Below are 71,595 nucleotides of genomic sequence, written 5' to 3'. Positions count from 1 at the left end.
GACATGGAGCCCCCACTACCACTGCAAGCACTCTCTTGAGGTGGTACTGGCACAGAAACCACACCATCTTGAAGGGCAGAGCTGCTGTGACTAGGAACCCAGACTGCCATCAGATGAAAACCAAGACTCTATAGCCACTCTGGACAAAGACCTGCTACCACAGCTGCAGACTCATGGACACCGAGACTCAAGCCACCCTGGTCTCAGGCTCCTGTGAGTCCCAGAGGGCATTCCCCTCCTGCCTACCCACCACCAGGGTATAGGTCCCACACATCCCAAGCCACCCCTGACTGTTGGCATGTGTGGCTCCTGCCAGCCCCTAACTGTCAGTGTGCGACTCCCACAGCACTGTGGCAGCTGCAGTCTCCCGAGCACCAAAGCCAGTCCCGACTGTCTGCCCACGGGGCACTGCCAGCCGTGCTTCCTGGGCACTGGAGCCAGAACTGACTGTCTATGAATGCACCCGAGCACAGCTCTTGCCAGCTGTAACTCCCAGGCACCTGAGCTGGCCCTGATGGTTGGCATCCACTGCTCCCACCAGCCACGTCTCACAGACACCCCAGCTGGTCCCTGACTATCAGTGGCTGTGTCTCCTGAGCACCCCAGTCAGCCCCTGACTTGCAGCGTATGGTTCCTGCTGACCTGTGAGGCCAGGCCGCCCAATACCCTGAGCCCACCCTTGACTGTCAGGGTGTACTACCCTTCCACCCAGCCCTCCCCACAGCTCAGGCCCTTACACAACTCATTGACTGGACCCTTCAGTGACAGCAAAAATGGGGAGACAAAAAGCAATCCCCAAAGGAAAGAAAAGGAGGAATCACTCCCCCCTAAAAAAGGAAATAAATGAAACAGAGGCAGGCAATATGTCAGAAAAAGAATTCAGAATAATGGTCACACAGTTCATATACCAGATGGACAAGAAAATCAAGAACCTATGTAAAAATCAAGAAGAAATAAAAAATGATATAGCTACAATAAAACACATGATGGAAGGTTTCAACAGTAGACTAAGAGAAGAAGAGGACCAAATTAGTGGTCTAGAAGATAAGGTAGAGAAACAAGCCCAATCTGAACAGCAACTAGAGAAAAAAATTAGAAAGCAGGAGAGCCTAAGGGAGTTTTGGGACAACATAAAACAAAGTAACATACATAAAAATATAATGGGGTGCCAGAAGGACAAGAAGGGCAGCAAGGATTAGAGAACCTATTTGAAGAAATAATGGCAGAAAACGTCCCTGATACGGGGAAAGAAAAAAGTGACACAAGCACAGAGAGTCCCAAATAAGTGAACCCCAAAAGACACACCCCAATACACATTGTAATTACAATGGCAAACACTGAGGAAAAAGAGAGAATTTAAGGGCTGCAAGAAAGACACCGAGAGTTGCCTACAAAGGATCTCCCATTAGATTATCAAATGATTTCTCAACAGAAACACTTCAGGCCAGAAGAGAATGGAATGAAGTATACAAAGTAATGCAAAGCAAGGGACTGAATCCAAGAATACTCTATCCAGCAAGGCTATCATTCAAAATTGAAGGGGAAATCAGGAACTTCAAAGACAAAAAAAAAAAAAAAGTGCCCTTCCACCAATATTTACAGGGTAAAACAAGATTATTGTTAGAGTAATAAATTTGACAGTAAAATAGTAGTCAAGTTTTCAGGCAAATTTAAATTGGCTAGTTGAAACAAGTGAATATTCTAGAAAAATTAATTGTACCAGACAAAAAGGTGTTCCTAAAGAGTCAACTAAAATTTTTATTGGTACTTCATCTCATGATAAAAGTGTGCACCATATAATGAACCTAAAACAGTAATATTATAGTGCAAAAAATTAAAATTTAAAAGCCATCAAGAATACATTATAAAATTTTCAAAAGCCTCCAAACATTTAAATAAAAAAGGAGGGGATAGTAGAGGAATATCATGTAAGGAAAAATATCCTCTAAGTAAATTACATCTAGAAAATTAATACTTTAGAAAATTAATTGTAAGGCTAAAAGCAAGACACCCATGAAAAACACACAAGGTGACAAAACAAGCCAGAGGAAAATCATTTGGGCAAAAATTGAAAAAGGATCCCCAGTCAAATTTATAGAAAATATTCCTTTATTAACCTTTGGTCGAGAATATGTTTGTATATTTTCAGAAAACAACTCCGAGACCATGTGGATTCCAGCAAGAGAGGAATCGACAGGACTACTCCAGCCATGAAGACAGAAGAGAAGCAGTCCAGAGACGGAAGACGCTGATGTGGCCTTCCCATACTAGCAGTTAGCAGCTGTGCATCACTGCAGATTGCCCAGGACCAAACCGGACAGAGTTGGACCTGCATTACCACCATTTGTCCACCATCCAGAACTGAAATGTCAGTGCTGACATGTACATATAAGGAACTGTTGGACATTGAAATTGGGTCTCAAAAGAACTGTTGGCCCAGAAAGAAACTCACTACACAACCATAACCATTATTGCTTGTCTCATTTTCGGTTCTTATAAGTGTATTTCTAATAGCACATGATCTCACCCATCTAGGGGAAATAATGAACAACATAGACTGATGAACAAGAACAGACCCAGAAACAAGGAGGCATGGATCAGACTGTCGGGCCTCAGGGGGAGGGTAGGGAAGGGTGGGGGTAAAGGGAGAGATCAACCAAAGGACTTGCGTGCAGGCATATGAGCCTAACCAGCGGTTAAGGACAACGGGGGGGTGGGGGCATGTGTGGGGAGGGGTGTGGGATGGGAATGGGGGGACGAGGACAAATATGTGATACCTTAATCAATAAAGAAATTAAAAAAAAAAGGTGAAGGGAATTTATCAATACCAAGCCAGCAATGCAAGAAATGCTAAAGGGACTGTTGTAAAAAGAAGAAAAACAAAAGTGGGAAGAAAGAACACAGGCACAAAAAATAAAAATGGCTACAAAAAAAATACCTATCAATAATAACTTTAAATGTAAATGGACTAAATGCTCCAATCAAAAGACATTGAGTGGCTGAATGGATAAGAAAACATGACCCATATAAATGCTGTCTACAATAAACCTACCTCAGAACAAGGGACTCACACAGATTGAAAATGAAGGGATGGAAAAATATCTTTCAGGTAAATAGAAATGAAAAAAAAGCTGGGGTACAAACACTTATATCTGACAAAATAGACCTCAAAGTGAAGGTCATAACAAGAGATAAGGAAGAACACTTCATAATACTAAAGGGATTGATACAACCAGAGGATATAACTCTGGTAAACATTTATGCACCCAATGCAGGAGCACCAAAATGCATTAAAAAATCTTTTGGAAGAAATCAAGGGAGAGATTGACAACAATACAATCATAGTAGAGGACTTTAATACCCCACTGACATCACTGGATAAATCTTCTAGACAAAAAAATCAGCAAAAGAACAGCAATCTAAATGATTCACTAGATCAGATGGACTTAATTGACATCTTCAGAACATTTCACCACAAAACTACAGAATATATGTTCTTCTCAAGTGCACCTGGGACATTTTCAAAGATAGACCACATATTGGGGCACAGGCAGTCTCTCCAAATTAAAAAAGATTGAAATCGCATCAAGCATCTTCTCAGACCACAATGGCATAATATTAGAAATCAACTACAATAAAAAAAATTCAAACACTTGGAGGCTCAATAGCATGCTATTAAACAATGATTGGGTTACCAAAGAGATCAAAGAAGAAATTTAAAACATCCTGGAAATGAATGACAATGAAAACACAACAATCCAAAACCTATGAGACACAGTGAAAGCAGTCCTGAGAGAGAAGTTCATAGCTCTACAGGCCTACCTAATAAAAAAAAGTAATAAATTATCTAACTCTAGAAATTAAAGAATTAAAAAAGCGAGCAACAGGAAATGCCCAGAGGGAGCAGAAGGAAGGAGATAATAAAGATCAGAGCAGAAATAAATGACACAGAGACCAAAAAAGCAATACAAAATATCAATGAAACCAAGAGATGGTTCTTTGAAAGGATAAACAAGATTGATGAACCTCTAGCCAGGCTCACCAAGAAACAGAGAGGATTCAAATAAATAAAATCAGAAATGAAGAGATGAAATAACAACATATCCCACAGAAATACAAAGGATTGTAAAAAATAATACTATGAACAACTCTATTCCAACTAACTAAACAACCTAGAGGAAATGGACATATTCCTAGAAAAATACGACCTTCTAAAACTCAGCCAAGAAGAATCAAAAAATCTTAACACGTTGATAATTAAGGAGGAAATTGAAGAAGTCATCAATAAACTTCCAGCAAACAAAAACCTGGGGCCAGACAGCTTCACATGGGAGTTTTACCAAACATTCAAAAAAGAAATAAAACATATTCTTCTCAGACTATTCCAAAAAATTCAAGAAGAAGGAACACTTCCAATCTCTTTCTTTGAAGCCAGCATTACCCTAATTCGAAAACCAGACAAAGACACCACAATGAAAGAGAACTACAGGCCAATATCCCTGATGAACATAAATGCTAAAATCATCAACAAAATTCTAGCAAATTGGATCCAGCATTACATTAGAAAGATCATACACCATGACCAAGTGGGATTTATTCTAGGGATGCAAGGAAGGTACAATATCCACAAATCAATAAATGTGATATACCACATAAACAAATTGAGAGACAAAATCCCATAATCATATTAATTGATGCAGAAAAGTCATTTGACAAAATCCAACACCCTTTCCTTATAAAAACTCTCAGCAAAGTGGGAATAAAAGGATTATACCTCAACATAATAAAAGCCTGATATGACAAACCTATAGCCAACATCATACTCAATGGGCAAAACTAAAATCATTTCTTTTAAGAACAGGAACAAGACAGGGATGCCCACTTTCACCACTTCTATTAGACATAGTACTGTAAGTGCTAGCCATAGTGATCAGACAAGAGGAAGAAATAAAAGGCATCCAAATTGGAAAAGGAGAAGTAAAATTTTCATTATTTGCAGATGGCATGATAGTGTACATAGAAAACCCTAAAAACTCCATAAAAAACACTATAATTAATAAATGAATTTGGCAATGTAGCAGGATACAAAATTAACACCCAGAAAACTATGGCTTTTTTATACACCAACTAGAAGCCCGATGCACGAAATTCGTGCACGGTGGGGGGTTGTCCCTCAGCCTAGCCTGTACCCTCTCCAATCTGGGACTCCTGGAGGGATGTCCGACTGCCCGTTTAGGCCCGATCGGGCCTAAACGGGCAGTCGGACATACCTCTCACAATCCAGGACTACTGGCTCCCAACTGCTTGCCTGTCTGCCTTCCTGATTGCCCCTAACCGCTTCTGCCTGCCAGCCTGATCACCCCCTAACTACTCCGCTGCCAGCCTGGTTGATGCTTAACTTCTCCCCTGCCAGCCTGTTTGCCCCCAACTTCCCTCCTCTGTCAGCCTGGTCACCTCTAACTGCCCTCTCCTGCAGGGTTGATCACCTCCAACTGCCCTCCCTTGCAAGCCTGGTCCCTCTCAACTGCCCTCCCTTGCAGGCTTGGTCCCTCTCAACTGCCCTCCCTTGCAGGCCTGGTCCCTCACAACTGCCCTCCCTTGCAGGCCGGGTGCCTCCCAACTGCCGTCTCCTGCTGGCCATCTTGTAGTGGCCATCTTGTGTCCACATGGGGGCAGGATCTTTGACCACATGGGGGCAGACATATTGTGTGTTGGAGTGATGGTCAATCTGCATATTACTCTTTTATTAGATAGGATAATGAACAAACAGAAAGAGAAAGTAAAAAACAACAACAAACAAACAAAAAACACAATTCCATTTACCATTGCAACAAAAAATTAAGATACCTAGGAATAAATTTAACCAAGGAGGTAAAGGACCTTTACTCAGAAAATTACAGGATGCTGAAAAAAGAGATAGAAGAAGACATAAACAAATGGAAGAATATACCGTGTTCATGGATCAGTAGAATCGACATCATTAAAATGTTCATACTACCCAAGGCAATCTATAGATTCAATGCAATCCCCATTAAAATACCAACGGCATACTTCAAAGACCTAGAACAAACTCTCCAAAAATTCATCTGGAACAAAAAAAGACCCCAAATAGCTGCAGCAATCTTGAGAAAGAATAATAAAGTTGGAGGGATCACAATCCCAGATATCAAGCTATACTACAAAGCCACTGTCCTCAAAACTGCCTAGTACTGGCACAAGAACAAACATACAGACCAATGGAACAGAACAGAGAACCCAGAAATCAACCCAAGCCATTATGCCCAGTTAATATTTGACAAAGGAGGCAAGTTCATACAATGGAGTCAAGACATTCTCTTCAAAAAATGCTGTTGGGGAGTGAGAGACAAAAATGGCAGCGGAACAGACAGATGTGTCCTGAGCCTTGTCCCGGAGCAGATAGAAAGAACAGCTGAAACGAATAGAATCCAACCCGATTTGGCGAAGGAGACTCAGCGGCCTGGGGCACTGCAACCACATGAGCAGCAGACACGTGAGCAGCCCACTCCTGTCCAAAGAGCAGCAACCCTGCAAGCAGCCCACCCAAGGCCTAAGAGCAGCAGCCTCATGTGGCCTGCCCCTGTCCAAGGAGCAGCAGCTGTATAAGTGGCCAACTCCCCCATCCGAGGAGCAGCAACGCCACGAGCAGCCCACTCCATCTGAGGAGCAGCAGCCACAAGAGCAGCCCGCCCATATTTGAGGAGCATCAGCCCCGCGCAGCCCGCCCCCATCCGAGGAGCAGCAGCTGCACGCAGCCCGCACCCTGCACCTCTCCGAGGAGCAGCAGCTATGCGAGCAACCTGCCCCTGTCGAGGAACAGCATCCACACAAGCAGTCTGCCCCCATCCGAGGAGCAGCAGCGGTGTGAGCAGCCCGCACCCATTCGAGGAGCAGCAGCCACCTGAGCTGCCCGCCCACATCCAAGGAGCAGCAGCCCTGCGCAGCCCATACTGGTCTGAGGAGCAGCAGCCACATGTAACCTGCACCGTTCCGACGAGCAGCAGCTGGCTGAGTGGCCCACCCCCAGCCGAGAAGCAGCAGCCGCATGTACAGCTCACTCCCACCCAAGGAGCAGCAGCCACACAAGCAGCCCATCCCCTGTCCAAGGAGCAGCAGCTGTGTGAGCAGCCCAGCCCTGTACGAGGAACAGCAGTGCCGTGAGCAACCCAGCCCCATTCAAGGAGCAGAAGCCGCCTGAGCAGCCTGCCCTAGACCAAGGAGCAGCAGCCAGACAAGCAGACCACCTACGTCCAAGGAGCGGCAGTCCTGCGCAGCCTGCACTGGTCCGAGGAGCAGCAGCCACACGCAAACTGCACCTGTCTGACAAGCAGCAGCTGGGTGAGTGGCCCACCCCCGTCCAAGGAGCAGCAGCTGCACATGCAGCTCACTCCCACCTGAGGAGCAACAGCCAAGAAAGCAGCCCATGCCCTGTCCAAGGAGCAGCACCTGCACAAGAAGCTTGCACACATACGAGGAGCACCAGCCTGGCAAGCAACCTGCCCCTGTCGAAGAAGCGGCAGCCTCACAAGCAGCCCGCCCCATCTGAGGAACAGCATTAGCATGCAGCCAGCCCTAATTCATGGAGCAGCAGCCACATGAGCAGTCCACCCCTGTCCGAGAAGCAGCAGCCACGCAAGCAGCCCACTCCCCATCCAAGGAACAGCAGCTGTGTGAGCAGCCTTTCCCACCAGCCAGAGGAGATACCACTGCTGCAAACAGCACCCACCAGAGGAGCCGCTGCCAACTGAGAAGCAGCCACTTCAGTGACCACCTGAGGAGCAACCGCAGCCCAAGGAGCCACTGCCACCCAAGGAGCAGCCCCTGCACGACTCTACATCTATATCAATTGGTGACACCAAAAAAGGGTAGACAAAGAAACCCACAAAGAAAAGTAAAGGAGGAATCGCCAGAAAAGCAGCTAAGTGAAACAGAGGCAAGCAATATGTCAGAAAAAGAATTCAGAATAAGGGTCATACAGTTCATAAACCGGATGGAGGAAAAAAAAAATCAACAACTTATGTAAGAATCAAGAAGAAATGGATGAAAAAATCAATAACTTATGTAAGAATCTAGAAGAACTGAAGAGTGATATAGCTGCAATAAAAACCATCATGGAACGTTTCAACAGTAGACTAGGAGAAGTAGAGGACCGAATTAGCGAATTAGAAGACAGGGAAGGAAAACATACACAAAATGAACTGCAATTGGAGAAAAAAATTAAAAGACAGGAGGAGAGCCTAAGGGAGCTATGGGACAACATGAAACGAAGCAACATACGAATAATAGGGGTGCCAGAACAACAGGAAGAGGAACAAGGGTTAGAAAACCTATTTGAAGAAATAATGTCAGAAAACTTCCCTGATGTGGGGAAGAAAAAAGTAACAAAAGCTCAGAGATTCCCAAACAAGATGTACCCGAAAGACCCACACCAAGACACATCATAATTACGATGGCAAATGTTCAGGACAAAGAGAATCCTAAGGGCTGCAAGAGAGAGATAGAAAGTTACATACAAGGGAGCTCCCATTAGATTATCAAATGATTTCTCAACAGAAACACATCAGGCCAGAAAAGAATGGAAGGAAGTTTACAAAGTGATGCAAAGCAAGGGACTGAATCCAAGAATACTCTATCCAGCAAGGCTATCATTCAAAATTGAAGGGGAAGTAAGGAGCTTCACTGACAAAAAAAGGCTAAGGGAATTTATCACTACAAAGCCAGCAATGCAAGAAATGCTAAAGGGACTTGTGTAAAAAGAAGAAATAAAAAGTAAGAAAGTACACAGGCACAAAAAATAAAAATGGCTACAAACAATTACCTTTCAATAATAACTTTAAACGGAAACGGACTAAATGCTCCAATCAAAAGACAACAAGTGAGCGAATGGATAAAAAAAAAAAAAAACATGACCCATACATATGCTGTCTATAAGAGAACCACCTTAGAACAAGAGATTCACACAGACTGAAAGTGAAGGGATGGAAAAATATTTTTCAGGCAAATGAAAATGAAAAAAAAAAGCTTTGGTAGCAATACTTATATCTGACAAAGTAGACCTCAAAGTGAAGGCCATAACAAGCAATATGGAAGGCCATTTCATAATACTAAAGGGATTGATACAACAAAAGGATATAATCCTGATAAACATATATGCACCCAATGCAAGAGCACACAAATACATAAAAAAAAACTCCTAGAAGATATTAAGGGAGAGATGGACAACAATACAATCATAGTAGAGGATGTTAATACACCACTGACATCACTGCATAAATCCTCTAGACAAAAAAATCAGCAAAGAAACAGCAATCCTAAATGACTCACTAGTTCAGATGGACTTAATTGACATCTTCAGAAGATTTCACCCCAAAGCCACGGAATATACGTTCTTCTCAAGTGCACATGGGACATTTTCAAAAATAGACCACATATTGAGTCACAAGCAAAGTTTCCCCAAATTCAGGAAGATTGAAATCATATCAAGAATTTTCTCAGACCACAAGGGCATAATAATAGAAATAAACTACAATAAAAACAGCCCAAATAATTCAAACACTTGGAAGCTGAATAGCATGCTATTAAACAGTGATTGGGTTACCAAAGAGATCAAAGAAAAAATTAAAAACATCCTGGAAACTAATGACAATAAAAACACAACAATCCAAAATCTATGGGACACAATGAAAGCAGTCCTGAGAGGGAAGTTTATAGCGCTACAAGCCTACCTCAAAAATCAAGAAAAAATGATAATAAATCATCTAACCTTACAACTCAAATAATTAGAAAGAGAGCAACAAGAAAAGCCCAGAGTGAGGAGAAGGAAGGAGATAATAAAAATCAGAGCAGAAATAAATCACATAGAGACCAAACTCCGCCCCCCCCCCAAAAAAAAACAATACAAAAGATCAATGAAACCAAGAGATGGTTCTTTGAAAGGATAAACAAGATTGATGAACCTCTAGCCAGGCGCACCAAGAAGCAAAGACAGAGGACCCAAATAAACAAAGTAAGAAATAAAAGAGGCAAAATAACAACAGATCCCACAGAAATACAAAGGGTTGTTAAAAAAATACTGTGAAAAACTCTATTCCAAAAAACTAGAAAACCTGGAGGAAATGGACATATTCCTAGAAAAATACAACCTTCCAAAACTCAATCAGGAAGATTCTAAAAATCTTAATAGGTCAATAACTATGTAAGATATTGAAGCAGTCATCAAAAAGCTTCCAGAAAACAAAAGCCCAGGGCCAGATGGATTCACAGGGGATTTTTACCAAACATTCAAGGAAGAATTAAAACCAATCCTCCTAAGACTATTCCAAAAAATTCAAGAGGAAAGAACACTTCCAAGCCCTTTCTATAAAGCTAGCATCACCCTAATACCAAAACCAGATAAGGACAACAAAATGAAAGAATTACAGGCCAATATCCCTCATGAACATAGATGCCAAAATCCTCAACAATATTCTAGCAAATCGGATCCAGCAGTACATCAGAAAGATCATACACCATGACCAAGTAGGATTTATCCCAGGGATGCAAGGATGGTACAATATCCGCAAATCAATAGACATGATACATCACATAAACAAATTGAAAAATAAAAACCACTTAGTCATATCAATTGATGCAGAAAAAGCATTTGACAAAATCCAACACCCTTTCTTGATAAAAACTCTCAACAAGGTGGAAATAGAAGGATCATACCTCAACATAATAAAAGCCATATATGACAAACCTACAGCCAAGATAATACTCAATGGGCAAAAACTAAAACCATTTCCCCTAAGAACAGGAACAAGACAGGGATGCCCACTCTCACCACTCCTGTTCAACATATTACTGGAAATATTAGCCATTGCAATTAGACAAGAAGAAGAATAAAAGGCATCCAAATTGGAAAAGAAGAAGTAAAACTGTCCTTATTTGCAGATGACATGATACTGTACATAGAAAACCCAAAAGACTCCATCAAAAAATTATTAGACTTAATAAATGAATATGGCAATGTAGCAGGATACAAAATTAATGCCAAGAAATCTATGGCATTTATATACACCAATAATGAACTTACAGAAAGAGAGACTAAAAAAGCAATCCCATTTACCATCACACCAAAAAAATTAAGATACCTTTGAATAAACTTAACTAAGGAGATAAAAGACCTATACGCAGAAAACAATAGGACACTGAAAAAAAAAAGATAGAGGAAGACATAAACAGATAGAAGAACATACCGTGTTCATGGATTGGTAGAATCAACATCGTTAAAATGTCCATATTACCTAAAGCAATCTATAGATTCAATGCACGCCCCATTAAAACACCAAAGGCAGATTTTGCCGACCTAGAACGAGCTTTCCAAAAATTCATCTGCAATAAAAAAAAGACCCCGAATAGCCACAGCAATCCTGAGAAAGAAGAACCAAGTAGGTGGGATCTTAATACCAGATATCAAGCTGTATTACAAAGTCACTCTTCCCAAAACAGCCTGGTACTGGCACAAGAACAGACATGTAGATCAATGGAATAGAATAGAGAACCCAGAAATCGACCCAACCCCCTATGCTCAATTAATATTTGACAAAGGAGGCATGAACATACAATGGAGTCAAGACAGTCTCTTCAATAAATGGTGTTGGGAAAATTGGACAGATACATACAAAAAAATGAAACTAGACCACCAACTTACACCATACACAAAAATAAACTCAAAATGGATAAAGGACTTAAACATAAGACGGGAAACCATAAAAATACTAGAGGAATCCATAGGCAGCAAAATCTCAGACATATGCCGAAGCAATTTCTTCACTGATAGTTCTCCTAGGGCAATGGAAACTAAAGAGAAAATAAACAAATGGGACTACATCAAAATAAAAAGCTTTTCCACAGCAAAAGAAACCATCAACAAAACAACAAGAAAGCCCAATGCATGGGAGAACATATTTGCCAATGTTATCACCGATAAGTGCTTAATCTCCAACATCTACAGGGAACTCATACAACTCAACAAAAGGAAGATAAACAACCCAATCAAAATTGGGCAACGGACCTAAATAGATACTTTTTGAAAGAAGACAGAAGGAAGGCCAAGAGGCATATGAAAACATGCTCAAAGTCACTAATTATCCGAGAGATGCAAATCAAAACAAGAATGAGGTACCATCTCACACCTGTCAGAATGGCTATCATCAACAAATTATTGCAACAAATCATGGCTATCATCAAACGACAAGTGCTGGCGAGGATGTGGAGAAAAAGGAACCCTTGTGCACTGCTGGTGGGAATGCAGACTGGTGCAGCCACTGTGGAGAACAGTATGGAGTTTCCTCACAAAACTAAAAATGGAACTCCCATTTGACCCAGTGATCCCACTTCTAGGAATATATCCCATGAAACTAGAAACACCAATCCGAAAGGACATATGCACCTCTATGTTCATAGCAGCACAATTTACAATAGCTAAGATTTGGAAACAGCCTAGGTGCCCATCAGCAGATGAGTGGATTAAAAAACTGTGGTACATCTACACAATGGAATACTAAGCTGCGGTAAAAAAGAAGGAGTTCTTACCATTTGCAACAGCATGGATGGAACTGGAGAGCATTATGCTAAGTGAATTAAGCCAGGCAGAGAAAGATAAATATCACATGATCTCACTCATTTATGGAATATAATGAACAACATAAACTATTAACAAAAATAGATCCAGAGAAAGAGAAACATCGATCAGATCATTAAACCTCAGAGGGAAGGTAGGGGAGGGTGGGGGTAAGGGGGAGAGATCAACCAAAGGACTTGTATGCATGCATATAAGCCTAACCAATGGACACAGACATCAGGGGGTTGAGGGCATGAGGGGGAGATAAGGGGGTAATGGGGGAATAAGGACACATATGTAACACCGTAATCAATAAAGAAATTAAAAAAAAGGAAGGAATCAATAAAATATATTTTTTAAATGGTGTTGGGAAAATTGGACAAATACATGCAAAAAATGAAACTATACCACCAACTTACACCATACACAAAAATAATCTCAAAATGGATAAAGGACTTAAACATAAAATGGGAAACTATACCATAAAAATCTTAGAAGAAGCCATAGGCAGCAAAATAGCAGGCGTTTGTTGTAGCAATATCTTTACTGACACAACCCCTTGAGCAATAGAAACTAAAGAGAAAATAAACAAATGGAACTACATCAAAATAAGCAGCTTCTGCACAGCAAAAGAAACCATCAATAAAACAACAAGAAAGCCGACTGCATGGGAGAACATATTTGCCAATGTTATCTCTGATAAGGATTTAATCTCCAACATTTATAGGAAACTCATACAACTTAACAAAAGGAAGATAAACAATCCAATCAAAAAATGGGCAAAGACCTAAATAGACACTTTTCTTAAGAGGATATACAGAAGGCCGAGAGACATATGAAAACATGCTCAAAGTCACTAATCATCCGAGGAATGCAAATCAAAACAATAATGAGGTACCATCTCACACCTGTCAGAATGGCTATCATCAACAAATCAACAAATGATAAGTGCTGGTGAGGATGCAGAGAAAAGGGAACCCTTGTGCTTTGCTGGCCGGAATGCAGACTGGTGCAGCCACTGTGGAGAACAGTATGGCGTTTCCTCAATAAGTTAAAAATGGAACTCCCATTTGACCCAGTAATTCTACTTCTAGGAATATATCCCAAGAAAACAGAAACATCAACTAGAAAGTATATATGCACCCCTATGCTCATAGCAGCACAACTCACCATAACTAAGATTTGGAAACAGCCTAAGTACCCATCAGCCTATGAGTGGATTAAAATCCTGTGTTATACCTACACAATGGAATACCACACTGTTGTGTAAAAGAAGGAATTCCTACCATTTGCAGCAGCATGGATGGAACTGGAGAGCATTATGGTAAATGAAATAAGCCAGTCAGAGAAAGATAAATATCACATGATCTCACTCATTTGTGGAATGTAATGAATAACATAAACTGATGAACAAAGATAGAACCAGAGTCATAGAAGCATCAAACAGACTGTCCAACCTATGAGGAAAAGCAGGGGATGAAGGGATAAGAGATCAACCAAAGAACTTGTATGCATGCATATGAGCATAACCAATGGACACAGGCGGGGGGTAGGAGGGAGGTGAGGGCATGTGCTGGTGGGTGGGGGCGGGTGGGGAGAGGTCAAGGGGGGAAAAAGAAGTCATATATAATACTTTAAACAATAAAGAATTTAAATTTAAAAAAAAAGAAAAAGAAAAGGCATATTCATTATTTAGTTCTGTACTTGAATGGTAGTAATCATCATCATCATCATCATCATCATCATCATCATCATAGCCCTGGCTGGGTAGCTCAGTTGGTTAGAGCATCGTCTCAATACACCAAGGTTACAGATTCCAATCCCGATCAGGGCACATACAAGAAATAGCCAATGAATGCATAAATAAGTAGAACAACAAATCTCTCCTTTCTCTCTCTCTCTCTCTCTCTCTCTCTCTCTCTCTCTCTCTCTCTCTCTCTCTCTCTCTCTCTCTCTTTCTCTCCCAAATAAATAAAAAAAGAAGAGGATAAATTAGAGACAGATTAAAGAAGTAGAATTGCTAGGACTTAGTGATTACAAGCCCTAGAAGAAGACCAGTTTGCAGGGCAAGAAGAATATAATGGCGTTTTTAGACATGGTGAGTCTGAGGTACCCATGAACCATCCAAGTTGAAAGGCCCAAGAGGCAGTTGAGCAGTCTCATCTCAATACCCCAGCTCACATTCCCTGACCTCCGTCATCCCACCCTGTGTTTCCTCTATGTTGGAACTACACCTAATGATCCCCAGGTAACTCCAAAGTTCTGTTCCTTCAAACCTATTATTTCATCAGTTTTGTAATCCTTCTCTACCTGACCAACTCCTATTTATTTCTCACAACCCAAGTCAAATGTCATTTCCTATGGGAATCTTCCTCACCCCCACAGACAGTCCCTGCTTTCTCTGTCCTCCCACTATGCTTTTGACACTCAATTCTCCCACTGTCCTATAATTACTTTTGTCTGCCTTCTCTATTAGACTGTCAGCTAATGAACATGCAACAGGAAATCTTCATGGAGGATAAAGCGAACCCTGTATTATGGAGACCTGAGTGTAGGAAGGGTAATTACACGAAACCCAGAAGACATATGGGGAAACTTCCCCTATACATATGGGAACAAGAGCCAAAAATGAGAGGTTGGGGGATGCAATGCCAGGGCACAGTACCTTCTAGGGTTAGAGGAGCTGCCTGGGCCCCTGGTCCCAGAGAAACCTGGGAGGCACATTCTGGGAGGAATAGCCTGAAGGCCTGCCAGCCAGGGCCCAAAGTCAACCTGTCTTAGCCTATATACTTAGATCAGACAGGGGAGGGTGGGGCTAAACCTCCACACAGGAGCTGGGCTTTCCAGTGATGAGTCAGGGCTAGGCGTCAGCTCTATTACTCAGCAGCTTGGGCCAGAAGAATTAGTGTTAGTTTTGTTCTGAGATTGAGGATAACTCTAACTTTCGCATTTGTTGTTGTTGTTGTTGTTAATCCCTCTCTATTTGCTCTGCAGTTATAACTGGTTAAAGAAGTTAACTATCGGATTCAAGCTTAAAACCTTTCCATTGTATTCTGACACCTACAGGCTAAAGTCCAAGCTCTTTAGCAGAACATATATGACCACCCTCATCTGTTCAGCTATTCATCACCCTGCTCTCCAGTCATACCAAACACTAGATTGAACTGTACAGCCATGTTTTCTGACTCCTCTGGGCCATTGGACATGCTGTGTTCACTGCCTAAAATGTCCTTCCCCTGCTGGTTTCCTCCTCTGTTTACCTGAAAAACTACTACTTTCCTTCTAATATCAGCTTACCACACCTGAGAGGTCCTCCCTGACCATTGCCACTTTCCCAGCTGAATTTGGTTCCTCTACCCTGAGCTCCCACAGACCCTTGAGCTTCCTTTTTCCTTTGTACTTGGTGTTTGTTAGAGAAATTAAATACAATGCCCCCCATTGGGTAAAAAAGGGGAAGGGATTAAGATGTACAAATTGCCAGGTATACTAGTAAAAACAATCATGGGGATGTGAAGAACAGCATAGGGAATATAATCAATAGTATTATAATAACTAGACTTATTGGGGTGATAACTTCATAAGTTATATAAATGTCTAGTGACTATGTTGTATACATGAAACTAAGATAATATTGAATGTCAACTGTAATTGAAAATAATTTATTTAAAAAAATACAATGCCTCCCAAAAGGACATTTGGGCTTATGGGAGTCAGGGAGGTAGTTGGACAATGTTATGCAACTCTGGAATGAAGGGACTGACCACCAAGGTGTGCTGAGTTTTAGTCACATCTCTGCTTCTAATGACCCCTATAATCTAAGGTTGGTTATTTTACCTTTCTAGGCTTCCATCTCTATATCTGTTTGAGCATTTAAAGGCTATCCTTGTTTTACAGAAGACAAAACTGAGAGAGAAAAATGTGGATGTCTCAATCAGTGCTCAAATGACTTAAGGTTTGCCCTAGCTAGTTTGGCTCAGTGGATAGAACATCGGCCTGCAGACTGAAGGGTCCCAGGTTCAATTCCAGTCAAGGGCATATGCCCGGGTTTGCGGGCTCGATCCCCAGCACTGGGCATGCAGGAGGTGGCCAATCAATGATTGTATCTCATCATTGATGTTTCTGTCTCTCTCTCCCTCTCCCTTCCTCTCTGAAATAAATAAAAATATATTTTTAAAAAATGACTTAAGATTTAAGTACTTGCAATAATCCTGTGTAGAGGGACCAATCTTTCCAGTTTGCACGGGATGTGGGACTTTCAGTTTTAAAACCAGAAAAGTTCCAGGCACACCAGAAAGTTTGACTATCTACACAAAAAAACTATCTCTCCTTCCCCTAAATACCCTTGAGGCAAGGGGCTATAACTGGGGAGCAGTGGGGTAGCACCGTCCTTTCCCCATGGTCCTGACCTACTGGGGACCAGGAGGCTAATCTAATTTTCCCCCAAGCAGTATTACATCTGACTGGGTCTCTCTTGGCTTAGCTGCACATTAGAATCATTTGGGAAGATTTTCAAAAATAACTATGTCTGGACCCCACCCTAGACTAATTAAATTAGAATCTTTGGGCTTGAGTGAAGTCTGGGCACCAGTATTTTTAAAAGCTTTTTGGGTGATTCTAATGTGCAGCCAGGCCTAGGAACTACTGAGTCTAGCTGTTCTAAACTTTAACCACAGAGTAAGTTGGGCCCCTGGATAGAAAAATTCCTCCCCCATAGTCTCCTCCCTTCTTCTGCCTTGCTCCCAGCTTATAAAACTTCCTCTAGAGTCTAGACACTAAGAGGCCCTCTGCAGAATGCAGAAGCCTTTCCACACCCCTCCCCTTTTCCTGGCAGTTTAAGGTGATCCCTTCCTGGAATTATTGGAATTTTTGCAAAGGAATGTTGGAAATCATTCAAGATTCAAAGGACAAAGCACTGATGGTGAACAATCAGACATTAGGGAGGTCTCTTAAAACAGGGAGATGGGTTGGTCTAGTGCCCTGTAATAACACCACCTAGGTAACAGCCTACCTATTCAGCCTAATAGTAGAGCCAATTTAAACTCTGTGGCCCAAAAGGAGGGAAGAGTTATGGGAGTTTCAATCTCCTTGCTGGAAGTCCTACAGTTTCCACAGGTAAGATGCTCTGGGAGAACGGAGAGGCCAGGCAAGGGAAGGGGAAATCTCTCTGAGGGGATGGGGTTGGGACATCAGGCTGATTGCGGTCTTTTTTTTTTTCATTGTCTTTACTTGAACTCACTGTACGTCTCACTGGGTTTTATTCCCATAGGACGCTGTTCTTGCCTTTCCCATTGGCCCAAGGCGGGCAGTGCAGATCCATAACTTTTGTCAAGTCTGAGGCTCTTAAAAACTAGAAGGGAACTGATTTGGAGGCAATCTGACTCCCTGACCCTTGCCTTACACACCTCTAGTAGTGAGAAGCTCACTCTCCATACCTAGCTAGACAGCCTACTCACTCACAAGAGAGCTAGAGCATTTGAAGAGCTTTTTTTATTTAATCCCAAATCTGTTTCCCTGTAATTTTTAGTATTTCCAGCTTCAGCTCTTTCAACTGTTTCCCTGAGTTGGGCCAACTCCCTCCTAGCCTACTTACTTCCCTCTGGAGAGATTCCAATTTGTCATTTGTCTGTGTGCCTGTTAACATGACATGCTGAAGCTTGATCCTGGAGAATTCTGCCGAATATAGAGATGAACTTCTTCTAGAAATTATATTTATATTAATACTAGAGGCCCAGTGCAAGAAATTCATGCATGGAGGGGAGGGGTCCCTCAGCCCAGCCTGCACCCTCTCGCAATCCGGGACCACTGGCTCCTAACCGCTCACCTGCCTGCCTTCCTGATTGCCCCTAACCACTCTGCTTGCCTGTCTGATGCTCCTAACTGCTCCCCTGCCGGCCTGATCACCCTAACTGCTCTCCCCTGCTGGCCTGATCACCCCTAACTGCCTCTGCCTTGGCCCCACCACCGTGGCTTTGTCTGGAAGGACATCCAGAAGACGTCTGGTCTAATTAGCATATTACTCTTTTATTAGTATAGATAGTCCAGAATATCACACACCCCATAATTTACACTCTCTACTGATTTATAATCTGCTTTTTTTCACTCAACAATATTTCTCATAGGCATCCTTTTTTTTAGTTTTTTGTTTGTTTGTTTTTCTTTCTTATGGGCATCTTTGTATGTCAGCTAATATAAGACTATTTCACCACTTTAAGTGGCTACATAGTGTTTCATTGCATGGAGGTACCTTAGTTTAATTAACAATTTTGCTAATGAAGGATACTGGGGTTGCTTTCAATTTTGTACTAACAAACAGTAATGAATAACCTTATGCATATATCTCTACACACTGGTCCATAATTATTCCTCAGTAGATCAAAGGGTAAGCAAATTTTAAATTTTGATACATATTGCCAAATAATCTTCAGAGATATTATTCTAACTTCTATTTCCATGAGCAGTGCATGCAAGTATTTTTATCCCACTAATACTAAGTATCAGTCATTTAAATCTTTACCAATGTGCTAGAGCACACAAAAATCCCCTTTGTGTTTATTTTTAATTATTTAGTTAGTAGTGAGATTAATTCATGTACTTTGTTCAAGTTTTCTTTTTATTATAGACATATAAAACTTATTTATATTTTAAGTATATCAGTCTCTCATATGTCAAATAACTTGCAAATATGTCTCCAGTTTGTCCTTTGTTGTCATTTAATTTTTACAAAAAATTATTTTAATTTTATTGTCAATTTTACCAATATTCACTTGTTATTTATCTTGTCCTGCCAAGGTTATAAAAATATTACTCCATATTTACTTCTATACATTTAGGCCCTCATTCCAGCTCCTATACCTTTCCTTCTCCATCCTCTGCCCTTCATCAGAACCACAATCTGGTACCATGTTCCTCTTCTTCCTTCTAGGTGACTGTTGGATTAATAGCTGCTTATATGTTCTCAGGCTCACAGGAATGCTGTTATGACATGTTGCTATGGAATTCTTGCAAGTAAGTATTACCTTACAGGAGTACTTCTTTAAGAGTGTCATTTTGAATACTAAGATAGGTAGGTGAAGGAAATTTTGTGGAGGCAGCAGGATCAGGGAGGTAGATGGTATAGTGAAAAGAGTAACAAGTTTAAAGTTAGAAAAACCTGCATTTTGGATCCCAGAATTAGCTGTGTTGTGATCAGTTTTTATTTCTGAGACCCAATTTTCTCATCCATAATATGAGGAAATCGTCATGTGTTCTTTATAGTTATCACCTGTTTTGCCATCTGTGTCCTGCTCCTTTAGTTTCATTCACCACTGCACTGCCAATATCTAGTACAATACCTAACAAACAGTAGGTGCTCAGTAAATGTTCATTACCTGAATGAATGTGCACATAATAAAGAGGCTGGCAAACAGTAGGCAGTATGTACAGTGGTTCCTGAGCTCTTCTTTCTTCTCAGAATCCCCTCAGAGTATGCCCAGCCTTCAGCTGCCCTTATGGAAGAAAGCTTTTATATTTCTCCTCCCTCCAACCTCAGACAGTAGGGAACTGCCTCCTTCTCCATGATTAAGAAGCTGCAGTATTTAAAATCCCCAAGGCTAAGGAGGAACTGAGGACAAAGGAAGACTGCTCTCTATTTCCCTCAGTTGGGCAGGGCATGCTGCCAAAGAGGTATCAGTTTTCTCTGATGGTAGTACACCACACCCATATGCTGGTTTAGGAGCCAGGAGCCATGGAATTAATAACCTTTTTACTTGCCAGACAAAGAGTTGATCTAATCTGGGAGAGTAAGATTAGGAAATTGGCTTTGCCACTTATTTATCCTTTAACATTGGAAAATTCACTTTCACTTCTCTGGGGATATGAAAAAAATGGAGTGCATAATACTTTCCCCATTTCCCTCATGAGGAGCAAGTGAGGTAACTAGAGTTCCACATATTTGTTACAGCACTTTTTGCATACAGAGTTATTTCATTGCATCTTCACCACAACTATATGTGGTGAGTATCATTATGCCTGTGTTACAGGATATGAAACTAAGATGCAGAAGGGTGAAGTAACTTGTCCAAGATCACACAGCTAAGTAGTGGTAGAATTGAATTCAAATTCAGGTCTGTCCAATTACAACTGCTCTTACTGAATGCCAGGCACTATGCTAGGCACTAGGGATACCATCATCAGTAAGTCCTGGTTTTTCAGGGTATTTACAGTTTAGTAGGGGAGGCAGATGTGTACATAGATGATCAAGGCACAGGGCAATAAAGTATAATAGTAGAGAGACTATGGGATACTGGAGGAGGGGTATCAACCTTGCAGAAGCAGAAAAGATTTCACAGAAAGATAGAGCTTGAGCTGAGACCTGAAGAGTGAGCAGCAGTTTTCCACATAGATCAGGAAGGGGAAACTCATGCCAGGCAGAAGGGCTAGCATGTACAGAAGCCATAAATGTGAGAGTATACTTCAACTATTAAAAAAAACACAAAAAAACACACCCTGCAGCCCAGTTGGTGTGGCTCAGTGGTTGAGCATCAACCAATGAACCAGGAGGTCACAGTTTAATTCCTGGTCAGGGCATATGCCCAGGTTGTGAGTTCGATCCTCAGTAGGGGGCATGCAGAAGGCAGCCAATCAATGATTTTCTCTCATTGTTGGTGTTTCTACCTCTCTCTCCTTCTCCCTTGCTTTCTCTCTATAATCAATAAAAATATGTTTTTTAAAAACCTGCAGCAATGAAAGCTTTTTGGTACCAAAGAAAGAATAAACAAATCAGTTGGTCAGAATAGAGTGTAGACACAGTCTCAAATACATAAGAGAATTTATAGCTATCACCTATTAAATGTCATTCAATGAATATTTTTGTTGAAAATCTATGATGTGATAGGTGCTTTATTAGGTACTGGGGATACAGCTGTGGTGAAAAAAAATCATTGTCCTGATGGAACTTACACAAAGATCAAAAAACAGTAAGAGAGACAGACAATAAACAAATAAGTCAGTATAATATGTAGCAATTAGATGGTGATAAGTGCTAAATAATAAATCAGGGAAGTAAATAGGAGATATGGTGGCAGCTGAAAATTTAGATAAGGGAAGTCAGGGAAGGCCTCACTGAGAAGACGACAATTAAGTAGCAACCTGAAGAAACTGAGGGAACAAACAAGATATCTGGGGAAAGGCAGAAGGATTAGCAAGGGCAAAGGTCTTGAGGTGGGAACTCATAGGTCCTAGAAACAACCTGGATCAGAGTGAGAGATTGAGAATAACAGGGAAGTAGGTCAGAGAGGTAGGAGGTGGTTATCGTTGGATGGGGGTAACTATACTTTTTTAATTTTTACCCATAGACATGCATTAACTTTTTTGAGGAGGGAGGGAAAGAGTGGGAGAGAAAGAAAGAGAGAGAAGAGATGGCAGACAGTTTTGAAGTTTCCAAAGGGAATCACTCATTACAAAAGAAGAATTTGGAAAGGTAAGCAAGGACTAAATCACAGTCTTAGGCTTGTGTGTTAGGCTAACGGGTTTTGAATTTTATCTAATAGGTACTGGAAAGCTCTTGAAGGCTCTAAGCAGGAGTGACAGTCAGAGCTGGTTCTCCACTCCCAACCCCACTCCAAAATATGCTAGGTTTCTCTGGCCAATATGAAGTCTAGATTGCCCAAAGAGGGTCTGGAAGCAGAATAACCAAACTATTGCAGCAATCCATGCCAGAAATTGCAAACTAGGGCAGAGGTGAAGGGAATGAATCTAAGAAAGTCCTTTTTCTGCTTTCCTTTTATTTTTTGAGAGATAGTGCCCCCTCCAGTCTTCCACACATATAAATATTGAGGGAGTAAAACCAGCTGATCTCTAGGATCAGCTAAGACACTTTGGGGTCTTGGAATTTGAGGTACTTTATTCATCTCCTTCCTGTTCTCTGGCTGGCTCATCATCTTCTACAACTACTACCTTCTTCTTCCAAGTGCCCCAATATTGGGCAGTGTTACTATTGTTTTCTGAGGGCTTGTGGAAGCTCAGGCAGGCCTCAGTTTTTCTATCTTTGTATCCTCTAGTATCCCAGGCTGAATGGAGTGGGTAGAAGCCTTCTGGGATATTTTGAAAGCTTCCAAAAATAACCTCAAGGCCTCAGTCAGAGAGCTCAGGACATTGACTGCACATTGGAACTCACAGTCTTTGCCAAGTTCCCACTCCAGACCTCATCCTCTTACTGAATAAGCCAGTTTCCCTCCTTCCTTAGCTGTCTCCTTGGAAGTCCCCACCCAACCTTGAAAAGTTTAAATTTAGCCCTAAGTCTTCATCCCTAACTCCTCTGAAGAAAGAGCCCAGGATATTCCAGCTTATCCTTTCTAAAAGTTCTTGTGGGCTCTGAGATGGGAAAGAAAATAAGACAAAGACAGGAAGAGGTTGAGACCAAGATACACACTCACAGAGGCTAAGAAGCTAGAGGCACTGGGATATGAGGAAAGACAGGATGACAAAAAGAGAAACAGAAAGGATGAGATTAAACAAGGAAAAATCTGAGAGTCTGGGGCAAAGGAGAAAAACTGAGATAGAAATTAATAGAGAGGGCAAGAAAAAAGCAAAGTGGAAGAATGAAAATGATATGTAGAATCAGAGACAGGAAAAGTGGGAGCCAGAGAAAAGAGGAGCCTAACTGCCTTGTCCTGTCCTAAACCCCTGCATCAAGCCAACATTCTGTGGCTAGAGACCTTTTGAACTTAGTCCTGGAGGTAGTCCTTATGGAACCCAATACCTCAGGGGTGGGAATTGACAGGGCCCCCTAGAGGCCACAACAGACAGAGAGATCAAAGAAAATGTGGCAGTGAAATCAATCAGCCCTCATATTTGCACAGTGCTGTCATCAGAAACTCACACAATGTACTACAGATAGGCCAATAAATAGTCACCCTCAATACAAGTGCACAAAATGGCCCCCAATATGAGAACTGTTTTCTAGCTGATATTTTAAAAGACTTCAAATCAGTCATTATAAGAGATATCAGAATATTAATAAACTTCTTTATATTGATTTCAATGGCTTATTTTTTTAATGTTTTCAATTTATTTTAGAGAGAGAGGAAGGGAGAGATAGAAACATTGATGAGAGGGAAACATCAACATTGATTGGCTGCCACCACCAGAGACCAAGCCCACAACCCAGGCTTGTGCCCTCACCAGGAATCGAACCAGTGAGCTCCTGGTGCATGGGTCGATGCTCAACTACTGAGCCACACTGGCCAGGCTCAATGGCTTATTATTGTTTTTATTTTGAATTATATATGGGCAGGGAAACCACAATTTGTCCATCATATAGGGCCTTTAAAGGTCTTCACCTCACCTGCCACCATGGTACTGGGTGTTAGTGTAGGGCCGTGGTTGGCAAACTGCGGCTTGCGAGCCACATGTGGCTCTTTGGCCCCTTGAGTGTGGCTCTTCCACAAAATACCACGGCCTGGGTGAGTCTATTTTGAAGAAGTGGCGTTAGAAGAAGTTTAAGTTTAAAAAATTTGGCTCTCAAAAGAGAAATTTCAATTGCTGTACTGTTGATATTTGGCTCTGTTGACTAATGAGTTTGCCGACCACTGGTGTAGGGTAATGGGAAGGACATGCTCCCCTTCTAGGCCTGTTTGGATACCTCTTTGACTGCCTCATCTCAGTCATCATTACCAAGGGTTCTGGATAAGAACTAGAAAATTTTTAGCAAAAACCTCTCATTTGGGGATTGTAAGGAATGGGGGGTGGGGGGGGAGGGGAGAGAAAGTAAAGACATTTAGCCAAGAAGGTGCAGAAGAAGTAAGGCATAGGACCACATAGGTTTAAGGCCCAACACTGACCCTGAAATGTGTGTCCTTGGATAGTGACTTCACCTTTCTGAAATTCAACCTCCTTCTTAGTAAAATGGAACTAATACTCATTGTGCCAGAGTTCTCATGAGATTACCAGAAGAATAAACCATTAGAAACTACAAGTGTGAGAAGAGTTCCTATTATTACAAATAGCTTTAGGGAATGTCAGACCATTAAGGATAACATATCTCCTGGTACGAATGAGGCAACCAAGGCTCTCTGAATTTTACTAGGGTAGTAACAGGAAGACAGAGCAAGAAAGCCAGAGAAAGGACTGGGGAAAAGAGGGTAAAATAGAACAAGGAGTTAAAGAATGCAAATCTGAGTTTTTTGTCTTAATAAAAACTAAGCTATACTTAATTGTTTGTGGCAATGCTTAGGTTTTGTTCAGTGATGGGTTAGAGAAGAATTGCAAATATGTCCAATATGTAAAAAAGCTTTTTATAACAGAAACCCTTGAAAGGGGAGCATGGCCAGTCCACCAGGGATCCAGGAAGTAGATACCTTCTTGCCAGTGGGAGTTTGGGCAGGAAGTCCTAGGAGCTGAGAGGCACCATGAAAGTCTCCAACCTGGCAAAATGTAACTCTTGGGGATTCCATGGATCCTCAGTGCCTATAAGGTTGATTCTGAACTACTTTTTGTAGTATATAAATCCTGGCTTAATCCTTTACCACCTTCTTCCCAGCCTCATTTCTGGCTCTTTTCCATCCCTATCTCCCTGACCTACAGTCATATTAAATGCTGGCCACCACACCCTACATGTATGTACTCTCTGCCTAAAATGTATCCATGGCACCCTTCCCTTTGATTAATTAAGGCAACTTATTCTTGTAGGCTTAGCTAAAGATCACCTTCCTTGGGAAATCTTCCCTGGCCATTCTCCATCCCCAGTCTGGGATCTCATAATTTCTGGTTCATGCCTCCTCCATTTAGCAACCTAGATTGACATTACTTGTTTCCATGTCTTTGTCTTCCATAAGATAATGAATATTATGAGAATGAAGAGCATATTATCTCCATTTTTATAATAATAACTAGAGGCCTGGTGCACAAAATCCGTGCACTGGGGGGTGTCCCTCAGCCCAGCCTGTACCCTCTCCAATCTGGGACCCCTCAGGGGATGTCCGACTGCTGGTTTAGTCACAATCCGGGACTGCTGGTTCCCAACCGCTCGCTTGCCTGCCAGCCTGATCACCCCCTAACCACTCCCCTGGCAGCCTTATCAACGCCTAACTGCTCCCCTGCCAGCCTCCAACTGCCCTCCCCTGCTGGCCTGGTTGCCCCTAAATGCCCTCCTCTGCCGGCCTGGTCACCCCCAACTGCTCTCCCCTACAGGCCTGGTCCCCCCCCCAACTGCCCTCCTCTGCAGGCCTGGTCACCCCCAGCTGCCCTCCCCTGCAGGCCTGGTCACCCCTAACTGCCCTCCCCTGCCAGCCTGGTCGGCCCCAAATGCCCTCCCCTGTCAGCCATCTTGTGGTGGCCATCTTTGACTACATGGGGGCTGCCATCTTGTGCAAGGGCATGAGGGTCAATTTGCATATTACCTCTTTATTATATAGGATTATAGCTGACATTTATCTAACTGTACCAGACACTTTACACACATGGACTCTCTCACATGAACCCCATTAAGGTGGACACTATAAAATAGCTCAGGTCATACAATGAGATATCACTATTAACCCCAGAATGTCTACGATAAAATACAGTAACAACACCAAATGCTGATAATTACATGAAGAAACTGAATCACTCATATATACATTGCTGGTGGCAATGCAAAAAGGCGTAGTTCTCAGAATGTTGGGCAGTTTTTTGTTAAACTAAAAATGCAACTACTATATAATCCACCAATTGAACTCTTGTGCACTTATACCAGACAAATGAAAATTTCTGCCCACACAAAAACCTGTACATGAATGTTAATAACAGTTTTATCCATAATAGCCCCAAACCAGAAACTATTCAAATGTCCTTCGATGGGTGAATGGTTAAACAAAATGTGGCACATCATAGGATGGAATAGTACTCAGCAATAAAAAGGGAATAAACTATTAATACAACAGTTTATATGGACCTAAAAATAATTATGCTGAATTTTAAAAGTCAATCTCAAAAGTTACCTCCCAAAATTTGAAAATATTTATTCACAAAGACATGCACCCTTGTGCTCATTGCAGCATTATTCACAGTGTCCAATACATGGAAACAACCAAAGTTTTATTCAATAGAGGATTGCATAAAAAAGATGTGGTACATATATACAATGGAATACTACCCAGCTATAAGAAAATATAAAATACTGCCATTTACGACAACATGGATGGATCTTTAGAATATCATGCTAACCAAAATAAGTCAGACAGAAAAAGTTAAGAACCATATGAGCCCTAATCGGTTTGGCTCAGTGGATAGAGCGTCGGCCTGCAGACTGAAAGGTCACAGGTTCGATTCCAGTCAAGGGCATGTACCTTGGTTTCGGGCACATCCCCAGTAGGGGGTGTGCAGGAGGCAGCTGATTGATGTTTCTCTCTCATCAATGTTTCTAGCTCTCTATCCTTCTCCCTTCCTCTCTGTAAAAAATCAATAAAATATATTTAAAAATATATATATATTCTAAAAAAAAAAGAACCATATGATTTCACTCACATGTGGAATGTAAAACTGAAAGCAACAAATTATCAAACAAGAAAAACAAACACATATAATCTTGTTAACCAATGTCACCCCAATAAATGTAATAAAAAAGATAATTCATACATTGCATAATTCACCCCATGTTTCTCTTGCACACCTTACCTATAACATCTCCCTCAGACATACTGTCTATATTCCTTGAATATCACACAGAAACTGACATGCACATCTAGACAGATTACAAAGACAATGACACAACTCCTCCTCCCCTGGCTTCACACACATACACATGTGCCTGCACAGACTGTGAATATGATAAGCTATGCCTCCTACCCAGCCCCCACGCACCCACCCCTGTATGAACATGCTTCTCAGAAATACATGGTAACACTGTTCTGGCAACAAATCTAAGCTGAGATTTTTCACTCATTTTACCACATTCTACTCCATATTTACACCCCTCCCAGACCTGCTCTGATTCCATGCCATGCTGTCTTCATTTCACCCACATTTAAAAACTGCACACAGTCTCATTATCACTGACAGGCCCAGCCCAGGCCATACCCAGGAATTGCCAATTTTTTCTCCCTTCCTTTGTCTGTCTTCTCTATGCTGTGGCATTTGTAGTCACTTAGCAGAAGGTGGACGTGCAAAAAGAGCTCTTCCCTGGACCTCAGGGAAGGCCAGTTTGGTATAGCTAAGCCTACTTTTACCTGTCTTTGCATTTTGCCCCCATTTCAGTGTTGTAGTTTTTCCCTTATATATGCTTTTATGGTGGGAAAAGGGTGAACCACAGAAACATCTCTTCTGCCTCCTAACTTCCAGATACTTTTCTCAGAGTAGGGAGGAATGGGAGAAGAAGGTTCATATAAAGGCATGGAGGCAGGATCTTCCCTAGGAGCCCAGGCTTTAGAGTGACAATTGAGTACTTGTTCTATAGCTCCACTGCCCTCTGTCTTCCTAGAGTTAACCCCCAGTGCCCTATTCTATGATCCCTTGGGTACCAGGGTGCCAGGGTCTTTCTTCATTGCCAATGTGTCCTCAAGTGACTCTCTCCCTGATCCTTTGACTCTCTTTCTCCCATCTGTCAAATAGAAACCAATTATAATGTCTACACTATCACTATGAGAGATGGAAAGTGCAACAGGGGCCATATCAGGCCTGGTCTAGGCTGAGAGCATTCTATGTGTCTGAATTTTCTCAAGGTCTTTCTAAGAGCAGGGTCATACAGATGTTTCTGTGTATCATTTTAGGTCCAGAAGTGATGTGTCAAAACCATTGTGTTGTGGTGTGATGAGTAAGCTAGCAGGTCTTGTGGTCAAACTGCCTGCATTTGAGTCCTTACTAGTGTGACTTAAGGCAAGTTACTAAATCTTTCTGACCTCAATTACTCTGTCCTAGATATGGGGTTAATGGTGGTATCTCTTTCACAGGATTAAATGAGAGGATGCAAAAGTCCCTGATTCACTGAAAATACTCAATAGATGTTTGTTGAATAAATAAATAAACTCAGTAATACAGTTCTACTCAGGATCAAGAACACAGATCCAATAAATATCAAATATAATACCTGCCACTCATTGTGTATCCCACTGAAATGTAAGCTCCATGAGAGCAAGGGTTTTATGTCTGTTTTGAATTAATAAGCTAATGAGTAAATACTATATTTCAGGCACTATGTTAGAAATGTAGGATAGAGTTCTAAGACAGACAATATCTGTCATTGTGGAGCTTAAAATATAATCATTAAGTTGATAACCACTCTAATAATTAAACTTGGGGTGAATGCTGTGGGAAAAAAAGAGGGGAGGGTGCTATAAGAGTGGCATACAAAAGGAATTTCTTAGTTTGGGAGGTTAGAGGGAATCTCTTAGAGCCAATGACCATTTGAGACTAAAGGAGTGAATCAGGTGACAAGCAAAGAGAAAATGTAGCAATGAACTTTAGACTGAACCTCAGGGAAGGACAGTTTGGTAGAGCTAACTATCAAAGAGGCTGTTCAAAGATCAAAAAACAATAAGCATGGCTGGATTGTGGTGAGAAAGTAAATGAATATTAGGAATTGGGATCAGAGAGACTGGCAGGGGCCTGATCATGTAGAGCCTTATGGGCTATTATACTAGTAAAGAATTTGGCTCGTGTTCCTCATGTGATGTAAAGCCTTTAGAGGGTTTAAGTAGGGTAATTACATGATCTTTGTTTTACAAAAATTCTTCTGGCTTTCTTGTAGAGAATGGTTTGTAAGGTCAGGGGTAGAAGCAGAGAGACCTATTAGGAGGCTAGGGCAGTTGTACAGGTAAGAGATAATGACCTGGTTGGTGGGAAATAAATGAGGAGTGATGTGGATATATTAGAGATATATTCTGAGTGTAGCAACACTTGCTGATAGACTGGATGGCTATGGGATGATAATGAGGAGACAATGACAACTCTTATGTTTCTGACTTGCCACCTGGATATATAGTGATGTCATCTTTCTTTGATAGGGAAGATTATGGAGGAACAAGGTTTGAGGTGGAAGGAAACAAAAGTTCCGTTTTAGTTGTCTTTGGTTTACCAGTGAGACATCCAAATGGAGATGTCAAACTTTAGTCTGAAGCACAGAAGAGAAGCTAGGGCATCTTGAATAGAATTTTAAGTCCTGAATATGCTGGAGGACCCATGGGCCAATTATGAGCAGAAAAGAAACATGAACTTTCATTTTAATATTATCATTCTGGATGCTGAGGTGAAAACTGACTGTAAGGAGGAAAGGATGGAAGCAAGAAGACCAGAAAAGAGGCTACTTCAGTCATAAAGGTCCAAGTATCCTAGCTTGGACCAGAGCAGTGGTGGTGGAGATGGGGAAAAGAGGTCAGGTTCAGGATATATTTTGGAAAAATAGTCGATAGACCTTGATAATAGATTGTATATGAGAGGCAATGGAGATGGAAAGGTCAGAGATAACCCCCAGATTTGGGGTTTGTCCAATTGTGTTGATGGTGAAGCCATAGTCTGAGCTAGAGACCACTGGGGAAGAGCAGGTTTTGGAGAAACCAGGAAAGTTTCCCCAATAGGGGAACAGATTCAGTCCTTCCTCCTTTTACTTCTTGCTTATCCGCATCAATCTTCAAAAGGAGCCTATATGTTCTACATTAAATTCCATCATCAGAGAATCTCCCCTTCATGTTGATGCATAGTGTTTTCTGACCTCTGTTAACAGCACACATGTCCCGGGGAGATCACAATCTATTTCTTTGACTTTAATTACCATTATTATCCTGATTACTTCTAACAGTTCTATTTCTAGCCCTGTACTCTCCTTTGAGCTCCAAACTCACATGGTCAACCATCTACTTGGTAGCTTATCCTGGAAGTCACACATGCACCACAACCCTACCATGAACCAAACCAATGTCTTCTTATTGCTTCCAGTATATATGTTCCTCTTCTCCAGTGTTCCCTGTCCAAGGAACACATACTGATCTTTGACTGCTCTTAGCCCCCACACCTAACCCAACACTGAGCCCCATAGATGCTAACTTCTGCACAGTATAGAGTAATGGTTAAGAGACTGGATTCTGAAACCAGCTTTCAGAAACCCCTGACTTATATCCTAGCTCTAAAATTTAGTAATCACTTAAACTTTCTGTGTCTCAGTGCCTTCCCCTGTAAAATGGGAATGATGATAATAGCATCTATGCCGGAGAAACCAAGATGGCGGCCTAGGTAAGCACCTAAACTGCTGCCTTGCACAACAATTTCAAAACAACAACTAAAAGACAGAATGGACATCATCCAAAACCACAGGAAAGCTGGCTGAGTGGAAATTCTACAACTAGTAGGAAAGAGAAAAGCTCACGGATCAGAGGAGCCACAAAGCGCTGAGGTATGGAGATGCACATATAGAGAGGAAGGGCAGCCGAGTGCCTGGCTGGCGGGAAGGGAAAGGAAGCCCCTGACTGCACTGAACCCCAGTTCCAACTGCAGTGAACCCCAGCTCCAGTTGAAACCCCGTGGACCCAGGCTCATACTGGTGGAGTCTGGGCTGTAGAGAAAGGCACATGGAGACTCAGAGACTAGGGGAGCCACAGCGGGCAGGGGTCTAGAGGCATGCGCGCGCGCGCATGAGTGCACGCAGAGAAGACTGACTGGGGAGGTTACCGCAGGCTTTCCATAGCGGAAGGAGTCAGAAGCTCCTGAATGCACTGAATCCCAGTTCCAACTGCACTGAAACCCAGTTCCGGGTGAGCCCCTGGGGGACCCACGCTCTTACAGGGGGAATCTGGAATGTCAGGCGGAAACTCAGGGAATCCGTGGAAGGCAGTGGTCTGGAGGCGCGTGCGCAAGGGCAGGGCTGACGGGAAGCCAAGACTGTCTACTCAGCCCTGAGACTCCGCTTCATCCAAGCTGAGCGCAGAGGCTTTTGCAATTTTGCAAGTTTGGTCCTATAAGGCTATCTCCAATACAGAAGGTATCCCAGCGTAGACACAGCTGATACTCACAGCCAATTGGCCTGGAGGTCAATTCCTCCCAGTGATACCAACAACAATCAAGACTTAACTACAACAAGGCTGTATACACAGTCCACAAAGGGGAGCAGCAAGAGTGTCCACCTCAGGTAACTGGGGAAGCTGACCCACCGGGCCATATAGGAAACCTAGCACACAAAGCTACCCTACCAACTCAGGGAAGCAGTAAAAATGCGGAGTCAAAGAAACAGACCACAAATGAAAGAAATGGAGGAGAACAAAGGACTGGATATAGAATTCAAAACCACAGTTATAAGGTTTTTCAAGAATTTCCTAGAAAAGGCCGATAAATTTAATGAGACCCTCAAGAATATGAAAAAGGACCAACTAGAAATTAAACATACACTGACTGAAATAAAAAATATACAGAGACCCAACAGCAGACTAGAGGAATGCAAGAATCAAGTCAAAGATTTGAAATACAAAGAAGCAAAAAACACTCAATCGGAAAAGAAAAAAGAATCCAAAAAGTTGAAGATAGTATAAGAAGCCTCTGGGACAACTTCAAGCATACCAACATCGGAATTATGGGGGTACCAGAAGAAGAGAGAGAGCAAGATACTGAAAACTTATTTGAAGAAATAATGCCTGATAACTTCCCCCACCTGGTGAAAGAAATAGACTTACAAGTACAGGAAGTGCACAGAACCCAAAACAAAAGGAATCCAAAGAGGACCACACCAAGACACATCATAATTAAAATGCCAAGTATAAAGACAAAGAGAGAATATTAAAAGCAGCAAGAGAAAAACAGTTAATTACCTACAAGGGAGCACCCATATGATTGTCAGCTGATTTCTCAACAGAAACTATGCAGGCCAGATGGGAATGGCAAGAAATATTCAAAGTGATGAATAGCAAGAACCTACAACCAAGATTACTCTACCCAGCAAAGCTATCATTCAGAATGGAAGGTCAGATAAAGAGCTTCACAGATAAGAAAAAGATAAAGGAGTTCATCACCACCAAACCAGTATTATATGAAATGCTGAAAGGTATTCTTTAAGAAGAAGAAGAAAAAAAGTAAAGATAAAAATTATGAACAACAAATACATATCTATCAACAAGAGAACCTAAAAATCAAGTGAATAAAAAATCTGATGAACAGAATAAACTGGTGAATATAATAGAATCAGGGGCATAGAAAGGGAGTAGATTGTTATCAGGGGGAAAGGGGTGTAGGGGGTGCAGGAAGAGACTGGACTAAAATCATACACCTATGGATGAGGACAATGGGGGGGAGGTAAGGGCAGAGGGTGGGGTGGGAACCGGGTGGAGGGGAGCTATGGGGGGGAAAAGGAGAAACAATTTCAATAATATGAACAATAAAGATTTATTAAATTAAAAAAAATAGCATCTATGCCTACTATATAAGGTTGTTGTGAGGATCAAATAAATTTATCCTGGTAGAACACTTAGAACAGTTGCCTAGCACATAGTATTTATTACCTATTAGCTATCTATGAAAATGGTGATGATGAAAATAAGAAACCAAGATGGCGGCATAAGGTAAACACCTAACTGTTGCCTACCACAACAATTTTGAAACTACAACTGGAAAACAGTGCACACCGTCCAGAACCACCGGAAAGCTGGCAGAGTGGAAAACCTACAACTAGAGGAAAAACAGAGAGGGGGACGCTGAGCCTCAGGAGCTGTGGAGGTGCGGAGATCCGTGAGCGCGGAAAGGGCGGGCGGCTGAATACACGGTAGGCTTGCTCACATCGCGCGGAGAGGGAGGGCAGCAGATGCTGCGTGGCTAGCTTTCTCGTTTGGGAGAAAAACAAAACCTCCTGACTGCACTGAAATCCAGCTGCGGTAGGGGAGAAACTGGTCTGTTTGGCAGCGGACGAGGCTCGAAAGCTGCCTTCTCTCAGAGGCGCGCAGCCTTTGATTAGGGCACGGAGGAACCGGCCCTCTTAGGGCAGCGCAGACAGAAACCAAGTTTGTCTGCGCCATTCTGAGACTCCGCCCCATCCAAGCTGAGCACAGCCCTCCCAGTGACTGGATTTCTCGTTCGGGAGAAAAACAAAACCTCCGGTCTGCACTGAAATCCAGCCCCAGCTGGGGAGAAACTGGTCTGTTAGGCAGCGGGAGAGGCTCGAAAGCTGCCTTCTCTCAGGCGCACAGCCATTAATTTGGGCACGGAGAAACCACCCCTCTAAGGACAAACCAAAGCTTGTCTGCGCCACCCTGAGACTCTGCCCCATCCAAGCTGAGCACAGAAGCTCTCCCAGCAGAGACACTGCTGATCCTCACAGCCAACTGGCTTGGAGATCAATTCCCGCCAGTGATACCAACAATCCCAACCACTCTGAACTCCAGTTTCTGGGGACACGCGGGGGACCCAGACGCCTACGGGACTCTCGGCCATCGGTCGGAGAGTGAGAGTGACTTTTCTGTCGGTGTGGACGACACCAGATTTCAACCACTCTCATAAGGGACACATTCAAGAGGCAGACTCAGTGAGCACCAAAGCCCTACTGTGTCTCCAGCACAGTAATTCTTCCGTTGTAGACACAGCAGGCCCTTGCAGCCAATTGGACCAGAGGTCAATTCCTCCCAGTGTACCAACAGCAATCAGGGCTTTTAACTACACCAAGACTTTCCACTCAGCCCACAAAGGGGAGTACCAAGAGCGACCACCTAGGGTGATTGGGGAAGCTGAGCTACCGGCCCCTATAGGTCACCGACCACACAAAGCCACTCCATCAACACAGGGAGGCAGCCAAAATGTGGAGACATCGAAGTATGTCACAAGTAGGAGAAATAGATGAAAGCAAACTAATGGACGACACAGTGTTCAGAACCATATTTATAAGGTTACTCAAGAATCTTCTAAAAACCGCTGAGAAACTTGAAGAGTCCTTCAAGGACCTTAATGAGAATACCAAAAAAATGGAAAAGGACCAGTCAGAAATTATGCATACACTGTCTGAAATAAAGAATATACAGAGTAGACCACCGCACCCGAAGAGTCAAACCAAAGAGCTGGAATATGAGGAAGAAAAAAACACCCAACCAGAGAGGCGGAAAGAAAGAAGAATCCAAAAGTGTGATGATAGCATAAGGAGCCTCCGGGATGGCTTTAAGCGTACCAATATCCGAATTTTTGGGGTGCCAGAAGAGAGAGAGCAAGATACTGAAAACCTATTTGAAGAAATAATGACAGAAAACTTCCCCCACCTGGTGAAAGAAATGGACTTACAAGTTCAGGAAGCGCACAGAACCCCAAACAAGAGGAATCCAAAGAGGACCACACCAAGACACATCATAATTAAAATGCCAAGGACAAAAGACAAAGAGAGAATCTTACAAGCAGCAAGAGAAAAACAGTTAGTTACCTACAAGGGAGCACCCATACAACTGTCAGCTGATTTCTCAACAGAAACTATGCAGGCCAGACGGGAATGGCAAGAAATATTCAACGTGATGAATAGCAAGAACCTACAACCAAGACTACTCTACCCAGCAAAGTTATCATTCAGAATGGAAGGGCAGATAAAGAGCTTCACAGATAAGAAAAAGCTAAAGGAGTTCATCACCACCAAACCAGTATTATATGAAATGCTGAAAGGTATTCTTTAAAAAGAGGAAAAAGAAGAAAAAAGTAAAGATAAAAATTATGAACAACAAATATCTATCAACAAGTGATTCTAAAAATCAAGTGAATTAAAAATCTGAGGAACAGAATAAACTGGTGAACATAATAGAATCAGAGGCATAGAATGGGAGTGGATTGATAATTCTCAGGGGGAAAGGGGTGTCTGTGTGTGGGGTATGGGAAGAGACTGGACAAAAATCATACACCTATGGATAAGGACAACGGGGGGGGGAGGGAACCGGGTGATGGGGAGATATGGGGGAAAAAAAGGAGAAACAATTGTAATAATCTGAACAATAAAGATTTATTAAAAAAATAAATAAATAAATATTAAAAAAAAGAAAATAGTGATGATGATAATAACAATCTCTCAAATATGTCCCCTTCTGTCCCTACTGACTATGACTGCCATAGTGTAGACTCCCATCTTTCATAAATGTCAAGAGCTTTCTAACTTAGTTGAATTTGAACATAACAGATGTGTCGTGCATTGTGTGGGGTACTATCATGACACAACTGTTTATTAAATACTAGTGGTCCAGTGCACAAAATTCGTGCACATTAAAAGGGGATAAATTAGAGGAAATATTTTAATACTGCTATTTGCCCTTTCTCTATAATAGAAGTGTCAGAGATGAAAGAAAATTAGTAAAATGTATATAAAAATCTTCCTCCTGTCAGAGTCTAGGGTGCACCACAGGACCTAGAGTCAAGTCCCCACCCACCCACGTGCACATCAAAATTGCACGAGACCCAGACCTGGCCACCTCCCCCCTTTGGGCTAGATATAGACCCAGCCAGTCCCACCCTTGTCAAGCCCCGCCAGGTGGGGGGGGGCGCAGCCTCAGGTCCCCTGGCATGGCACTGGGGCAGGGGGCATGGCCTGAGGTCCCCTGTCAAGCCCTGCTGGGTGGGGGGCACAGCCTGAGGTCCCCTGTCAAGTGCCATGGGGGTGGGGGGGCCACAGCCTCAGGTTCCTGCTGATTGCTCATTAAGGCTCATTATGGGAACTCTGCCTCCACTGTGGGTGCAGACATCTTGTGTTATGGAAACTCTGCCTCCGCTGTGGGCACCGCCATCTTTGTGGCAGAGTGATGGTCAATTTACATATTCCCTCTTTATTATATGGGATGATTCTTATCCTCCTAGAGTCTGGAGAAACAATATAGCCTGTAGCTTCTCTGTCCAATATGGTAGCCACTAGCTTCAAGTGGCTATTAAACTTTAGATTCATTAAAATAAAATCATTAAAAAGTAAGTTACTTAGTCACAGTAAATCCCATTTCAAGTGCTCATCAGTTTAGAGTTAGGTTATTTAGATTTATATCCTGGATCTGTCACTTACAGCTGTGTGACCTTAGCCAAATAACATAGGCCATCTTTTAATCTATTAAATGGGCCTACTGATAGTACTTACCTTAAAGAGTTGTTGTAAAGATGAAATTAGTTAATACTTGTGGACGCACGTGTGCACACACCTCCCTTCCCCCTGCCACTCAGAGAAAAATAACATTACTAGTTGATGAATCTTCAGGGCTCAGAGTTTGGTCCAACAGTTGCTGGTATTATGTGATTTCAGCATGGTACACTGAAACCATCACTGGGCTAGGATTCTGGAGAATCTTTCTTCTAGTTGTAGTAGTATGTAGTTCTAGCCATAACTCTGGAAATCATTTTTTGTGCAACCTTAGGTACATTTTTCCTCCTCACTTGCCTCAGTAGGGCGATTGCACTGCTCTCAATTGTGTCTCTGCCCTACCAGTTGCAGTACTCTTTAAGGGAAAAGCTCCTATTACAGATGCACAAGAAGTTAAAATAGAAAAGGACATGGCACATCTGAAGAATAGTTATTAGAGCTGCCATTTATCAACTGCTAACTCTGCACTGGACACCATACATACATTATTTCATTTAGTGTTCACAACAGCCCTGTGAGATAGTCATTATCCTCATTTAGCCAATTAAAACAAAATTGAAGCTAGAGAAGTAGGGATTTGGGAAGGTAAAACCACTGCCCACTTTCAGACAGCCAATAGTGAGTGATAAGGTAAGCATTCAAACCCTGTTCTGCTTGGCACCAAGACCACATTCTGAGCCACCCTGTAATGCTACCTAGGATTCTTGATGGGAGAGAGTGGGGCTGGAGAGGTAGATCAGTCACTCCAGTATAATTATGAAGGAGGCATTGAAGGGGGAAAGACTGGAAACATGGAAACCCATTAAGAAACTTGTACAGGTAGCAAGTAAAGAGGGTCCTGAACTGAGGCAATAACCTTGGAAATAAAGACAACAGAACAGATGAAGGACATCCCACTGCCACTCTATCACTCTATTGTCAATTTCTTGAGGGTAAGAACTATCTTTTTCATTTTTGTATCCCACCACTTGCCTTTATTATCTACCTACATAAATACATACACAGTACTATACAACACTTTGCACACAAATCCATTGTTGATTAACAGGATTCAAATACATTGCATTCATAAGACCTGGCGACTGATTTGATCTAAGGAGAAGACCAAGATGGCTTTCAGGTTTAGAACTTTGTGTTTGTTTGTTGTTGTTTTTTAATATATTTTTATTGATTTCAGAGCGGAAGGGAGAGGGAAAGAAAGATAGAAATATCAATGGTAAGATAATCATTGATCTGCTGTCTCCTGCATGCCCCCCACTGGGGATCGAGCCCTCAACCTGGGCATGTGTCCTTGACCAGAATCGAACCTGGGACCCTTTAGTCACAGGCTGACACTCTATCCACTGAGCCAGACCAGCTAGGGATAGAACTTCAGTCTTAATGAGAATTCTGAAGTTGCTTTCCATGGAACTGTAGTGCTCAAAGCATCTCCTAACTACCTTGCTTTCCCTACCCTAAGGTCTAACCTAGGCAATGCCCCAGCTAGAGTAAAGCTGGCCTTTCCTACCAATCATCTAGCCCTCTGGGCTGGGAAGGAGGCTGTTTCTCCTGGGGGCCTCCCTTCCGCTTTCCCTGGCCTGGGCAGTGAGTTTCTCTTCATAGTATTTGAATCAGAGGAAACAGATAGACTGAGGAAGTAAAGAAAAAAAAACAGGCCGCCTGGGCTCTGCTAGCCAATGTAAACACTCAGTGGTTTCCTGTTGTTGCAGCCCAAAGCGTCCCATGACATCATTTCTGGCCTTTCCAGAACACACTTGTTTAGCCTAGCCTGCCAACATGCCCAAGGCTGAGTGGCAGTTCCTCTCAGGGTTAGATCCTCCGGAACTGGAGAATTTCTCCCAGCCAACCATTTCCCACCTGCCCAGCCAGTCAGTCAGACCTTTCTAGCCCTATAAGGCATTGGACGCTGCATGCTGGACATGCCGTCCCACTTCCCAGAGGCACAGTGGCTTATGGGCCAGAGCAAGATTTCCCAAACCGGAAAAGTTATTTTACTTCTTTTAACATAGATTTTGAGTCAGAAGAGGAGGAGGAGTATATGACATAGCGTCCGGGACAAGCTCTGATTCCTCCCCACCCAATAGCATACAGTTGTGTTTTTTTTTGTCAGTGTTGGTCACAAATTCCTAGAAATAGCACTGTAAGGGCGCTTTCAAGACCTTATGTCCTAATCTTTCCATGGTGTAGATGAGAGCAGTGAGGCTCAGAGAGGAGAAAGGGACTGGTCCCAGTCACACAACTGGTCAGTGCAGCATAAGCCATCCACTGCTAGAGGTCTGAACCTGAGATATATTGAGACAGAATAACATAGTTGCAAGAGTTCTTAATGAGAAATTCAGAACCAAGATTTGAGCTATAATTCTCTTTGAGAGCTTGGATAAATTCCTTTTTTTCTTTGGACCTTGGCTTAGACAGCCATAATTCAATTAAAGGCAACAAATATTTATTGAGAACCTACTGTGCTTGGTAGAGATGGTGGCTCCTGGAAATTAGAAGAAAGCATGATGAGAACACTCCCCATTTCACATGTTGGAATGGAAAGAAAATGAAAGAGATGGTCTGAATTCTGTAGGAGACCTAAAGACAATGTGGAACCCTTACCTCTGTCTCTAGACAGAATTAAACCATAAGAAGGGGTCTGGGGTTCTTCAGGGCTGCAACTTCCTTCCCATTCCCTTTACAAGGCAGTAGAGAGCTCTTATTGGGCCAGAGCTTTGTTTGCAAAAGAGTTTCCAAATTCTGGTCTCCAACAGAGACTTGGTCGACAGCAGATGCCCTCTCACTCCAACAAGAATTGTTTGAGTTGTCTTGTACCCATGGTGTGGGGAAGTGGGTTTATGATAACTAAATCCAGCCTACCACCAGGAATGCTCAGGACCTACTCAAGAAGGCAAATAATCCTTTCCACTAATATTTACAGGGTAAAATAAAATTGTTGTCAGAGTAATAAATTTGACAGTAAAATAGTAGTCAAGTTTTCAGGCAAATTTAAATTGGCTAGTTGAAACAAGCGAATATTCTAGAAAAATTAATTGTACTGGACAAAAAGGTGTTCCTAAAGTGTTAACTAAAATTTTTTTTTCTTTTTCTTTTTGTGTTAATTAAAATTTTTATTGGTAGTTCATCTCATGATAAAAATGCGTACCATGTAATGAACCTAAAACAGTAATATTATAGTGCTAAAAATTAAAATTTAAAAGCCATCAAGACTACATTATAAAATTTTCAAAAGCATCCTAATATTTAAATAAAAAAGGGGGGTAGTAGAAGAATATCATGTAAGGAAAAATATCCTGTAAGTAATTACATCTAGAAAATTAATACTTTAGAAAATTAATTGTAAGGCTAAAAGCAAGAAACCCATGAAAAACACACAAGATGTCAAAACAAGACAGAGGAAAATCATTTGGGCAAAAAATGAAATAGAATCCCAAGTCAAATTTATAGAAAATATTCCTTTATTAACTTTTGGTCGAGAATACGTTTGTATATTTTCAGAAAACAACTCCAAGACCATGTGGATTCTAGCAACAGAGAGGAATCAACAGGACTACTCCAGCCATCAAGACAGAAGAGAAGCAGTCCAGAGATGGAAGACACTGACGTCGCCTTGCCATACTAGCAGTTAACAGCTGTGCGTCACTACAGGTTGCCCAGGACCAAACCAGAGAGGGTCAGACCAGCATTACCACCATTTGTCCACCATCCAGAACTGAAATGTCATGGCTGACATGTACACATAAGGAACTGTGTGACATTGAAATTGGGTCTCAAAAGAACTGTTGGCCCAGAAAGAAATTCACTACACACTGATTCATTTGCCTGTCAGCATAACCATTATTGCTTGTCTCATTTTCAGTTCTTATAAGTGTATTTCTAATAGCACATGATCTCACTCATCTAGGGGAAATAATGAACAACATAGACTGATAAACAAGAACAGACCCAGAAACAAGGAGGCATGGATCAGACTGTCGGGCCTCAGAGGGAGGGGAGGGGAGGGTGGGGGTAAAGGGGAGAGATCAACCAAAGGACTTGTGTGTAAGCATATGAGCCTAACCAGCAGTTAAGGACAACAGGGGGGTGGGGGCATGTGTGGGGAGGGGTGTGGGCTGGGAATGGTGGGATGAGGACAAATATGTGATACCTTAATCAATAAAGAAATTAAAAAAAAATTCCGGTCTCATTTAGCTGGATAGATTTGAATGTAGAGGTGGTGGGATTCTAAATTACTGTCTGGAAAATCAAGCCAAATGCATTATGGAAATTTCTGCAGTCAGCAGTAATTGGATTTCAAGCCATAGCTGTGCCATGGAGTACAGGGAATTTGAAATAGCTTTATTAACCAATCAAGTAGAATTCAGAGGCACATTTAAGGAAAATGTGCCTATTCCTGCACCCAAAGATGCACAAGGCAATGTGAAGTTATTCTGTTAGCCAATCAATTTAACCACAGTATGGATTAGATGAAACACACAGAGATAATATGGATGCATTTAGCCGAAACCGGTTTGGCTCAGTGGATAGAGCGTCGGCCTGTGGACTGAAAGGTCCCGGGTTCGATTCCGGTCAAGGGCATGTACATTGGTTGCGGGCACATCCCTGGTAGGGGGTGTGCAGGAGGCAGCTGGTCGATGTTTCTCTCTCATCGATGATTCTAGCTCTCTATCCCTCTCCCTTCCTCTCTGTAAAAAAATCAATAAAATATTTTTTAAAAAAAAGAGAGAGATAATATGGATGCATTTAGATGCCTGGAAATGTGCATCTAAACGCAGATGTGGGAGGCTGCAACACATTGAGAAACACAAAGTAACACACACACACACACACACACACTCAAAAGTCACTGATATACACAAAAAAAGACACACACACACACACACACACACACACACACACACACACCCCAACCAGAAGCTAGAAGACAGCTATTTATTTGGGAGTTCTGAGGGGGTGGTCTACATTCTGACTCCCTGCTTATCTTTCTCCTTCCTCCCCCAAATTGTCCTAATTCCAATACTATAGTGTATTTTTTTTTCTATAGAAGCTTTAGAAAACCACCCTGCACTCCACTACATCCATACCCACTCCCACTTCACCACATCAGACTCTTGTTACTTATTTGTCTGGACTATAGCAAAAAGCATTGATCAGGGTTCCCTGATGTCAGTATCTTTCCACTAATCCATCTTCCATGAGGCTGCCTGCCAGAGGGAATCATTCTAGAGATCAGCGCTGTTCTTGCTTTGTCCCTGCTAAAAATCCTTCCTTTCCTTTCCACTGTCAGCACAAGCCAACCCAGACACGTGACATTCATGGGGTAAATAATACTGGGGGCTCCTTGCCCCTGTTTATGTCCTCTGCCCTCTCCCTATCCATGCACACCCCATGCTTTCCTGCACCCTGTGCTATTCCCTTGAGCTAGAACCACTCCCTTTCCACCTATCAAAATCCTACCCACTTTAAATTTAACTGGGTTGTTTGTATTTCTTTAGAAGGATGACTACATCTTTGACATTAAAAGATTTTTAATGTTCTTATCCTTCAAGGCCCAACCCTAAAGTTACCTCCTTTATGAAGTCTGCTTCTAATCTATTAAAAGCACTATATTAGAGAATTGAACTTCCTCCATTCAGCCTTCACAGGTGTGTATGTCTTGGTGCACAAAGGAGAGCTGATGGAGGATAAAACAAAACTTCCTGATGCTAGTACCTCCTCTAGGGCAGACAATGGGATGGCACTCTTCTTTTGTTACTGCATTGGTCATAGTCCTGCAAAGACAGACTTACAAAGCCCAGGCCTCTGAAGTCTCAGGCCAGCCTCTTTTGAGCTATCTTATTCTAGTCATAGATTTGAGTCCTGGCACTGCCACTAGCTTTTTGTGTGACTATGAGCAAGTCTCAACCCCTCTCTGGCCTTGATTTTTTCAAGAATCCTCCCAGTTCTGGATTTTATTATTGTAAGATGAAGGGTTTTATGGAGTTATTCCCATGAGTACATCTGGTATAAGTATGTCCACTATCATTATAATTCTCTCTCTTTCTCTCTCTCTCTCTCTCTTTCTCTCTCTTTCTTAGTTTCTTTCTCTCTTCTGTCTCTCTGTCTGTCTTTCTGTCTCTTCCTATCTCTCTTAGTCTGTCTCTCTTCCTTTTCCTTTCAACCTCTCTCTCTTCTACATCTCTCTGTCTCTTATTCAATCTCACTCTCTCTTCCCCAACCCCAGCCCTAGGGTGTGAATCTGGCTGAATAGCTTCCAACCCAAAATAGCTCCAGTGCTTTCTAAGTGTTGTTGTTGAGTAGAGGTAGAAATGATATCCCTCTGAGGGTCTTGGGAAGATCAACCATCCTCTACCTCTCCCCTCAGAAAGGGCTCACAGAGCTAAGGAGGGAGGCAGCAGGATGAAGGATCTCATAACAAGGCCAACTGGCTCCTACCCTCCAGGCTTTCACCCAAAGAGAGGACATTGCTCACAGATCACAAAGGTTCTCCATCTCCTAGATCAGGGGTCCTCAAACTATGGCCCACGGGCCACGTGCGGCCAGCCGAGGACATTTATCCAGCCCGCCGGGTGTTTTTGCCACTGCTTCCTGTCCAGCTTAGCAGCCGACTTAGCAGTGTGCATAGGAATTTGTTCATAGTGTGTTTTTTTTAAACTATAGTCCGGCCCTCCAACGGTCTGAGGGACAGTGAACTGGCCCCCTATTTAAAAATTTTGAGTACCCCTGTCCTAGATGATCTGAGCCAGAGATTCTTAACCACCATATACTCATTTTTCAACTACTCTGACCCATCATTTTACAGATGTGAAAACAGGCTCACAGACAGGAAAGGAATGGCTCACCATTCCACAGTCAAGTAATAGAAGAACTGGAACTAGAATGCTGGTCTCTTGACTCATAATAAAGTGCTCTGAGAAGACTATAAAACTGATTCAGCACCATCAGTTGAAAGGGACTTTTCATGAGCATTTTGCTAGGAGAAGAGAAGACTGGGGATTATTGATGGGTGAGTTGGAGACTCCATAGATATCCAGATTGAGAACACTCAAGGACAGGATTCAGGTCTCCTTTGTCTCCAATGGAAGCCCAATAGAGTGTCTCACTGTAGCTCAATGATGAATAAATGAGGGAGAGAGCCTCCATCAGGTCACTTGAGGGACACTGATGCTTTCTCTGGAGTTTTGAGTATTTATATACCACACTCCAGAAGCCTTACAATCAAAGGATGAAGGGATTTAGTCTTAGTATGTTGTTAACTTGCTAGGTCAAGAGTCCCTGCACTGAGAGAAACCAAGATGGCAGCATAAGGTATACATCTGTACGTGCTGCCTCTCACAACCACACCAAAACTACAACTAAAAGACAAACCGGCTATCATCCAGAACCATGGGAAAGCTGGCTGAGTAGAAGTTCTACAACTACAAGGAAAGAAAAAAGCACATTGAGACTGGGTAGAAGGTGCAGAGGTGCGGAAGAGCAGAGGTACAGAGGTGCGTGAAACAGGCTGGCAACTGGGTGTGCTGTTTTTTTCAATCGGAAGGGAGATACAAGCTCCCGACTGCTCTGAACTCCAGTTTCCGGGAGACTCTGGGGACCCAGACTCCTATGGGGAGAAACTGGACTGTCTGGCATCGGGTTGGAAAGAGGGTGGCTTTCTCACAGAGGTGCTCACAGGGATCATTGTTACTGCGTGGGGGCAAGGGATGCGGGGACGCAGAGACATGAAGACACAGAGACGTGGAGATGCAGAGATGGCTGACTGGCAGCCATCACTGTTTGCTCCACCCTGGTGATTCCCTGAGACCCCACCCCACCCGATTTACAACCCCACCCAAGCTGTGCACAGTGCCTTTTGCATATGAATGGCCTGTCCTTTCGCAGCCTAACCTAACAAACTGCTGCTGGGTCAGAGAGCTCCAAAACTTCCAAACCCCAAACAGAGAGGAGAAATCTTCAGATCTCCTTGTAGCTCCTGCTGGGTGGCCTCAGGCAGTGGCTGACTTTGCACCTCCTTGGAGATCCAGGAGCCAGTGTACCTAGTGGTCAGTGTGAAACGATACCAGATTTCAACTCCTCACATCCATAAGTGACACACTCAAGAGGCAGACTCAGTGAGCACCAAAGCCCCACTGAAGCAAGTCTTGCCCCATAAGGGTGTCTCCAGCACAGTAGTTCTTCCATTATAGACACAGCAGGTCCTCACAGCCAATTGACAATTCCTCCCAGTGATACCAACAGCAATCAAGGCTTAACTACAACAATACTGTGCACCCAGCCCATAAAGGGGTGCACCAAGAGTGTCCACCTCAGGTGATTGGGGAGGCTGAGCCACTGGGCCCTATAGGACACCTACCACACAAGGCCACTCTATCAACACAGGGAAGCAGTCAAAATGCAGAGACAAAGAAACATGTCACGAATGAAAGAAATGGAGGAAAGCAAACTACTGGATATAGAGTTCAAAACCACAGTTATAAGGTTACTCAAGAATCTTCTAGAAACCTCTGAGGAACTTAGTGAGACCTCCGAGGAACTTAGTGATACCTTCAAGGATCTTAATGAGAATGCCAAAAAAAAAAAAAATGGAAAACGACCAGTCAGAAATTAAGCATACACTGTCTGAAATAAAGAATAATATACAGAAATTCAACAGTAGACTAGAGGATCCCAAGAATCAAATCAAAGATTTGAAATATGAGGAAGCAAAAAACACCCAACTGGAAAAGAATCCAAAAATATGAAAATAGTGTAAGGAGCCCTTGGGACAACTTCAAACGTACCAACATCCGAATTATGGGGGTGCCAGAAGAAGAGAGAGAGCAAGATATTGAAAACCTATTTGAAGAAATAATGACAGAAAACTTCCCCTACCTGGTGAAAGAAATAGACTTACAAGTCCAGGAAGCTCAGAGAACCCCAAACAAGAGGAATCCAAAGAGGACCACACCAAGACACATCATAATTAAAATGCCAAGGGCAAAAGACAAAGAGAGAATCTTAAAAGCAGCAAGAGAAAAACAGTTAGTTACATACAAGGGAGTACCCATACGACTGTCAGCTGATTTCTCAAGAGAAACTATGCAGGCCAGAAGGGAGTGGCAAGAAATATTCAAAGTGATGAATAGCAAGAACCTACAACCAAGATTACACTGAGTGGCCAGATTATTATGATCTCTGAACGCATAATAATCTGGCCACTCAGTGTAAATCCTATATAATAAAAGGCTAATATGCAAATTGTCCCCCCACCAGGAGTTCGACCAGCAGGCAGGCCGGCCAACAGCCCATGTCCCCTCCCCCTGGCCAGGCTGGCTGGACCCCACCCATGCATGAATTTATGCACCAGGCCTCTAATATATATACACTGAGTGGCCAGATTATTATGCATTCAGAGATCATAATAATCTGGCCACTCAGTGTACTCTACCCAGCAAAGCTATTTTTTTAGAATTGAAGGTCAGATAAAGAGCTTCACAGACAAGAAAATGCTAAAGGAGTTCATCACCACCAAACCAGGATTATATGAAATGCTGAAGGGTATTCTTTAAGAAGAGGAAGAAGAAGAAAAAGGTAAAGATAAAAATTATGAACAACAAAGTGACAACAGATACATATCTATCAACAAGTGAATCTAAAAATCAAGTCAATAAAAAATCTGATGAACACAATAAACTGGCGAATATAATAGAATCAGGAGCATAGAAAGGGAGTGGACTGACAATTCTCAGGGGGGGGCGTGAGGGGTGTGGGAAGAGATTGGACAAAAATCTTACACCTATGGATGAGGACAGTGGTGGGGGTAAGGGCATAAGGTGGGGAGGGGAAACTGGGTGGAGGGGAGCTATGGGGGTGGGAAAAGAGGAACATCTGTAATAACCTGAACAATAAAGATTTATTTTTTTTAAAAAAAGAGTCCCCACACCACCAACACCCATAAATTCATTTCTTCTTTGTAAAAGTATTAATGATATATGCCCCATCTGCCTCCCTGGAACTTGGAGCAGTTTCAATTAAAATAAAGGATAGGAAAGAGCTTTGACAAAAACAAGGCAGCCCTCTGCAAATGTGATAGCTGGGTGATGTCCCAGCTAGCAATTATGTTCTCAGAGACTGTGGGCACCCAGTGAGTCATCCTCTCACTCTCAAAGCCAAAGGATTTGAAAGGGGAGAAATGAGGTGAGCCTTTTCTTGAGTTTTTATTTCTGTGAAGGGAGGCCAAAACGGGAGTGCACAGAGCCACCTCCTACAGACATACACACATTGTGCCCCAAATTCCAGCCTCCTTAGAGCTAAACAGCCAGCTTAAGCAAGGACTTCACCCCTCCTCTGCTATTTAATTCTGAGATACCAAGTCCCCAAGCTATTGGGGTTTCTTAGAGATGAGAAGTTAGAATCCTAAAATTTTATTCAGTCCCAGTTTACATCCAGCCTTGGGCTCTATTTCTGATTACAACTAATTTACTCTGTGACTTCAGGTAAATTGCATTCCCTCTCTGAGCCCTTTACATCCTCAATATATAGAATGATTCAGATACCTAACATTATCTTTCAAGATTCCCAGATTTAGAATACCTGGGTTTGAGTCCTAGCTCTGTCATAACAACTGAATGACCTTAGACAAGTTTTTTCCTGGGTCTCAGTTTCTGCTACTATAAAATGAGGTATTTGCATTAGATGCTTAGCATTGTATTTCAAGAGTTTTGGATTGAGATTCAGGAAATCTGACTTCTAGCTCTAGCACCACAAAGTAAATCATTGTCTGAATTTGGACTGGCCTTTTCCTTTTTCTGGTCCTCAATTTCCCTATCTGTGTCATGAGGGAATTCAACTATGAGTTATTTAAACACACCCTCTGATTCTAACAGCCTCTGGTTCTAGAATTTTACAGGCACTGAAAAAGGAAGTGAAGGGAGGGGAAGCCACGCCCAGAATGATTTCTCATAAACTAGCAGTGGTTGCCCTCTATAGGTCTGACCTGAAAGTGCAGGCCCGAGAGTGAAACACAGAGAGACAACTGGATGCTTCACCAGATAGGGCCAGACACATAGACTAGGATTGGCACAAAGACTTCCCAGCCCCGTCCTAATAAGAGGGGTCTGGATAGTAGTGTGTACTGGGATATTGCACTTTCCTTCCCAGTCATCAGTAAGTAACAAGAGACTTCTCAGGCCTATAGAGCTCGTGGTCAGTGGGGTCTCTGCCATAGATTAAGTAAGTAAAAGAATCTTTTTTACTCGAATAATTTGCCTACACATTTGGGGGGATGTGCACGAATGTTTGAAGATGGAGTGTGATTGTGCTCTGAAGATGAGTATGAGAATGAGTCACTTTCATGGCTGATAAGTATTAACATGTGAGGCAAAGAACTCTTCATAAGATATGAAAGAAGCTACTCAAATTAACGTGTTTTTCAGCATCCTCATCTACTCCCTACCCTCCTTGGAATAGAAGCAGTTCATGCCTGGGCAAAAGACCTAGGATGACCTTAGTATAGAAATGAGAATCTAAATCATGAGAAGATTAAATACTGGGGAAAGCTCGATATTCAAGAATGGTCCTAAAGTCTAGGGCCGTGGTCGACAAACTGCGGCTCGTGAGCCACATGCGGCTCTTTGGCCCATTGAGTGTGGCTCTTCCACAAAATACCATGGCCTGGGAGAGTCTATTTTGAAGAAGTGGCATTAGAAGAAGTTTAAGTTTAAAAAATTTGGCTCTCAAAAGAAATTTCAATCGTTGTACTGTTGATATTTGGCTCTGTTGACTAATAAGTTTGCCAACCACTGGTCTAGGGGATTTGTTGACTCAGTCTTGGAGTATCACTAAATTTGGGGCAATCTGTGGACTCATTATTGCAGAGCATTATGTGAGGCTTAGGAGAGATGCAAATATAGGGTTTTGTTACATAAATAGGCATATACTAAGCCTTTCATCACTGTCATTCCATAATGATTCATTATAGAAGTAGTAGTCAGGTCATGAAAATCTATACTCCCCTATCCCTTCTCCCCTTCTTGGGTTAAAATGTCTGACCATCCAACCCAAATGCAAAGGGAAAAACTGTTCCTTATTGTGTGACAAAGATGGTTGCAGTTCTAGTTCTGCTCCTGATTCACTATATAACCAAGGCCTAGCCCCAGCATTTCTCTGGGCCTTAGTTTCCTTATCTGAAACAAAAGGGGGTTGGATTTGATGAGTTCCCAGGGTTTTCCCAGCCCTGACATTCACTCTACCTGTTGTGTGTTTTTTAATAGAACACTTTCCCTACCATCCCTTCTAGTGCTACATACAGGCTTATTTTTTAAAATATATTTTTATTGATTTCTGAGAGGAAGGGAGAGAGAAAGGAAGAGAGAAACATCAAAGTTGAGAGAGAATCATTTATCCGTCACCACCCCCCCACACACACACACACACACACGCCCCTTACTGGGGACTGAGCCCGCAACCTGGGCATGTGCCCTGACCAGGAATCAAACCGTGACCTCCTGTTTCATAGGTCAACACTAAACCACTAAGACACACCGGCTGGGCTTCTTTCAGTGTTTCTTAAATGGAAACTTCTCCCCACACAAGTTCCTACTTCTGATAAGTGCCCAAGTTTTCCACCACCATGCCCTAAACAGGACAGCAAGTCTTCTATTTTTCTTCCTCAATTCCTGGGCCTGCCCCCTTCCCCACCCCACCCTGTTCCCACTAAAAACAAAAAGTTCTTCTCTCATCAAGGTGTGTAATAATAGTTTATTCTGAGGAACAGATACAATAAAGATAGCAAATTGTTTTTACCCTATCAAATAATTTGCCCACACATCTTGTCATTGTTTATTACACCAACCCTATCCCTGCTCATGTCCATAAGCTTCTACCCCCAAAATCACAGATACACCTTGGAATGGAGAGTTCAAAGGATATTTTATTTAAAAGTTTTGTAAACAGAATTATGCTCACAGCTTCAGCAACAGTGAGAGTTCAATTAAACCTCCCTGATCAGCTCAGTTGCCTGGAGCACTTCCTCAGACGCCTCAGAAGCTTGAAGTCAGACCTGAGGAGGTCCCTTCTCTCCCTCCTGGAAGCCAGTTCCAGGAGAGGTACATGGTTGTTGGCACCACAGGAAAAGCCAGGAGTGAAGAGCATACAGGTAGTAGAAAAAGGAGGACACGAGGTGGAAAAGAGGGAATAATCAATAGCAGCAAGGGTTGGAGGTAGACCCGTTGTGGGTACTAAAAATTGTTTGGAAATTTTTAAAAAGAATTGTAAATGCGTATATCCAAAAATATATTTTTTTAAAATCTGGAAGTGGAAATCACTTGCCTTTTCTTGCCAACAAATTCAATTTCCTTGATCCAACTTATTCAATGTGCAGCAATAATATTTCATGTCTATTAGTGACTACATATTGTTATTGTAGCTGAGATAGCATGGTTAATATTGACTAATATATTGTGGTTAATGATAGTTAATACTATATCTAAAATATTATGAAAAAAAAATCACTGAGATGGGAAAAGAGGGAAGGAGTAGGGAAAGATATACTGGAATAATAAGAAGGCCAGGAAGTTAGAGTGCTTTCCCAAATTCAGACCTGGCTGATCCACATCTGTTTGGAGTTTATGAGAAGGCTCCAAAGGCCTCCTTATGGCTCTATGGAGCATTTGTCCCAGAGCCAGTATGTAGATCAATGCTACAATCTGGCTATGCCTGGGCACTGTTGGTACTGATTGCCATCAATACTCATAACCAGTTGCTGTCATATATCCACAGACCATTGCTATTAACACCCACAGGCAATCACCATTGATATCCATTGATGTTAATATCTTATTACTATCATGATTCAAAAGTCCCCCATCTAAACTATGGTCTAGTTGGGGGGAAGGGAGAAAGGGAGAAAGGGATGGGAGAGGGGAGCTGGGTGAGAGAGGGTTATAGCACCAATCCAGGAAGAACTATCCTCTATAATTCCTGGTCACTTCAGGAATTAAGAGAAAGGCCTAGGGTGGGACAAGGGGGAAGCTGAGGCCTAGCTGGCCTTGCCCCTAAGCCCCTTTTTTCAGGATGCCCACCTGATAATGGGGAGTCTACCCTTCAGGCTAATGCTAGCTAATACTGACTAGCAGAGTTTGCCATAACCTGGGACTTCTCTTGAAGGATTCTTTGCCAAATCCAGGTTTAGAAATCCTTATCTTTTAACCAAAAACTGGCAAGAGGAAGGTAGGGATGGTGGGGTCTACCCCTCTTAACCAATGGGCCCATTACAGGATGCCATTGGGCCTCAGTTTCTGGTGGGCCAGAGCTACAGCATAATAGCGTTGGAAACGGACAAGGAGCACAGGCACCAGCAAGACACCAGTGCACATGCCCATTGTGGCTGTGACAGCAGCAGTGAGCTGGCCCAGAGAAGAGAGGGGATAGACGTCTCCATAGCCAACAGTGGTGAGAGTTATGACAGTCCACCAGAGACATGTAAAGATGTCTCCAAAATGGGGCTCACCCTGACCTGGGGTGGACATGCCCAAGAGCTCCCCATAGAGGAAGAGCAAGCCAAAGAATAAGATCTCAGCTACCCAAATCAGGAGAAAAGCACACACCTCCTTCCAAGAAGAATGAAGGGTGTGAACTAGGACTCTCATGGCCAGGGACTTTTCAAGGAAGCCCAGGAGACGAACTAGTTTGAGGACATAGAGAGAACGAATGGCCCCAAGTGTTAGGCTGAGATGGGGTTGCTGTTCAGCCTTGTCACCCACCACCAATTCCACCAGCACAGGGAAAAGACAGAAAATATCAGCTAGATTGAGAGGGCTACACAGGAAGCGCACCTTATCAGGGCAGGAAATGGCCCGGGCAAAGAACTCAGTTCCAAACCAAAGGGCACAGAGCAGTTCCAGGTAGAGTAGGTGGGGGGCACGGCGGTAAACAAGACCATTGTTCTGCCGCTCCTGATGGTTTCCCCCTACCACTACCCCATGTTCCATAGGAGTGAAGTTGGCAGAGAAGTAATCCAGCTGGACCTCCGTCTCCTGGAAGAAGATGACCAGAGCACACACGGCAAAGAGTGTGGAGATCAGGGAAAGGCACTGGGGGAAAAGAGGCATGTCAGAAGTACCCCCATTTACAATCACCCCCACTTCTCTAACTGGACCCCACCCACCCTTCTTTGCCTCCCTTTTTTGAGAATCCCCTCAAATTGTCCTGGGTGTTTGTAGGTTCAGGGCCCAAGCACTGTGCCAAGTGTGTGGCCATTGTGGCATCTTGGCAGGGCCCTTTGTGAGTAAGAGTGTTTAACATGGTGTTATAACACTGTTAATAAGTTACCTTGGCCCCTAAGGAAGATTGGGGTTGGTCAAGAAGCACCCAGAGCCATGGCTTCCAAGCATTCCGCAGTCTCTGGCCTTCAATGGGGTTCAGCAAAAGGCGTTCATCCATGTGGGCATTCTCACAGACCTCCCAAGACAGAAAGTCCTGGGTTTGGGTCTCCTTGCCACTCAGCTTGAGCCAGCAGCAAGGTGCCAGCGGTGCTTCTGCCAGGCCCCAATAAGCCAACTCCTCCTCTAGGACATCCCGACAAACGTTGGCAGGGCAGTGCAGTTGCCGAGTACGGTAGTAGCCTAGCACGTAGCCAAAAAGTTCAGGATTTCGGTCAAAGAAAAACTCTCGAACTGGTGGACCCTGAGCAGCTGGGGTGCCAGGTGGGGGTGGCTCGGTCAGCTTGTAGAGTCGGGTGCCTGGGAAGGCCCGCACAGTGCTGATGTAGGTCTCATGGCGCATGCCCCCCACGTTCAGGATCAGTCTATCATCCAAGCCCTCCATGGCAAACTGTGAGCCTGCTTCTCGGCTGGCTCGGATACGCTGGCAAGAGGAGGGATGACAGGGGTTAGGACAAGGCTTATACAGGGCAGGGAGAGAATTGAGGGCCACAGAAGTGATATGGCAGCCCAGATACCCAAGCGAGGCTATCCCAGGCTAGGATCTGGAGGTGTCTCTTCCTCCTGGGTCTTCAAGAATCAGGAGGACAGCCAACTCTCAGATGTAGTCACAGTGACTAGCCAGAGTCTCTCCTGGGCCCAGAAATTCCAGGAGAAAAACCAGCCTAGCCTGGATACAGATGTCTTTCAGGGGCTCTTAGGAGATGCCTGGTCACTCTGAGAGAACAATTGTGCCATGGTATACAGCAGAGGAGTCACAGACAAGCAATGGCAGACTAAATGGGCAAGATGGGGACAGGGACATCTCTTAATCCTCTAACACTTTGAAAACTTGGGGAGGGAGAGAGATGGGGGAGGGTGAAAAGAGAAGCTGCCAAGGGAGGCTAAGAGCAGGAAATGGAGTGAAGATGGGAGTGACAGAGGAAGCTGGAGGGCCTTAGAGATCCCTTGGCCTCCACAAGGAGTAGGAAGTGCCTGACTTCAGAAACGGGCTGGGGGGTCGGCAGACCTGACAACGATGATTTTTGACTCCAACTTCCCTGGCACTTGGTCCCGGGCACTCAGAAGCAGCAGCAACTGCATCAACTGCACCAATAGCACCAACAGCACCAAAAGCACCAGCAGTACCAGCAGCAGCAGCAGCAGCAGCATCCGTTGGTCTCTCTACTGGGCGCCCTAAAATTGCTTTGGGCTTAATGAGCTCCTTGCCTGGGAACAAAAAGGGGCAAGAAGAGAATGGGGGCAGAGGAGAGAGAGAGGGTGGTAGGAGCACAGAAAGGCAAACCATGGGGGTCAAAACACCTACTTAGATCAATATTTCAGTGTCTCATACCCCCCCCCCCCTAACTGGCAGCCTGTTGGGGCCTCCCATGTTTGTCCCTGAGGGCAAAAAAGGATGAGGGCACAGGCAGCCACCTCCAGTCTGAGAACATCACACACCTCACACACCCACCTCCCATTCCTTCCACCTCTCAGTCAGTCCTTCCTTACTCACTTGGTTGTTTTGCATGATCCACAAACACTGGCAGTGAAGGGACCAGCGGCTGGCTGGGCAGAGGGGCTGGAGACGGTGGGGCGGGTGGTGTGGCCAACATTGCTGCTGCCTCCGGAGTTCTTGACTGCTCCTGCATGGAGAGATCTCAGAGGCCTCAGGACCAGGGTGTGCTCATGGAAGAGCTGGCAAGGACTAGGGGCCTTCCAGGAGCCTCCCGTTCCTGCTGTGGCCAGAGGAGCAAGGGCTGAGAGGCAACAATCTGATTCAGGGCTATATGTGTTCCTGCTTGCTTGTTTAGGAAGGGCTTCCTGGCCCCTAGCCTGCAGGGAATCAGACAAGAGACCCTGGCCAACTTTGCTGCTCCTCCTTCCTCCCCCAGCTTAGTTCCAGCCCAGAGCAGAGGGAGGGGAGGAGGCAGCTGGAAGAAAAACAGGAAGTTAGGTAGTCAGGCTCCAGCCAAGAAGCCACATCACAGGACCAGTTAATATTTTGAACAACTTTTTCCCCCACCCCACCCATCCCCACTCTAATTCCTCACCTTCCCCCCAGCTCCACTACAGTCCTCTCATCAGAAGCCTGAAAAGAAGGAAGGGGAGTGGGGGGAGGGGGAAGTGAGGAAGATAGCTTGGGAGGCTAGATGTGCTCTTGGCTGTATCTAGCTGTTCTGCCCACTCATTTTTTCTTTTTCTTTTTTTTCCTCTCCCGTGCTAATTTTTTTCCCCTTTTCTCCAGAGACCTTCATGCCAAGGATGGGAGTAGGAATTGGAGAAGGACAGGGGCATGGGGAACAAGCAGCCTCAGAGAAAAGCCTGCTTGCTCATGACCTATGCCAGGATTGGCAGCATCCCCAGCCCCTTGAGATAAGCCACATTCCCTCCTCCCCCTCTTTCTCATTTCTTCCTCCACCTCTGCCTCCAGGACCCCTTCCTGGGAATTAGGCCAGTCTCCTATTTTGCTACTGATGAGAGTTTGCTAATCAAGTACTCAGAAGATCCTAAATTCCAAGATAGCCCCACCCCCACCTCTTGGCCCAGCTCCGAAAATGCCTCTCTCATCACCAGACCCAAAATTTCTAGAAGGAATATAGATTCCTACCACAATTTAACATACTCCCTAGCTCTTCCTTTTCAGTATATCTCTCAGAGCCAGAGTCAGTTGGATTGAGTTTCAAGACATGCAAACAGGCTCCTCACTTCTCTCTTCCCTCTTAATCACTGCCTTGCTCTGGGGCTGGTGGAGGAGAAGGTCCCTTCAGTGGACTCATGGTGAGAATGGGGAGAGGAGTGGGTGGTGGTGACAAACACAGCTGTGGCAGGCCTTAACTCCACTAAGCCTATTCTTACATCAGCCAAGGAGGCAGGCAATAACTTGGACACTTCAGCACTTTCCAAGTGAGAAGGGTTGAGGCAACAGTTAGTTTTCTCTCTCACTTCCCCACCCCCTTTCCCTCCTGTGTCCTGCCCCTCATCCATACTAGACCTTCTTGAATCCCTAAAATAACCAGTCTCTTTCATGACTGTCCTATCCCTTCCAGCTATCTATTAGCTACTTATTCTTCCACATCCATCTCCAGTATCACCTCTTTGGGAGAACCTTCTTTGAATCCTTCTCCCCCAAACAAGGTCTTGTCCTCTACATTCTCACAACCTGCTTTGAGGTTTTTATTCTAGAGCACTTTTCTTACTAAAACATTATTGTGCATGTGTCCATTTCCCCACTGTATTAGTTTTCTAATTGTTGCTATAACAAATTTCTACACATTCAGTAGCTCAAAATAACATAAATGTATTATTGTCTTTCAGTTCTGAAGGTCAGAAGGCTAACACAGGTCTCACTGGACTAAAATCAAAGTATTGGCAGGACTCCATTTTTTTCTGGAGGTTCTAAGGGAGAATCTGTTTTGTTGATTTTTCTAGCGTCTACAAGCCAGTTAACATTCTTTTGATCTTAGCCTTCTCCCTCCATCTTTAAAGCTAGTAACAATGGATTGAGTCCTTCTCACACCTCACCACTCTGACCATCTCTTCTGCCTCCCATCTCTTCCATTTATTAAGACCCTTGTGATGACATTGGTGCCACCCAGATAATCCAGGAAAATACTCCCAAACTGCATAAATGAACCCATCCCCTTACCTTTTCTTAAGCCATTCCTTCTGTCAAGAATGTCTGCCTTTCCTCCCCCCTCATGCCCTTTTTCCAGAACACACACATACACACACACACACACACACACACACACACACACACACACACACAATTTCAAAGCCCAGCTAAAATATTTCCTCCTCTGTGAGACCTTCCTTACCATTCTGTCAGAATTTATTCCTCCTCCCTCTCCATCTCCCCAGCAGTTTATAGTTCTATTTAGCATAGTCTCCATTCTCCCTGGTGTGCTGGTTGTTTGTTTACTCCTTAGCTTCTCCACCTCTGGGGTGTATTCATCTTGGTGTCCCACCCACAATCCACTCTATCCCCACCCACCACTGCAGCCTTACCTCCATCACACAGTGCCTGGAATCAGTCACTGTTTACCCAGCAAATGAATGGTTCGCTCATCTTTGCCCTGGTACAATGGAAGGCTCAGGAGAAATCTTGGTCCATGTGTTGGAAAGTCTTTCTGCTTCCATAACCCACGTACTCCTCATCCCCAACTCCACACACAAACCTTGGGCCTTGTGTGTTTTTCTATATTCATCCCAAAAGTCCAAAATTGCACCATTCAGATGACTGTCGTGGTACACTCACCTACTTGCTTCCCAGGTCACAAAATGAAGAACTGAAACTCACAATGGGCATGATATTTGCCCAAGCACCCTCATCATATTAGTAACCAAGTCAGAAGTAAATCACTGAAAAGTTTCCAGAATTTTCAGTTTGCTTTGTACCCAGCCACCACCCATAAGCCTTGCACAGAAAAGTGGGTAAATTGTGCCACATAGTGGCTAAGAGGCTTAGCTTCACCTACTGGCCTTGTTCCTAGAAAGTGGAATTCCCAGCCACACCCTGCTCTCCCTTTCTCCCCTGAAGGATGAGGGGATAGGGAAGCCACCCTCCAGGAATAATCCATATAGCCAAACTTTCTGTAGGCAGAAAACAGGACCCAGATGTATTATTACACACCTTCACCAAGAAAGTTTGAAGAGTGTAGATAACAGCTTGGGAGCCAGAGAATCCAATCCTAAAGGGACTTGGAAGAGGGGATTCAGACCTTCCTTCTCTGAATCAGCTCTGAAAGCTGTTCCCTGGGCCTGACACAGTCCCCTCTATTTAGAATATGCAGAACTGAAGACCCAGGGTACAGAGCTAGAAAGGACATTCCCAGATTCTTTCAATAGGGCTTTTAACAAGCTAGTCTGGAGGTTAAAAAGCTGGGCCTTTCTACCTTTGGACACAGAAATGCACCCTAGTTGATCTCCCAAAGCCTTCTTAGTCAAGCTCCTAATAGGAATTATCTACATTGTAGATCAGAGGAAAGGAAGGTTTACTTTCAGGCAGAAAAGGAAAAGATAGGCAGGTTTTGTGTCATTTTCCAAAAACTGACAGCATTCTTCATCTGAGAATGAAGATTCTTGGAAGTTGAGGAAACAAGAAGCTCCCTGGTGCTGCATCTAGGCCAAGGCCAGCTGCTTGGCCCCTACAATAAGCCACCATCCTTGACCTCCAGCTGGCCTATGGCTGAATGCCTGGGTAGAAAGCGGTGGGGAGGAGTTGGACTGCCAGGAAAATAAGGCCTGGCCCTAGCCCGGTTCCAGAATGAAATTGGGGGCAGATGACTATAAATCAGGCAGAGGCCCAACAACAAATCAGGCAGGAGTCCTCTTTCTTCATTCCTCTCCCAACTGGGTTTAGAGTTCCAGGAATCTGTCCAAAGGATGGGGCCCTGAATAAGCTGGTTGCTGGCAGGCTGGGGACGAAAGGCCTCCTTAAAAAGCTGGGTAAGGGAAGAAAGAATGATAATGAGATGGAAAATAGAGAGCACTGAAGGGTGACGGGGGCTTAGACATGGGGCTGAATCACATTTTGTGGACTGAGGTGGAATTTAGGCAGCCAAATGATGTTTAAATGAAATGATCTTGAAAATTGGCTTTCTGGTTGGCTTGGAACTCGTACAAACAGAGTAAGACACCCTATCCCAAGCCAAGATCTCAGACCACAATTTCCTCTTCCATCTACCTCCATCCTCAGGCCCAGAGCACATGATGCCATTGTCCCCTAGAGTTGTCCCTCCACCCCAGAGGGATGCTGATTTTGAAGTTGGTATGATTCAAACACTCATTTGTTTAAGCCCTTTAAATCCGTGGAGTATTCCATATCCTTCAACTACCTTTCAACACCTAGCACTCAATTAAAACATGGACAATCTGGCTATGACAAGTTACCACCCAAATGGCCATCTAAGTATCACCCCATAGTTCTGTGATGTTGGCAGGACAGGGAGAGTTATATCCATTTTACAGATGAGGATATTGAAACTCAGAGAGATGACGTTAATTGACTCAATCTCAGTGCTGGAGGGCTCTAAAACCACTCTAGTCAAAATCACCTTTTGCCGGAAACTCCCAGCCCCCAGTCCCCATTAACACTCCTGCAGAAAGCCTTTATGAGCAAGTACTTTTAATTTTAGAGCTGGCTCCATTTTGCCATCTTAATGGAAAATCAGATCAGAATAGACTAGAAATGGGAAGATTTAACTAGAAGTGATATTAACTTAAGATGGCAAAATGGAGCCAGCTCTAAAATTAAAATGAATGAATGGGAAGCTTGTCTTGATTGGAAACTAGAAACTTCTGGGAGGAACACAGATAAATTCTATTTTCTACAAGAAGTTAGTAAGAATTTTTAGAGCCTGTCTCTGAACTAAGGGAGGCTTCTGAAGCTGCTCAATGCCAACACCTCACTTTTCCCTCTGCCCCAGTGTCCTTCAGTACCCTTTGCTTCATTGTCCAAATTACACTCCTTTTCTCCTCCCTCTTCTCTTTCTTCTCTCACTTCCTCCACCACAACTCCCTACTGACCTAGGGGGTACTCAGAATGGAAAATCAGATCAGAATAGACTAGAAAAAATATTCTGGTAGCTTTCTTTGGAGAAAAGTCATTCTCAGACAGAGGGGAACCAGTGATTGTATACATTCCTTGGACTAAAACAGAATTAAGGAATCTACCTAAAGATTTCCCCAACTTTTTCCAGAACCCTAATAGGTAACAAAGGAATTAAATTTAACTGTTAGAACATGTAATCATGGCTATTCCAATCTATTCCAATTGATATACCTACTGGTTTCTGGGAGCAAAACAACGTAATTTAGGTATAGGATTGCTTTAAGGACTATGAGAGGGTGTTTCCCCTTCTTACTAATAGTTTAGGAGAAATTGAAAAAGGGGAAATTACTAAGACCCTTGTAGATACTGGGGCTACTTTATCCGTTCTTGATCACAGCCAATGAAGTTGCAAACATTTTTTTAAAAGAAGGAAAATCACCTTTTGATGCTCAATTCCCAACTCCTTCTACTCCTTAATGCTCATGCCCAATGACTGAGATGCAGCAGTACTTGAACACTTCCATCTACTTGGAAATCATTATGATCTGAGACAGGCTTTGTCTAAAGCCCACATCCTATTAGGTATGGAGCTTGAACTAGGAATCTAGGGTTTAGGCTGAGTTTAGAGAAGAGCTGGGATGCTTGCTATTTCCCAAGTTGGAAGCTCTTATGTGGCTTTAGCTGGTTTGCATCAGACATCCTCTTATGTTGTAGAAAACTCAAGACTCAAGGGAGGAGAAGGGCAAGACTACCTAAGCAAATGAAGGAAATAACAAATGGGCGAGTGCTGAAAATAAGAGTGTATTTTAGAAAAGTATCTGGGCCAGAATCAGGATGGGAGGTCTGGGGTGAGGCTGGAATGGGAGGGAAAGAGGAAGTATAGCCAACTCCATGGAACTCAGGAGACTTGAAAGGTTTCCAGCTAGCCTGGGATTGAGTTTGGGTGCTGGTCAGAGGTGACAGCATGGCATATGATTCAATTTGGAATTCTACAACAGTTGGGATACTTTGTAAAGACCATTTGGGATAGCAGTTGCCACATTGCAAATGAACATCTCCTCATCCTTTGTCATAATGTCAAAGACTGAAATACTAGTAAAAAAGAAGAATCCAGCTCCCTCCAGCTCTGAACTAGTTTTAGAGTTGGGGCTGGGGATGGAGGGCAACCAGAACCTGAGAAGCTAGCCCTAGAAATAATTTAATCAGTTACTATATAAGTAACTAATGACCCAGCAAGTGAAATCGTGCAGCCCCGCACACCCACCTGCCACCCCACATTGACACCCTAACCTCTCCACCCAGAGCTCCAGCATGCCTGGCCCCGCCCCCGACCCCTCTGGCCTTCTCTGGCTGCTTCAAGCCCCTCCTCAGTCCCCCGCAAGTTGCCTTGGGCTGTCCTGCTTCCTCCTGGTGCCTCCCTGCTTCCGCCCCTTCTCAAGAGCAATTTGACGACTCCGCCCTGTCATGGCACCGGAGGAGAGCGTGGAAGCCTCCCACCTGCTTTGGAGTTTTGAGCGCCACTTCCTGGTGGCACATGTGCTGCGCTCCTTCCCCTGGCAGGTGGGTGGCGGGCGCACTGAGTATGAGTGGTGGGTGGTGAAGAACTGGTGAGGGGGGCGCTATGGGCTCTCACCCCTGCCCTCCCCTCCACAGGATGGTCCTGCCTCTTCCGGCGCCTCCCCGCTTCCACCCCGTCTCTGGAGCAATGCAGCCGCTCCGCCCCTGCTGAACGGTCATTAGGGCTCGAGGGCATCACGACTATTAACATATTAGCTCTTTATTATATAGGATTGTCAGCATACATAAAACTACTATTATTAGGAAAACTGGGGCCCAGAGAGAAGTTACTGTCCATATGACATTAAAATTGAGCAGACCATTTGTTCAGTTTTGGTCAACTTAATGCACCTGATTGATTCAGTGGAAAACAATTAGCCAGTAGAGCTTCTTGGTATGAATATGACCAAATACATTTTCTCCCACTGAATTTTTTGCTTACCCAGACCTTATTTTTGATTCATGAAAACACTATGTCTGGGTCTGACTTGGTGTTCTAGTATTTTCACCTCACTTGGATGATCAGAGCACAGAGGACAGAGGCACTCCTATGCCTATCCTATGCCAGGCCTGGACCCCACTTCCATGCAAGAACAGGAGCCTGTGGGAAAGATCTCTCTCTCTCTCTCTCTCTTCTCTGTCTCTTCCTCCCTCCCTCCCCTTACCTACCTCTTTACCTCTCTCTCCCTCCCTGCTTACCTCTTTACCTCCTTACCTCTCTCCCAGGAGCCTATGGAGAGCTTCGGACTTCTAACCCAGGGCTCAGCCCTGAATATACTGCTTCCCCTCTCCTAGCAGGGACTTCATCTTATCCAGACCACACATTCACTCCTTTTGGCAGGAGACCCAGGACTTAGGGAAACATTGGGTGAAGGCAGAGCCATTTCCATGCTGAGGAAAGCCATTTTCTAGTTCCTTACATTACCGCCTCTTAAAAAGCACTTCCTGGTGAGAAGGCCTTTGTTAAATTTAAAGGAAGAAAGGGATTTTCTAAGGAGCAAGGATGGGGAAATGAAAGGAAAGAAAGGGAAGAGAAAATGGTGGCCAAATAGGCAGGCCTGTCGGGCATCTCGTCCCAGGTCCAGACTGGAGATACAACTAAATTGGAGAAAATTCACCTGGAGTTACCAACTAAGGTCAAGCTGAGGAGGTGACTTATAACAAGGAAGAACAGAAAACACCTGGAGACTAGTAGGAAGGGTGAGGTTGTGAAAGGAGGGAAGCTGGAGAGGAGGGAATACTGCACTACAGGGAGAACTGTTCCCTCAGAAAATAGAGGCCTTCCCCTCAGCAGATGAGTGGGTTAAAAAACTGTGGTACATCTACACAAAGGAATACTATGCTTCTGTAAAAACAAAGAACTCTTACCATTTGCAACAGCATGGATGGACCTGGAGAGCATTATGCTAAGTGAAATAAGCCAGTCAGAGAAAGATAACTATCACATGATCTCACTCATTTGTGGAATATAATGAACAACATAAACTGATGAACAAAAACAGATCCAGAAACAGAGAAACATCGATCAGATCATCAAACTTTAGTGGGAAGGCAGGGCAGAGTGGGAGTCGGGGGGTGGGGTGGGAGGGGGGTAAGTGATCAACCAAAGGACTTGTATGCACACAGATAAGCATAACTAATGGACACAGACACTAGGGGAGTGAGGACATGTGCTGGGGGTAGGGAGCTGTCAGGTAGAGGTCAATGGGGGGGGGAGGAGAGATATGTAATACTTTCAACAATAAAGGATTTAAATTTTAAAAAAGCATAATAGGGTTAAAAAGAAAAATAGAGGCCAGGAACACAGTCTGGGCTCCACACACCTGTGGCGGCATGACCTGACCTGTGGCATGACCCCATGTGCAATCCACAGTGCAGATATCATCCAATCAGCTGCAAAAAGTATCAGGACTGCTGGTGGTAGCAGAGTCTAGACCTGACAGACCAGAGCCAGTGGAGAAAGATCCACAGTTTTGTTGCTTAAAAAATCTCTAAACCCAGAGTACAGTTTTCATTTACAGCTATACACCCGTGGCGTTGGCACAGGGAGGGAGGCACAGACTTGAGATGCCTGAGGAGAGGCAGGGGTGGGAAACAGTGCAGGGAGACTTGGAAAAGCAGTAGCCAGGAATCCTGCATTGGGTTGTTCACACTTCTGAAACAGTCATTTTTTTTCTGGAAGGAGCTAGCTGTTCCCAACACCCAGGGCGCAGATAAAATGGAAAAAAATGGGCCCCCAGTGATACAGCCTGCCACACCCTGCATTTTGAGCTTAACTGAGGAAACAAAGGAAAAGGCCAAGCTTACTTATGGGTCTGAAGTCTCAAGGAGCCCTCACTGACGGGATTGGAGGGGGGGCCATCAGCCCCACCATTCTAGGAACCAGATGATAAAAACTCCAGGGTCCCAGCTGACCCTATTGGTCTCCATACAAAGATCTCTGTTCAACCAAGGGCAGAGTAATAATTTGGGCCAGAAGTAGCTCTGGGGCAGAAAAAAAACATCCATCATATTCCCTGAAAATGAAACAGCACCTACCCCACCTAAAGCCCTGTTAGAAACAGGCTTTTGAGTGATTAAAATTGACAGCTGGCTGACAGGCAAAGGTGGGCAGAGGTGGAACATGGGGAATCAAGGGAAGTGTGCTGAACCAGCTCTGGGCTCCCAGCGGCTAACAAACCTACTCTAGAGCAGTGATGGGCAACCTTTTGAGCTTGGTGTGTCAAACTTCGCCAAAAAAACTGAGCATAACTCAGGTAGTGTGTCACTTTGAGGAAAAATAAAAACATTATTTCGCAAATGTTTCATCCTCGGCATGTGGCCACCTCAGCGGCCGCGTGTCATCAGAAATGGCTACACGCGCCATCACTGCTCTAGAGGGAAGATTGGTCCCTCCTGCTTGGAGCCAAGGCCTATGGAGACAGACAAAAGTGGTGGACCAGTGGAATGCTTGGAGCTTCAAGCAGGTTGCTAAAAATCAAAATACAGTGCCTGACAGTGGTTAGCACCTAAGTACCTAACAGGAAGCCCACAGTTGGCAGACAGAAGAGTAGGGTCCTAATCCAGCTCCCATGGGGCATTAAAATTCTGCTGAAACTCACAACACTTCTTTTTTTTTGCATCTTTTTCTTCCTCTCTTCTCTTTTTTCCTCCTGTTTTCTTCTCCTTTCTCCTTTTTAGTTTTTCTCTCTTCTTTCTTTTTTTCCACTCTTAAAAAGTGATCTTCCTTATCTTTCTGCTTTATTGATTTGTTATTATTCTAGTCTCTCTTGTTCATATGTATAATTTTCCTCTTCCCTGCTCCTTCTCAATTTTCCTTTCTCTTTTCTTTTTTTTACTACTCAAATTTTGTTGTCCCTTCTCCTTCTCTTTTCTTCTTCTCCTAATTTCTTACCTTATTTCACTTCCAAAATTGGATCTATCTGCTCTCTCCTCTATTATCCTTTTCAAATTTTATTTTCTTGTCTTCTCATTTCTTTTCTCCATCCTTTATTCTAAAGCATGTTCCTTCCCCTATTCCTCTAAATCTTTATTCTTATTTTCTTTATGTAAACTCTGCATCTACAGATTCTGCCCCCCCCCCCCACCTTTCTGGATATTTTTTTATTTATGTTTTTGGTTCCTTTGTTGTGTTGTGTTGTATTTCCTAACCATATTTTTTCTTTCTTTTTTACTATCATTCTTGCTCTCTTTTCAAATTTTCTATTCTTTGGTGGTCACTTTTGTTGGGGCTATAGGGGTCCTGTGTGCATTCTTGTACTATATCTCCTTTGTCATTTTTTTTCACATTTTTTATTGTTTAAAGTATTACATACAGTAGTACATATATCTCCCTTTTTTCCCCCATTGACCTTCCCCCATCCTTCCCTACCACCTGTCCCATGCCCTTATGCCACCCCCCCCCAGTGTCTTGTGTCCATTGGTTGTGCTTATATGCATGCATGCAAGTCCTTCGGTTGATCTCTTTCCACACGCCTCCCCAAAACTCCTCAGCCTTCCTGCTGTAATTTGACAGTCTGTTCTATGCTTTACTGCCTCTGTATCTATATTTTTGATCATCAGGTTATAATGTTCTTTATTTTCTATAAATGAGTGAGATCATGTGGTATTTTTCTTTCATTGCCTGGCTTATTTCACTTAACATAATGCTCTCCAGATCCATCCAAGCTGCTGAAAATGGTATGAATTCCTTCTTTTTTATAGCAGCACTAGAAGCCCGGTGCACGAAATTCGTGCACGGCGGGGGGTTGTCCCTCAGCCCTGTACCCTCTCCAATCTGGGACTCCTGGAGGGATGTCCGACTGCCCGTTTAGGCCCAATCCTGGTGGGATCGGGCCTAAACGGGCAGCCGGACATCCCTCTCACAATCCAGGACTGCTGGCTCCCAACTGCTTGCCTACCTGCCTTCCTGATTGCCCCTAACCGCTTCTGCCTGCCAGCCTGATCACCCCCTAACCACTCCGCTGCCAGCCTGGTTGATGCTTTACTGCTCCCCTGCCAGGCTGTTTGCCCCCAACTTCCCTCCTCTGCCAGCCTGGTCACCCCTAACTGCTCTCTCCTGCAGGGTTGATCACCTCCAACTGCCCTCCCTTGCAAGCCTGGTCCCTCTCAACTGCCCTCCCTTGCAGGCATGGTCCCTCACAACTGCCCTCCCTTGCAGGCCGGGTGCCTCCCAACTGCCCTCCCCTGCTGGCCATCTTGTAGTGGCCATCTTGTGTCCACATGGGGGCAGGATCTTTGACCACATGGGGGCAGCTATATTGTGTGTTGCAGTGATGATCAATCTGTATATTACTCTTTTATTAAATAGGATAGAGGCCTGGTACAGGGGTGGGGGCCAGCTGGTTTGCCCTGAAGGGTGTCACAGATAAGGGTGGGGGTTCCCTTGGGGTGTGGGGCGGCCTGAGCAAGGGGCCTGTGGTGGTTTGCAGGCCGGCCACGCCCCCTGGCAACCCAAGCAGAGGCCCTGGTATCTGGAATTTATTTTCCTTCTACAATTGAAACTTTGTAGCCTGGAGCGGAGCCAAGCCTGGGGCTCTGGCAGCCATTTCTGTGGCAGTTAATTCACCTTCTACAATTGAAACTTTGTAGCCTTAAGCGGGTGAGCCCGGCCAGGGTGTGCGGAAAGCTTTGCTTCCCCTGTTGCCGCCGGCAACCCTGGCCTACTCTCTCAAGCTCCATTCTGCCGCCATTTGTTTGAATTTGTTTACCTTCTATAATTGAAACTTTGTAGCTTGAGTGGAGGCTTAGGCCTGCAACGGCTATGGAAAGCTTGGCTTCCTCTGTTACCTGGGAAACCTTGTTCTCTGTGGCTGTAGCCATCTTGGATTGGGGTTAATTTGCATACTCGCCCTGATTGGCTGGTGGGCGTGGCTTGGCTGGTGGGCATGGCTTATGTAGCGGAGTGATGGTTAATTTGCATATTACCATTTTATTAGAGAGAATAGTATTCCATTGTGTAGATGTAGCATAGTTTTCTAATCCACTCATCTGCTGATGGGCATTTAGGCTGTTTCCAAATTTTAGCTATGGTGAATTGTACTGCTATGAACATAGGGGTGCATATATACTTTCAAATTGGTGTTTCTAGTTTCTTGGGGTATATTCCTAGAAGTGGGATTACTGGGTCAAATGGGAGCTCCATTTTTAGTTTTTTGAGGAAACTCCATACTGTTCTCCACAGTGGCTGCACCAGTCTGCATTCCCACCAACAGTGCACAGGGTTCCTTTTTCTCCGCATCCTCGCCAGCACTTGTCGTTTGTTGATTTGTTGATGATTGCCATTCTGACAAGTGTGAGATGGTACCACATTGACGTTTTGATTTGCATCTCTCAGATAATTAGTGACTTTGAGCATGTTTTCATGTGTCTCTTGGCCTTCCTTCTGTCTTTGTTCAAAAAGTATCTATTTAGGTCTGTTGCCCACTTTTTTATTGGATCATTTATCTTCCTTTTATTAAGTTGTATGAGTTCCCTGTAAATGTTGGAGATTAAAACTTTATCGGTGATAACATTTGCAAATATGTTCTCCCATGCAGTGGGCTTTTTTGTTGTTTTGTTGATGGTTTTGTTTGCTGTGCAAAAGTTTTTTATTTTGATGTAGTCCCATTTGTATATTTTCTCTTTAGCTTCCATTGCCCTAGGAGCAGTATCATTGAAGAAATTGCTTCGGCATATGTCTGAGATATTGCTGCCTGTGGATTCCACTAGTATTTTTATGGTTTCCTGTCTTATGTTTAAGTTTATTCCTAGATATCTTAATTTTTTTGGTGCGATGGTAAATGGGATTGCTTTTTAGTCTCTCTTTCTGTAAGTTCACTATTGGTGAATAAAAATGCCATAGAATTCTTGGTATTAATTTTGTATTCTGCTACATTGCCGAATTCATTAAGTCTAATAGTTTTTTTATGGAATCTTTAGGGTTTTTATGTACAATATCATGTCCCACCTTGCTGAGAGTTTTTATCAAGAAAGGGTGTTGGATTTTTTCAAATGCTTTTTCTGCATCAATTGATATGACTACGTGGTTTTTATCTCTCAATTTGTTTATGTGATGTATCACGTCTACTGACTTGCGTATATTGTACCATCCTTGCATCCCTGGGATAAATCCTACTTGGTCATGGTGTATGATCTTTCTGATTTACTGCTGGATCCGATTTGCTAGAATTTTGTTGAGGATTTTGGCATCTATGTTCATGAGGGATATTGGCCTGCAATTCTCTTTCATTGTGTTGTCTTTATCTGCTTTTGGTATTAGGGTGATGCTGGCTTCATAGAATGAGCTTGGAAGTGTTCCTTCCTCTTGAATTTTTTGGACTAGTCTGAGGAGGATAGGTTTAATTATTACTTGATGTTTGGTAAAACTCCCCTGTGAAGCCATCTGGCCCTGTGCTTTTGTTTTCTGGAAGCTTTTTGATGACTGCTAAAATTTCTTCCATAGTTATTGGCCTATTGAGATGTTTAGATTCTTCCTGATTGAGTTTTGGAAGGTTGTATTTTTCTAGGAATATGTCCATTTCCTCCAGGTTGTCCAGTTTGTTGGAATAGAGTTGTTCGTAGTATTTTGTAACAATCCTTTGTATTTCGTCGGGGTCTGTTGTTATTTCACCTCTTTCATTTCTGATTTTGTTTATTCAGGTCCTCTCTCTTTGCTTCAATGTGAGCCTAGCTAGAGTTACATCAATCTTGTTTATCCTTTTAAAGAACCAGCTCTTGGTTTTGTTGATCTTTTGTATTGTTGTGTTTTTTCTTTTTTGATTTTGTTGTCTCTATGTCGTTTATCTCCACTCTGATCTTTATTATGTCCTTCCTTCTGCTTATACTGGGCTTTTCTTGTTGCTCTCTTTCTAACTCTTTGAGTTGTAGGGTTAGGTAATTGATTACCATTGTTTCTTGTTTTTTACAGTAGGCTTGTAGAGCTATGAACTTCCCTCTCAAGATTGCTTTTGCTGTGTCCCATATATTTTGGATTGTTGTGTTTTCATGGTCCTTTGTTGCCATGATGTTTTTTATTTCTTCTTTGATCTCTCGGGTAACCCAGTCATTGTTTAATAGCATGCTATTTAGTCTCCATGTGTTTGATTTTTTGGGATGGTTTTTATAGTCGTTTATTTACAGTTTTATGCCATTGTGATCTGAGAAGATGCTTGATATGATTTCTATCTTCTTGAATTTGAAGAGACTTTGCCTGTGACCCAATATATGGTCTATCTTTGAAAATGACCCATGTGCACTTGAGAAGAATGTATATTCTGTGAATTTGGGGTGAAATGTTCTAAAGATGTCAATTAATTCCACCTGGTCTAGTGAGTCATTTAGGATTGGTGTTTACTTTCTGAATTTTTGTTTAGAGGGTTTGTCCAATGGTGATAGTGGGATATTAAAGTTCCCTACTATGATTATATTGCTGTCAGTCTCTCACTTGATATCCTCTAGGAGTTTTTTTTTTTAATGTATTTGGGTGCTCCTATATTGGGTATGTATATGTTTACCAGAGTTATTTCTTCTTGTTGGATTGCTTCCTTTAGTATTATGAAGTGACCTTCCTAATCTCTTTTTATGTCCTTCACGTTGAGATCTAATTTCTCAGATAAAAGTATTGCTACCCCAGCTTTTTTCATTTCCATTCACCTGAAAAACCTTTTTCCATCCCTATACCCTCAGTCTGTGCGCATCTTTTTTTCTGAGGTGAGTTTTCTGTAGACAGCAGATATATGGGTCATGTTTTCTTATCCAATCAGTTACCCTATATCTTTTGATTGGGGCATTTACTCCATTTACATTTAAAGTTATTATTGATAGGTACTTGTTTGTCACCATTCTTATTCTTTACCCCTGTGTTCCTTCTTCACTTCCTATTTCTTCTTTTTACAGCAGACCCTTTAGCATTTCTTGCATTTCTGGTTTGCTGGTAATAAACTCCCTTAATCCTTTTTTGTCTGTGAAGCTCCTGATTTCACCTCAATTTTGATTGATAGCCTTGCTGGGTACAGTATTCTTGGATTCAGACCATTCCTTTGTATGATTTTGTATATTTCATTCCCTTCCCTTCTTGCTTGGTGTGTTTCTGTTGAGCAATAAGTCGCTAGTCTGATGGGGGATCCTTTGTAGATAACTTTCTTTCTCTCTCTGGCCACTTTTAAGATTCTTACTTTGTCATTGATGTTTGCCAATTTAATTATAATGTGCCTTGGCATCGGTCTTTTGCGGTTCATTTTGTTTGAGACTCTGTGAGCTTCTTGGATTTGTGTGGGTTTCTTCTTCCCTATATCAAGGAAGTTTTCTGTCATTATTTCTTCAAACAGGTTTTCTATTCCATGCTCAGTTTCCTCTCCTTCTGATACCCCTCTTATGCGAATGTTTTTTTTGATTCGTGTTGTCCCAAATTTCCCTTAGGCTCTCCTCCTGCTTTTTAATTTTTTTTCCTAGAAGCTGCTCTACTTGGGTATTTTTTCCGACATTGTCTTCTAGCTCACTGATGCGGTCCTCTGCTTCTTCTAGTCTACTGTTGATAATTTCTATTGAGTTTTTTATAGCAGCGATGTCATTTTTCATTTCTTCTTGATTCTTCTCCATTTCATCTTGGTTCTTATACATATTGTTGAATTTGTCTTCCATTCTTTTCATCAACCTTGTGACTATTTCTCTGAATTCCTTCTCTGACTGGTTGATTGCCTCCATTTCATTTACTTCCTTTTCTGGTGATGCCCGATTTTCTTTCATATGTGGACCGTTTCTTTGTCTCCCCATGATCTGTCTTCTCCAGGTGTCTAGTTATGTAGTTCTGTCTCTCCTGCGTTGATTTAAAGGCACAAAATACAACACAACAGGGCACAATGCACAAGGCACTGAACACAAATGTATTCAAGATACTAATAACCCCAATTAAAGGTGACCACCAGAGAAAAGCAAATTAAAAGATAAGAAATAAAGAAGAAGAGAAGAAAAAAAGGAGTGCAAAAATGCAATTGGGAAAAGAAAAAAATTAAGAGAGAAAAGAAAGAGAATAAGAAAGAAAAGGGGAAAAATACTATTTATATATGGGGAGAAAACTCCAATAGAACAGCCACTAATCCCAACAAATGCCAGCAACAAATACCTAGAGATGAATGCAAACTACAAACAACAACTAATATCAGCAAGGCAAGGGAAAACAGAAGCAAAAAAAATTAAAATAAAATAAATCAAAAAAAACAAAACAAAAAGAAAAATCGAAACAATCTCACAAACAAGCATAAAAAAAGCGATATAATGAACAATCAAGCAAACAACAACAAAAGGAAAGAGAGAGAAAAATTTTGGATAGTGAAGAAAGAGAAGAGAGAGGTGTGTTTGGACTTGGAGCAGGTGACTGGAAATTAGATATATAAGTAGGGTGCAATTTTAACAGGGGGTAAAAAGAAGGAATAGGGAAAATCTAAAGCAGGAATAGGGTAAGAGAAACAGGACAACAAAAGGGGGAAAGTGAGAAAGAGAGTGTTGGCATAAAGGTAAAGTTGAGATAGAGTAAAATGATGCTAAAGGAAAGATGAAAATAGAATGTAGAACACTAATTTCAAAGTAAAATGAAGAAAAAATAAAATGACACTTTTTTAAAAAAAGGTAAAATAGTTATAGTAATAATACTGATTGAAAATAAAAATGTAATAATTAAAAAGGTAAAATCAAGTGAGGAAAAAAGAAAAAAATTAGTTTCTTAAGTAAAAGATGAAAAAATAAATTAAAAAATGTACAGTACTGAAGGTCATTCACTTCCTCTACTGTTCTGTTTGGCACGCATGTTTCCTAGTCAGGACAGTATTGAAGTTCCCTGCATTCCACTGCTCCTCAGTGTTATAGGCCACAGTCCTGATTTGTAAGCAGGAAATATGTCTTTATTTCTTATACTCCTTTATTTGTGTTTACACAAGAGTCAATTTGTGATTCAGTCCCTGGGTGGCAGTGTTTCTGGCTTGACCTCCAGGTCTATAGTTCCTCTCTAGCTATTGTTTAGAATTTGTTTTCCCTGTAGCACTTAATATGGGTTTGGGGGAATGGGCTGGCCCAGAGCTGGTTCTCTGATTGTTATTCCCCGCTCTGATCACCAGATTCCACAAAAACAACTTTCTCCTGCAGTCTCTCAGAGTGTCCCCAATTGGGTGATCCTATGTATTGGGCTTAGTAATCAAAAGCAAGGATTTAGAGAAAAAAGGAAGAGAGAGAGAGAAAAAGAGAGAGAGAGAGAGAGAGAGAGAGAGAGAGAGAGAGAGAAAGTGTGCGAACTCCAGCACTGCACACAAGTCTGTGCAGTCTTTTTTCCCCTTGGGTCTAAGCAGCCAGCACACTTTTAAAAATTTTAGGCTGTCCTTTTGTTCCCAGTTCAGTTATGGGTTGCTTTTTAGTGTTCCCTCCTCTTAGCAGCTCTGTGGGTCCCCTTCCACATTCGTGGATCATTTCTAGGTGCAGACTTCCCCGTGTACGTTTCTCTCTGTTGCCCGGACCACAGACCTCACCTTATCCCAGGCGAAATCTGACCTTTCCATGAGGGGGTGCAGAGCTCCTCCAAATCTGCATGCTTGCGTCACTTGGGGACCAGTGTTCTCAGGTTCGCAGCTGTTTACTGGGTGCTGTAGTTGTAGGTTCCTGGGATTTTCAGGCTTCTGATAACATCCACTCTCCCCTTCAAGATGGCGTGGTTTCCACATCAGAGCCAGTTGCTCTGGGAGGGATCCCAGCAGCAGTGGAGGCTTCCCGGTCAGGGGAACCCTGTCCAGCAATCCCCCAGAGTCCCCTGGAGTATAGCTGTCCCTCAACTCACCAACAAACACTCCCCGTGCGATCACACACTCTCCCTTTGTTCTCTCACGCACTATATTGCAGTCTGCCTTCTGTCGGCAGCCATCTTCACACTTCCCTCCTTTGTCATTTTTTGTCTTGTTGTATATTATGTTGTTTGGTCAGTACCTCCCCAATGGATGGC

The 71,595-nt window shown here is 43.1% G+C and overlaps 1 protein-coding gene and 1 long non-coding RNA gene across 2 annotated transcripts; one reads left to right on the top strand and one right to left on the bottom strand.

Annotated features, from left to right (window-relative positions):
• The first annotated feature begins 17,589 nt into the window (after positions 1-17,589).
• Positions 17,590-40,566, top strand: LOC307095512. Its single transcript, XR_013813196.1, has 3 exons — positions 17,590-17,734; positions 19,545-19,627; positions 40,122-40,566. It is a non-coding gene; the product is annotated as an uncharacterized lncRNA (long non-coding RNA).
• Positions 40,567-49,418: 8,852 nt separating this feature from the next.
• LOC307095719 (voltage-gated potassium channel KCNC1-like) lies at positions 49,419-53,895 on the bottom strand. Its single transcript, XM_079765196.1, has 4 exons — positions 53,538-53,895; positions 53,052-53,251; positions 51,933-52,466; positions 49,419-51,694 (listed from the first exon to the last, which is right to left on the bottom strand). Exons 1-4 carry the CDS (start codon positions 53,671-53,673, stop codon positions 50,873-50,875), a joined length of 1,692 nt encoding a protein of 563 aa, XP_079621322.1. The 5' UTR covers positions 53,674-53,895; the 3' UTR covers positions 49,419-50,872.
• Between the last annotated feature and the right edge of the window lie 17,700 nt (positions 53,896-71,595).

Source organism: Cnephaeus nilssonii (assembly GCF_951640355.1).
Source record: "Cnephaeus nilssonii genome assembly, chromosome: X".
NCBI classification, from domain to species: domain Eukaryota; kingdom Metazoa; phylum Chordata; class Mammalia; order Chiroptera; family Vespertilionidae; genus Cnephaeus; species Cnephaeus nilssonii.
The sequence above is the reverse complement of the archived record's forward strand: the minus strand, read 5'-3'. Positions and strand labels throughout refer to the sequence as shown.

Coding starts and splice junctions, on each gene's coding strand:
- LOC307095719 (XM_079765196.1), bottom strand. CDS start 53,673: ATGCAGGAGCAGTCAAGAACTCCGGAGGCAGCAGCAATGTTGGCCACA. Junction 53,252..53,537: donor GGATCATGCAAAACAACCAA/GTGAGTAAGGAA, acceptor TTTTGTTCCCAG/GCAAGGAGCTCATTAAGCCC. Junction 52,467..53,051: donor TCAAAAATCATCGTTGTCAG/GTCTGCCGACCC, acceptor TCCTCTTGCCAG/CGTATCCGAGCCAGCCGAGA.